This window comes from Pongo abelii, chromosome 10 (assembly GCF_028885655.2).
Source record: "Pongo abelii isolate AG06213 chromosome 10, NHGRI_mPonAbe1-v2.0_pri, whole genome shotgun sequence".
In the NCBI taxonomy this organism is placed as follows: domain Eukaryota; kingdom Metazoa; phylum Chordata; class Mammalia; order Primates; family Hominidae; genus Pongo; species Pongo abelii.
Genome location: NC_071995.2, coordinates 89,426,327 through 89,498,415, shown reverse-complemented (window position 1 = coordinate 89,498,415; position 72,089 = coordinate 89,426,327). Strand labels below are relative to the sequence as shown.

Below are 72,089 nucleotides of genomic sequence, written 5' to 3'. Positions count from 1 at the left end.
CAAAAATGACCACTGAAACACAGGAAGAGATAGAATAAATTTCATACAGAATAACTATATTACTATTTTTTACTAAACTCCAATGTGCATTAAACTTCTGAATGACCTTATAACTTCAAATGTTAGTGTTCGATAAAGATATGCCAATATTTAAATCAAATAAGCTAATATTTATTGGACTCATAAACATCTTGAGCTTAATGCTGAGTATTGTTGCACAGGAGAAGAATAATGCATAGAAAAATAAAGGGTAAAACACAAAATATTTAATTAGTTGGTTTTAATACAAAATAGGGTACCAACTGGGTAAAATTATCCTTCTTATCTTTAAGTATTTTCAGCAAAACAATTGGGGCATCACAATTTGAATGCCAAGTCATAGAAAAAGTATTACATTCAAAAAACAAAACACAAAACAGAACAAATGTTTCCTTCTTTTCTGTCTTTAAATCTAGAAAAGGTCTAACTTGGAAATCTAAGTTATAAATTAAATATTCAATAATTCTGAAGTTCTCAGTAAAATTAAAAGGAAATTATTTTTCCTCAACTAAATATTCTTCATGCATTCCTTACAATAAAAGACATGGTTGGACTGATTTACCTACTAATCATAAACACTTGTCTAAACACAGATTTTTCAGAAAGTTCATAAAAAGTTCACCCTACTTCCCAATCCTAGTCCACATGTTTGAAATGTTCCACAGCCCTTACCTTCAGTGGGAAACAGCAACAGAAGACTCCAACTGTCACTATCAACTTTCCCCAATTCTTAAAAATTTGCCACTTTCAATACAAATCTTTTAAAACAGCAGCAGTGCCACATCATCGTTTCATTTCTTAGGCATAATATTTACAAAATACTCATGTAGGGAACACATATTCCCTTCTACAAATGAGAAATAAAAAGTGATTCCCCGATAGACCACATGGTTTCAAGTCAACAAGCAGGCCAGAGGCCACTGCTGTATTAATATTCTCAAAGGTAACATTTGTGGTAAATTGTTTTTTGTATAAGTCATGATCTCTATTTCATTTCATGAATACTTTCCCTAATTTTGCAATTTAAGAAATAGAAAATTTTGCAACTGAAGTCAGAAATGTCTATGTATATATACATTTGTGTTCATATTAATGTTCATATTTGAGAATATATAAACATATTTTGAGATTTTGGAACAAATTTTAATTCAAAACATTATAAACTTAAAACGAATAAAAGTGAAACATTGTATGTCTATGTAATTGTGTAGTGCTTAAAGCTCATCCAGTATTTCAGATTTTCTTTAGTTACTCTTTCCTTTAGAGTAAAATTTCATGAAAATTTTGTCCTCGCATGCTTTTTACACTTCTTCACTTCTCTTTACCCTTCCTTTAACCCCAGTAACTCTAATTTGGCTCCTAATCCTACCATATTACTGGAACTGTTTATCACCAGGGACATCCATGTTGCTAACTTCTATCTTTAACTTGAAGTGTGGCTGTTAATACTTTTTCCAATATCTATTCTCTCCTTCTGTACAAAGAGAATTGCAATTTTCTTTGGTGTGGCAATGTTCTATCCAATACCTGCCACCTGCTACATTTCCTGGTTTTCAATGCAGTAGTGATTCCTCGCATGATGTCCGCCCAGTGAGACGGAAATTGAAGACAACATTCAGAGTATGTTAAAATTTACAGATATAGGCACCATATCCATTGTTTTGTTGCTTCCATTTTTTTCTGCTTATAAAATGAACAAAGTTAGAGATGGTGAAGCATTTTGTTACTACAGCTTCACATAAAAACCGTATTTTACATATAGTATATTAGAATCCTTAACTAATGCAACCTCTTTGCTTAATTCACAATGTCTTTTTTATGGAATCACGATCTTCCCTTTGTTTGTGACAGATTAATACATCTGTTTTCCTCATTCCTTTCTGTCCCTTATTGTTATTTGTCATACTTATTTTGCTTTGCTTTGTGTTGCTTTCACTTTGTCTTCATTTAGGTACTGATTTTATTTTACGTTTTCACTTTCCTTAGCTCTGCTCTTCTGTGGTCTTGCTGTTTTTTCTTTGATTGCTTATATTCTGCTTAGTTCTGTGACTTAGGTCAAATTAGTCTCAAATTACTTAAACTCTCTATGCCTCAGGTTTCTTATTTTTAATGTAGAAATAACAAAATTACCTACCTCATAGGGGTTTAGTGAGAATTAAACGAGATATGTGTCAATCAAAACATTAGAAATATTTTTGACACAAAATCAGCATTCAGTAAATGTCACTAATTATTACTCTATCAAGGTTGTTATTTTATCTATTTTTAAACATTTTCATAGAAGTATAACCATACATAGAAAATTATTTAGCTAAATGATGAAAGATGTGAACAAAATTTATTGACATAAATGTGCTTAAAAATCCTCATTTAGTTTTTGAACATCTATGGGAACTGTAATTTTTTTTTCCATTTCATCCTTCATATTGTGTCTCCTTTCTCACATATTTTTCTTGATCAAATTCATAAGAAATTTATCAATTTGATCAGTTTTTCAAACACCAAATTAAGTGTTCTTGATTTTTTTCTATTTTTGTTTTCTACTTTATTATTTAATTTTATATTCTCATTGTTTTCTTCCTTCTTTCGTTTGATGAACTTTTCTGCCTTGTATCTAAACACTTTACATAAATATTTACATCCTTGATATTTTATCTTTTCTTCAGGTTAAATATATGCACTTTAGGCTACTAATTTCTTCCTACTAATGACTAGCTACATTCCATGGGCTTTGATATATAGTATTTTGTTATAATTGAGTTCAAAATATTTTCATTTGAGCCATGAGTCATTTAGAAATGTATTTTCTAATTTCTCATTGCCTTAGTTATTGTTTTGTTGTTGATTTGTAGCTTACTTCGTCTAGTCAGAGACTATATTCCACATGATTTTGGTGCTTTAAAATGTCTTCAGACATGCCTTATAGCTCAACAAATAATCAATTTTTGTAAATATGATGTATGAAACTAAAAATAATCTGTATTCTGCTATTTGGGGTGCAATGTGCTATGTTTGTTATGTTATTGTATTTGTAGTAGACTCCACAATTAGCCCCAATCCTCTTTCCCTCTCTTTGTCCTCATCTTTTTCATGGCCTCATCATGAAAAGAGTATATGTCTTCGTCAGGTGATTTTGGCCTTGGTCATATAATTTGCTTTGGTGAATTTCATGTGGGCAGAAGTAACAGTCTGCCAGTTTGGAGCTAGGCCTTAAGAAATCTCACAAATTTCCAATTGTTTTGTTGTACTTTTTCCATTTTCGTGAAATAAGCATACTCCATCTAACTTATCCGTCCAAGGTAGGGCAAAGCCATTACACCGAAAGCAACCTGAAGGAGTCCTAGGCAACCTCAGATCCACGACTATAAATAACTGATATTTTAAGCTATGAAATTTTCAGTGGGTTGTTATGTAACATTATTGTGATAATAGCTAGCTGTTACAATTTTGTTCTTCAAATTTTCTAAATCCTAATATTTATTTCTGTTTTCCAAATCAATTTAATTCACCAAAAATGCATTTGGACATTGAGTTTATCAATATTGTTTCAAAATGTTATCCTCCTATAGATTTCATGTTGGCCTGTGTTATGACATTTTATTTCAAAGGTTTCCAGGTATACTAGAAATTTGAAAGAATTTTACATTGAATATTCATATATTCACCACGATTTCAGAATTAACATTCTAACCTACTTGTTTTTATATTTATCATATGTAAATTCTTTTAGCCATCCATCAACCACTTCATTTTTTTGTCACTTCTCAAAATAAATCTCAGATATGGGTACACTGATATTATTATTATATCAGCATATGTAATAACTATATATTGATATATGTTATATATTATAGTATTATCTATAGGGTATTTTTTCCTTTTGTTATAAAGTCTGCATACAATGAAATATGTAAACCTTTAGTGTGCATTTGCTGAATTTTAACACACATATACATCTGTGTATCAAATTCTTACTAGGATATAGAATATTAACAACAGCCCAGAAATTTCCTTCATTGGCCTTCCCAGTCTCTTGCCCTCGATTTCCTACAAACACCCACTCTTCTAATTTTTTCTATTATAGATTTATTTGTGATATAGTCTGAAAGTATCCTCCAAAATTTGTATGCTAAAACTCAATTGTCAGTGTGACACAGGCTGAGCATCCTTAATGTGAAAACTTGAAATTTGAAATTCTCCAAAATCTGTAACTTTTTGAGTGCTGACACATTGCCACAAGTAAAAAATTTGATGCCTAACCTCAAGTGATAGATCACAGTCAACACTGTTTCATACACAAAATTATTAAAAGTGTTATATAAAATTACTGTCTTAGTCCATTTGCATTTCTATAAATGAATAGTTGAGACTGAATAATTTATGAAGAAAAAGGGTTTATTTGGCTCCCAGTTCTGCAGGTTGTACAAGAGGCATGACACCAGCATCTGTTTCTGGTGGAGGCCTCAGGACGCTTCCACTTACGACGGAAGGGAAAGGGAAGCAGGCATTGCATGGTGAGAGGAGGAAGACAGAGGAGAGGATGTGCCAGGCTCTTTTTAACAGTCAGATCTGGCGGGAACTAATAGAATGAGAATTCACTCACTACCATGAGGACAGCACCATGATGTTCATGAAGGATCAGCCCCCATGACCCAAACACCAGCCACCAGGCCCCATCTCCACAATGGGGATCACATTTCAACATGAGATTTGGAAGGGACAAATATCCAAACTATATCAATTGCCTTCAGTTTATATGTATAAGGTATATATGAAACATAAATTTTGTGTTTAGGTTCGGTACCATCCTCAATTATGTATATACAAATATTCTGAAATTGAAAAAAAATCCCAAATCCAAAACACTCCTGGTCCTAACAGTTTTTGCTGAGGGATACTCAAACTGTAATATTAAGAGGTGGGGCTTTAGGAAGTGATTAAATCATGAGAGTGGAGTCCTCATGGTTGAGATGAGACCCTTACAAAAGGGCTTGAGGGGATGAGTTCACCTCCTTCCATTTCTTCTGCCATGTTGAGAACACAGCAATTGTCTCCTCTAGAGGATGAAGCACCATCTTGGAAACAGAGACAAGGCCTTCACTACACACCTTAATCTTGGACTTTCAGCCTCCAGATCTATAAGAAATAAGTTTCTGTTGTTTATAAATTACCCAATCCCAAGTGTTTTCTATAGTAACTCAAACAGACTAAGACAATTTGCCTGTTCTAGAATTTGATATGAATATAATCATAGAATATATGTCCTTTGTATAAGTGACACGACTTAAATGTGTGTCCGCTCCAAATCTCATGTCAATATGTGACCTCCAATGTTGGAAGTGGGGCCCAGTGGGAGATGTTGGGTCATGGGGTTGGATCCCTCATAGAATGGCTTGGTGCCCTCCCTGCAGTAACAAGTGGTAACGAGTTCATGTGAGATCTAATTGTTTAAAAGAGTGTGACAACTCTCCCCTGTCTCTCTCTCTCTCGCTCCCTCTTTTGCCAGGTGACACACCATTTCCCCTTCTCTTTTGCCATGACTGAAATCTTCCTGAGGCCTCCCCAGAAGCTAAGCAGTTGCTGGTGCCATGCTTGTACAGCCTGCAGAACCGTGAGCCAAAGAAATCTCTTTTCTATGTAAACTACCTAGTCTTACGTATTTATTTAGAGCAACGTAAAACAGACTAATAAAAATAAGGCTTCTTTAAATCAGTATAATGCTTTTTTAAAAAATTCAACTTCAATGTGAGTTTGCCAATAGTGCATTCTTTTTTGTTATTATGTAGTATTTTCTCCTTTTTTGAAAAAGTCTATGTTGATAACCTCTGCCTTTGCTTTTTATTTGTTTAGTCAATTCACATTTAAAGGAATTGATGTGCTTAATTTTAGGTCTATGACTTTTTTGATCTTCATGATCTGCTTGTATTCTGTTTTTGTTTTTTTGTTATCCTCTATTCCTTATTCATTTTTTTCTTTTTGATTATTTGAGTGTGTTTTAAAATTCTATTTTAATGTATCTATTTACTTTTTAGTCATCCAACCTTTTCTGTTGTATTATTAGGGGTTGCTCTAGGGATTAGAAAAGGCAGCCTGGAAGTTTTAGAGTTTATATTGTTGCCGGTTCCATTATGATAACTCATGTGTGAATAACATATTTTTCTGCTAGCCTGATTATTAGAAGGAGGTTTTTCCAAAGGATGTACCGGTGTTATATTCCAGGCTGGCTGGAAATGTTTTTTATTCCCTAGGCTAGTGTTTGTGAAACATTTATTAGCTTTTACTTATCAAAAAATATTGAGGTTAACAAGGGGCAGGCAGCTTACAATGATGTGAGGAATCTCTCATTCCCTCTTGGACTAAACTGCCTGTGTGTTGTCTGTATGATTTCCCACTCACCATTCTGCATCTTTTCATTCTTAAAACTAAGCCAGCCCTGGAGAAGCATCCCTACTCCCATCAGTCCAGGCACCCTATCGCCAATTTTGCAAACAAGAAACTGTTGCTTTTGAATCTTAGGATTGTGCCACTTACTTAACAGTAAGAACAGTAAACCATGCTTATGGCTTTTTAATTAAGTTCTGCAACCACAAGGATACTTTCTCTATACCCCATTGGTATGCACTATTTGGACAATCCTTTCTTTTCTTTAATATGTTAGAGTTCTTGCTAATACATCTTTGCTTTTGTTCACTTATTTTTATAGAAGAGACTTAATGTTTCTATTTTTTATCCCTCATGTTGCCTCTGAATGATTTTCAAGAAGGGAATATTGATTTTACCCAGCCACATTAAATACAAAAATTCACCCTCTCAGTAACTTACTTTTCTTTTAACCTGTTTTATTTTTTATAGACTATATCATTATTTAAAATATTCTTTTGCATGTGTTACCCCAACTTGAAAAGCAAACTCAATTAAAACAGGAATTTTGACTGCCTCAGTTATTCTGCAATCACGGTGCATAGGAAAACTAATAACATAATTGACATATTTATTGAGACAGTTAGAGTTCAGGAAATATCTGTTTAAAACCTAAATTTTCACTTTCATAAAACTAATGTGTTATTAAAAGTATGGTATACTCCCAATTTGTTGTATGAACTACAGATTTAGGTAGTTTGCATTTATAAGTTTAAAATTTATTTTTAATGTCATACATACACTCACAACATCACCCATGATTTCACATAAATTGTTAGACAATATGAGGCTACATTTTTAAAGGAATCAAATTGCATTTGATTTTATAAAAGATTAAGTGATAGAATTGATTTATATGGCTATGATGAAAATCACTAAAGTGGTCTGGAAATAGCGAATTTTGGAAAATGTTGCATTGATTCATATATTTAAACAAGGCATTACTAAGCCACACTAGCCTGTAACTATAAAATGAGATTACCTTTCTTTATTATTCAGATTGCAACTACCGCAATCTCTTACCTTCCCAGACAGCCTTTTCCCATGGCTTGTCTCTCCAAATATCCTGTAACATCCCTATCCCTGCCACCGTTTACCTACTATCTTCAACCAAGAAAATGGGAACTCAGGCCCTCAGCAAGGCAGCCCCACACTGCTGACTTAAAAGAGGGTCTGCAGGAGGAAAAAGATAAGGATTCTATGTCTTAGCTCGTTTTAATTGGATTTAGGTTCTTTCAAAAGGAGTGGCTGGTTTGAGAAAGGCAATGATTAGTTGGACTTCGAATACATTCTAATTTTACTTATATTCTGCAACGCTTTCAGGCACAGGTTGTCTTCTCATAAGGCTGCTCACAGACATCTCTGCTAAAGGCATGCATCTGAAGCTTCTTCCACACGTTCTTTCACATCTTCTTCCAGCCCTTCCACCCCCAAAGGGTAAATTATTCTTCTGAATGGTCACATTTTAGGATGATGGCTGAGATTACCCAAAAAGCTTACCAAAGATATCAGGAAGTATACAGGCTAATAATAATGCCGTATTTAGCTTCCTTCTTCTTGATATTCCTCGTATGTGGAACTCCGTGGGAAAATCTACCAGGAAGAGGAATAGTGGTCAAGGCAGAATGTCAGCATCTAGCTTGGTGTAATGGTTAATTTTATGTGTTAAATTAACTAGGTTATAAATGTCCAGTCGTTTGGGCAAACACTAGCCTCGATGTTGCTAAGGTATTTTGTAAATGTAATTAACATCTACAGTAGTTGACTTGACATAAGGGAGATTAGTCTCCATAATGTAGGTGAGGTTTATCCAATCAGTTGAAGGCCTTGAATGGGAAAACCGAGGTTTGGCAGAGAAGAAGGAACTGTGCCTTAACACTGTAATATAGAAATTCTGCCTGAGCTTCCAGCATGACATCCTGCTCTACAAACTTCAGACTCAAAGCTACATCAACTCCCGCCTGTTTCCAGTTTATTGGCCTGCCCTAGAAATTTGGAACTTGCCAGCCCCCATAATTCTGTGAGCCAATTTCTTAAAATAATTCTCTATGGGATATATACATATATTCTGATGGTTCTGTTTCTTAGGAGAACCCTGACATAAGGGACATCGACACTTACCCTGAGTTATTTCACATACCTAGCTAACTCTTACAGGAGGATGTTGGTCACAAATCTGCTTAAAATAGACTTTGCTATAACAGAACCCACAAATACCTTCTTATGTTACATACTGACTCATGCTAGCCACTATAAACCACAGAAAATTCTTTATGCACACTTTACAGAAATCCTAGCCTCTGCTATGCCTTAAAGCACATGCCTTTAAGATTTCAGGCTACTTCAAGGATATCACCTTAGATTTCAAAGATTAAAAGGGAGACTTCAAAGGTCAAGGGAGTGGGTCCCTTGACCCACTCCCACTACCCCAAGCCTCTACACATATGCTCCCAAACTCTCCTTGATTAAGTTAGATTCAGTTACCTTCAATGAAACTTCATTTGAATTCCCCATGAGAGGTATTAAGTATTGTACATTTACTTTTGTCGATGAATTTTATATTCCATGCCATTCTAGAGATTCCAAGATTTGCAAGCTTCTATGAGCAACTTTTGTAGTGATTTATTAGGGTGTGAAAAAATTTATTTTTCCTCTTTCCTATTCAAGTCCTGAACTAATTACAGTTTAGAGCAAAATGAAGCATGCTCAGTTAATTTGAATTTTAGGTAAGAAATGTGTAATTTTTTTAGTATAAATACATTCCAAATATATCACAGAACATACTTGTAATAAAAATGGTCATTTATTAGAAATTCATATTTCACCGGGTATACTGTATTTTTATTTGCTAAGCCTGGTAATACTCAATAGTAACTGAGAAATACAATTACAGGGTAAATCAGACATGAGAGTAAAATATTATATTTGCTATTGACATAAGAATCAATAGCAGGGCACGGTGGCTCACACCTGTAATCCCAGCATTTTGGGAGGCTGAAGTGGGTAGACTGATTGAGCCCAGAAGTTCAAGAAGAACCTGGGCAACATGGCAAAACCCTGTCTCTACTAAAAATACAAAAATTAGCTGGGCATGGTGGTTCAGGCTTGTTGTCCCAGCTACTTGGGAGGCTGAGGCTGGAGGATCAGCTGGGCCTGGGAAGTTGAGGCTGCAGTGAGCCATAATTGCACCACTGCACTCCAGCCTGGGTGGCAAAGTGAGGCCCTGTTTCCAATAATAATAATCATCATGAAAAATATTTATAAAATAATTAATACGTTCCAGAGATTTTTGACTTTAGTACTGATCTGAATACTATAATAAATTATAACTGAAAACTTTGAGAGCTTTGGATTTTCCAGTTAGCATAGTACAATAGATAATTTGCTCAGATCTAGAAAGGGTTGAAGGCGGATAACATTTTTTTTTAATTTAGGAACTAAAATCTCTGAAAAGTGGAAATTGTATAAAAAAGAACTTTTTACATTTTCATTGTAATTTTAGCACATATAGATAAACATTATTAATCTCTGGGCGTATTTCCCTCTATTCTTCTGTGTGTGTGTGTGTGTATGTGTGTGCGTGTGTGTGCGTGCATGCGTGTATGTATGTACATTTGGACCGAATTTGAGATATATATATACATATATAGAATGATGAATTGGTATTACATTCTCTCTTCTGCCTTCTTCCAACCTCTCCAGCTCTGCAGCTTTTATCTTTTCTTATTCGTTTTAGATTTCATAATACCAATCAATGACTTATATGTCAACATTCAATAAACACTTCTTAAAGGAATAAAGGAAAGGCCATTATAAAATGATGAATGGGAGAAAAGTTAGGAAAACTCAAAGTATTTCTCACTGAGTGGCTAGAATGGTACTTCATAAAAGCAAGCATTCAGTAAGTGGTACCAGAAGTGTTCACAAGAGGACAAGAGGTGTACCAAACAGTCACCAGTACCAAGTACTGTTTCTAGCCATAGAAGCTGTGGATGTTGGAGGAAACAGGTGATCTGGGTGGTCTTTACTTGGATCTGATGTACTTCTGCACTAATTCCACTCAAGGAAATTGAGTTGAAGCCAATCATTCTTCTTTCAACAAACATTGATGGGAGCCTTTCCTTGCTCCAGGGACAGAGATGGGAAAGTAAAACATGATTGTTGTCACCATAGAATTCCACTTTGGGGAAATTAAATTAGGCAATAAATACAAAATATTCAACAAGTGATATGGAAAATAAAGCAGGATACTATGGAGGGAAAAACAACAGGAAACATATTTGAGTGAGGAGCAGCTATGAAGGCCTCTCTGAGGCATAAATGATCAGTGGTGGTATTTTGCAAGGAGGAAAAGCACATAGAAAACAAAGGGAACAACATAGATAAGGAAACTATAGTGAGAAATAATTTGGCTTATTGGAGGAAGTGAAAGACTAGTGTCATTCAATACAGAAAGTGAGTCAAGTGACAGGGTAGCATGAGGTTGGAAAGGCAGGAGGCCATGTTGCAAAATATATTTTAGGCTACATAAATGATTCATTATTTAATTCTAAGCACAAGAAAGAGTTATTGCTTTGTCATAAATGACCAACAATATCAATAGAGAATTTTTAAAAAATAACAGCAGAATAAAATGATGCACTGTAGACAATTTAAAGAAGCTCAGACTAGACCTAATGCATTAAGTAAAAATAAAATTCTATAGTCTTTACTTGGAAAAATTCCCTGGTTGTCACAAACAAAACATCTAAATTTTCCTTTGTAAAAGAAAAGCATTTCTGATTTTTTTGATGTGTTTATTTGGTATCTAAGTTACCTAAGCCATGACATAGTCACTTCTTCAAATATTTAGATAAGTATTAATAAACCCACTAAAATCCTACTTTTAATTCTTAGGTATATGTATTTATATTATCTAAGTATTCCTTTCATTAACAGCGATGACAATAATATTTTTAAAAAACTAAAGCTTGAGAGAGGAAAAACTTAGTAGCAGCTTGTAAAAACTGTACTGAATGCTATCTCAAGCTGCAAATGCCAGAGTAAAATTCACCGTTGAGGTGTAGAAAGAGTGAAAGCTGGATGATGTTTTGGAATCAGAATCAAGTTTAAAGCAAAAACCCTATTCACCTACACCAGCTGTGAAAACCAAGATGAAAAACACATCATTTTGTAAACAAGTACATGAATTAGCCTATTTAATTTAGAATGAGTGATTTAACTATGTTAGACAACACGAAGAAACTTCAGCCCAAGAAAGACTAGATACTAATCATAACAGAGCCAACAAATGTCAGAGTTGGGAAACTTGAGAGAAAAGTGTTAAGACTGCTGACATTTATATGCATGTGTAGACCTCAAAAGTTGGAAGCCAGAGAATATTCTATAGTAAGAACACCATTAATGCACTGTGTGATACAGTTTCCTACTCTAGTAAAAGCCTCTTTTGATTTCAAATGTTTTCCTTAAAAAAAAAGTTGCTAAAGGACACAAAATTTATTGAGTCTATGTAAAATGTACATAGTGTGTGGTTACCCTTGCAGACAAATGTGGCAACCCATCCATAACTAGATGTAGTAACAGTGGGACTGATAGTACACCTGAGAATAATCACTTCATGTTAAGCTGTGGTCTCTCTTTAATCCAGTATGATATTATTTTAGTCTATGTTTTCATTACATTATTTCACAAGGGCTTGTGCCCCAAGTACAGTGTCTGAGATATACCAGGTACTTAACAATTAAGGCAAATTACTGAGTAAATGAATATATTAATCTTTGTTGTTGATATTAAATACAAATAGTGAAGTGTTTCAGAACAGTTTTATATTTGTAGAAAAATAGAAATGGAAGTACAGAGATTCTCAAAATACCCTCCCCCTTCCTGCATAGACTTCCCTTATTGTTAGTATCTTGTGTTAGTCTGAGACATTGGTTACAACTAATGAACCAATATTAATACATTATTTTTAATGAAAGTCCATGGTTTATATTAAAGTTCACTACTTTTGCTGTACAGTTAAATGGGCTTTGGCAAATGCATGATGTCATCTGTCCACCACTGTAGTATCAAACACGACAGTTTCATGGCCCTAAAAATGTACAGTGCTTCGCTATTCATCCCTACCCTGCCCTTCCCAACTACTGGCAACTGGTGATCTCTTTACTGCCTCTAGATTTTTGCCTTTTTCAGAATGTCATATGTTTGAAATCATACCACATGTTGGCTTTTCAGATTGGTTTCTTTCATTTAGCAATAGGCATTTGACTTGATAGCTCAGTTATCTTAAATTTCTGAAAAATACTCTATTGTATCAATATACTACTATGTGTTTATCCTTCATCCATTGAAGAGTATCTTTATTGTTTCCAGTTTTGGACAATTATGAATAAAGCTGCTATAAACAAAGTATTCTTGATTTCTCTCCCCCATTCCTTATAGCATTGCCATTTATTTCATTTGTCTACATACAATAATCTCCCAATACATTGTGGCTATTACTACTTTGAAAAACTATTATTAGATGAATTAAGAATAAGAGAAATAAGACATTTTAATTTCTCTCAATTTATTCCTTCTCCTCTGCTCTTCCATTTTTTATGTGGATCCACATTTCTGACTTATATCATTCTCCTTCCCTCAAAAGAACTTTTAGGGTTTCTTGCAAGCAGACCTGCTGGTGACAAATTTCCTCCATTTATGTTTGACTGAATGAGTCTTTATTTCTCTTTCATTTTTGAAAGCTAATCTGAATGAATACATAATTCTAGAATTTGGGTTTCTTTTTTCAAAAACTCAATATTTCACTTTACTGTCTTCTCACTTGCATGGTTTCTGATGAGAAATTCAGTGCAATTCTTACATTTATTCCTCCAAAGATAAGGCCCCCACCCCCTGGCCTGGATTATTTCAGGCTTTTCCCTTTGTCTTTGGTTTCCTGAAGTTTGCATACAATATTCTTAGGTATAGGTTTTTGTTATTTATTCTACTTAGTGTTCTGGCTTTCCTGAATATGTAGTTTGGCGTCTGTTATTAATTTTGAAAAATACTGTGTTATTATTTCAAATATTTCTTCTCTTCCTTTCTATCTTTCTTATACTTCTGGTATTTCCACTATGCATATGTTACATCTTTTGTAATTGGCTTACACTTCTTAGATATTCTGTTCCTTTAAAAAAAGTTTTCTCTTTATATCTCACTTTTGGAAGTTTCCATTCACATATCCTCAAGCTCACTGGTTCTTCCCTTGGCCATCTGTTTACTACAGAGCCCAACAAAAGCATTTTTTATTTATATTACAGTGTCTTTGATTTCTAGAATTTCCTATTGATTCTGTCTTAGAATTTCCATCTTTCTGCTTAAATTACTTATCTGTTTTTGCATTTTGTTTACATTTCATTAATTACTAGCAAATTAGTTGTAATTGTTTTAAATTCTCTATGTGATAATTCCAAAATTTGTGTCATACCTGAGTCATGTTCTGATGCTTGTTTCGTCTCTTCAAACTTTTTATCTTGCCCTTTAAAATACCATGTAATTTTTTTATTGAAAACTTGACATGATGTATTATGTAATAGGCACTAAAGTAAACAGGCATTTGGTGTAAAAGTTTTATGCTAATCTGGCAGGGCTGGGCTGTGTTGAATGTCTGCAGTAGCTACAGGTGCCACGACCTTCTGTTTCCAGTAATTTCCTTGTTGAACTTTTTCTTCCTCTTGTCTTTGGGTTTTTCTAAAAGCTCCTTATTAAACAGAGTCTGTGTCTTGAACCTCTCTCAGTTGTGAGCTATTGTTTTTATACAGAAGCCCTGTTGATATAGTGGTAAGGTGTTGGGAGGGTAACCATTCTATCATCTTATGATTAAATATATGATTTCAGTAGATTTGAGTTCCTGGGCTGTGACATTCAGAAGCAATCCTTAGCCCCCTTTTTTCTTTTCCTTATATGAGATAGGAAGTTTAGACGGGGCTAGAGTTGGCTGGTTGCCCCTAGTTCACACCAGATACGGCCCTGTTAGAGTTGGTTTCCTTGAAGGGCAGGCCTTTTTTATGCTTTCTTTGGTCATATTTCAAAATATTTGCTAAAATCAGTAGAAGAAAGGCAGGATCCATAAAATGCTAAAACAATAAAACTGACTAGAGAGAAAAATGATAGTTATGGGAAAAAAGCAAAATAATTTTTTACCGTAATTATGTTGTGAATTTCAACACAATATAATTATTATCTCAGAAAACAGATCACAATGAATTCAGCAGAAATAAAAATTCAAAGGTAAAGTAGAAGAGGTTGAAATTAAGCATAAGAAACTGCAAATTTTAAAAGAAAGATATTAAGCATAACAAACTGCAAATTCTCCAGAAAAGATTGGAAACATAAAGTCCCAGTCATCATTTGGTGATGTTACTAAGGTTCAAGGTCTACTAAACATCTTACTAGCCTCCAGAGAGAAACAGCAAGTGACCTAAACAGTGAAAAATAATTAGGCTGGCTTCAGACTTTTCCACTGTAACTGTGAGTGCCAGAAGAAAATGAAGCAATGTCTCAGTGTCCTAAGAAAAATGTTACCCAATAGTATTCCATTAAACAATTTGTCCTCAGAATAAAAATTTCACAGATATTTTTGAACATGCAAGGACTCAAAGAACATAGTACATATAAGACTTTTTGGAAAAAAATTGTCTGGAAATGAATATAGCTGAAAAGGAAAATTGTATCAAAATTGTGCATTTCAAAAATGAGGCAGAGACAAAAAATATATTATTAGTATTAAATAATCAATTTAAATAAACCATTGTTTTATTTATCTAAGGTCAAACATCAGTATGTGTGTATCAAAGGTAAAACATACTGTGTTGTATAGTTGGACAGAGAGAATAGCCTGGATTTTGTATTATAATTTTGTATTATAATTTCAGCTCTAAAACATTTTAGCTGTATCATCTTGGGCAGGTTAATAATAGAACTATTTCATAGGTTTCTGTGAAGATTAAATGTGCTATAATATATAAATAAAAGTGCAGGAGACATAACTCTTCAAAATATACTAGCTGAAGCAAGCAAACAGTGTGCTTTGAGATATAGGAAAATTTTAGTCAATCTCTGTAAAGTAAAAACATAACAAACATTGTAAAATAGAGTATAATGTAAATGTAAATAGGTGCATTTAATTTGGAAATATTTTAAAAATAATTTTACAGTTAATATTAATCTTTGAATGGATAATTTTCAAAATAAAATTTCTTGTAATGAAACATCCATATGATTCGTATCTATTCCTTCAATTACAGTATTTTTCTAATATGAAATATAAGTAGAATTAAATATTTTAAATCGGATATCTTATATTTTGTAGTATTATTTACATGTAGCTATATATATCACCTCTATTTTATCTGTAGATATGCAGAGACAATAATACTTAAGGTGGTAAATAATACTTAAGGTGGATTATTTTTCCTTTTTCTCAAAATAATTATAGTTCTTGAATTTTTACTTTTACTTACAACTTTTAGGATTGAGAGGAGGTACATGTGCAAGTTTGTTACATGAGTAAGTTGCATATTGCTGGGGTTTAGTATACAAATTTCATCACCCACCTAATGAGCAGAGTACCCAATAGGTAGTTTTTCAATCCTCACCCCCTTCCCAAGCTCCACCCTCAAGTAGGCCCCAGTGTCTCTTATTTCCTTCTTTATGTTCATGTGTACTCATTGTTTAGCTCCCATTTATGAGTGATAACATGTGGTATTTGTTTTTCTATTCCTTCATTAATTCATTTAGGATAATGGCCTCTAGCACTAGCCACATTCCTGTAAAGGACATGATCTCATTCTTTTTTATGGCTGCATAGTATTCCATCATTTACATGTACCACATTTTCATTATCCATTATCTGGTCCACTGTTTATGGGCTTCTAGGTGGATTCCATGTTTTTGCTATTGTGAATATTGTTGCAATGAACATATGAGAGAATATCTTTTTGGTAGAACAATTTATATTTAATTTGTTGTATACCCAGTAATGGGATTGTTAGTCAGCTGATAGTCCTAAGTTCTTTGGGAGTTTCCAAACTGCTGTTCACAGAGGCTGAAATATTTAGATTCCCACCAGCATTGTATAAACATTCTCTTTTCTCTATAACCTTGCTAACATCTGTTATTTTCTGACTTTAATAATACCCATTCTGACTGATATAAGATGGTATCTCATTGTGGTTTTAGTTGGAATTTCTCTAATGATTAGTGTCGTGGTGCATTTTATCATAAGCTTGTTGGTCATGTGTATGTCTTCTTTTCAGAAGTGTCTGTTCATGTGCTATGCCCATTTAATGGGGTTGTTTCTTTTTGCTGTTTAATTTGTTTAAATTCCTTATAGATTCCAGATTAGCTTTTTTGTCAGATGCATAGTTTCCAAATATTTTCTCCCATTCTGTAGGTTGTCTGTTTACTCTGTTGATAGTTTATTTTGCTGTGCAGAAGTTCTTCAATTTAATCAGGTCCTACTTGTCAATTTTGGTGTTGTTGCAATTGCTTTTGGAGTTTTCATCATGAAATGTTGGCCAGGGTCTGTGTCAAGAATGGTATTTCCTAGGTTTTCTTCTAGGGTTTTTTTTGTTTCAGGTTTTACATTTAAGCCTTTAATCCATCTTGAGTTGATTTTTATATATGATGAAAAAAGGGGTTCAGTTTCAATCTTCTGCATATGGTTAGCCAGTTATCTCAGCACTACTTATTAAATATGAAGTCCTTTCCTCATTACTTGTTTTTTCAGTTTTTTGAAGATCAGATGGTTGTAGGTGTGCACCTTTATTTCTCGGTTCTCTAACCTGTTCCATTGGTCTATGTGTCTGTTTTTGTACCAGTATCATGCTGTTTTGATTACTGTAGCCTTTTATTATAGTTTGAAGTTGGGTAGTGTGCTATTTCCAGCTTTGTTATTTTTGCTTAGAATTGCTTTAGGTATTCGGGCACTTTCTTCGTTCCATATGAATTTTAGAATAGTTTCTTCTAATTTTGTGAAAAAAATGTTGTTGGTAGTTTGTGGGAAAATAATTAAACATGTAAATTCCTCTAGGCAATATAGCCATTTAACAATATTGATTCTTCCTTTCCATGAGCATGGAATGTTTTTTCCATTTGTTTATGTTATCTCTGATTTCTTTCAGCAGCATTTTGTAATTCTCATAGTAGAGATATTCTACATCACACTTCAAACAATTAGAAAGAATTCAAATGATCAACCTAACATCATACCTAGAGGAACTAGAAAATCAAGAGAAAACCAACACCAAAGCTAGCAGGAAAAAAAAAGAGCTGAACTGAATGAAATGGAGATGTGAAAACCCATACAAAACATCAACAAAACTCAAAGCTGGATATTTGAAAGAGTAAATATGATGGATAGACTGCTACCTAGACTAATAAAAAAGAGAGAAGATTCAAACAGCACAATCAGAAACGGCAAAGAGTACATTATCACTGACCACATAGAAACACAAAACAAACAAACAAAAACCACTCAGAGACGACTATAATCACCACTATGCACACAAACTAGAAAATTCAGAATAAATGGATAAATTCCTGGAAAAAAATAACTTCCAAGGATGGAACCAAGAAGAAATTAAAACTGCACAGACCAATAACAAATTCCTAAATTAAATCATTAATTAAAAAAAAAACAACAGAAAAAGTCCTGGACAAGATGGATTCACTGCCAAATTCCACAAGATTTATAAAGAAGAGCTGGTATCAATCCTACTGAAACTATTCCAAAAAATCCAGGAGGAGGAACTACTTCCTAACTCATTCTATGAGGCGAGCATCATTCTGACCAAAACCTGGCAGAGACACAACAACAACAAAAGAAAACTTCAGGCCAATATTGCTGACCAATATAGATGCAAAAATCCTCAGCAAACTACTAGCAAACCGAATGTAGCAGCACACCAAAAGTCTAATCCACCACAATCAAGAAGGCCTTATCCGTGGGATGCAAGGTTGGTTCAACATATGTAAATCAATAAATGTGTTTCATCACATAAAACTGAAAAACAAAAACCACATGATCATTCCAATAGATGCAGAAAAGGCTTTTAATAAAATTCAACATCCCTCCATGTTAATAACTCTTAACAAACCAGGCATTAAAGGAACATATCTCAAAGTAATAAGACCTAGCTATGAAAAAACCCACAGCCAACATCATACTGAGCAGGCAAAAGCTGGATTCATTCCCCTTAAGGACTGGAACAACACAAGGATGCCCACTTTCCCCACTCCATTCAACATAGTTCTGGAAGTCCTAGCCAGAGGAGACAAGAGAAAGAAATGTAAGAAAAGGCATCCAAATAGAAAGAGAGGACATTAAACTCTCTCTCTTTTCAGGTGATATGATTCTATACCTAGAAAACCACATAGTCTCTGCGCTCTGCCCAAAGGCTCCTAGATCTGATAAAAAATTTCAGCAAAGTTTCAGGATACAAAATCAATACATAAAAATTGGTAGCACTTCTATATACCAACAACATCCAAGCTGAGAGCTAAATCAAAAAATGCAATCCTATTCAAAATAGCCACAAAGAGAATAACATATCTAGTTCTTATTCTTTTTATAATGATAAAAGACGTGATGCATACCAAAACAATAAGCTTTTTTTAAAAAATGTAATATAAAAAGGGCAAGTAAAAGAGAAGAATCTGAAGCCCAGATTATAATGATAAAATGAGTATTCATAGTGGTTGACTGTAACTATTATTTTATTATTGATATAGCATGTGTATTGTGAAAAGTGATATGATAAATATAGTGTATCACATGCTATTCATGAAGCAGAGATTTAATAATATTACTACAACATATTGTTTATCAATTGAACTATGAGTATCTTGCATCCAATTCATTTGGAACACAGATAAGACTGAGAAATGCAGCAAAAGAGGCTTCAGCTTAGCCAAAACAGGTGTCAGAAAGGCCATGTGCTAAGGTTCAAAGACTACTACTACTCATGATCCATTTGCTATTCTTTTACTAGTCCCTGCTGAGAACCACTCCACCCTTTTTTTAGTTCTCTGATAACTAAGGAATGAAAGCATTTGTCCTAAGGTCTAAGTCAGTTCATGTATTTAATTGACAAATACTTGCTGAATGCCTGCTATGTATTATAGGCTAGGAATACAGCAGTAGACAAAAATGATAAACCGTGTTTTCATGGAGATAACATTCTGGTGGAGGATATACATAAACTAATAATTTATGTAACCATGTCATATAGTCTTAAGTGTTATAATGAAGTCAGATCTATTTCAAATGAAGTGGTCAAGGAAGAAGCAACTGAAGTAACATTTGACATTTGAGTAGAGCTTTGAATGACATGAGGATTCAGTGAATTAGGACTCTTAATTCCCCCAAATCCCACCACCCCCCCCCCGCTTTTTTTGTGATGAGTATGTAGTTTGATCAGAATCGACTACACAAAGAAAATATTTTGGAGGGCTTTCTAGAATAAATAATTCCTCAATTCTGGATTTCAACCTGAAAAAAATTGTAAGATACATAGCAGCTGTAGCCATCTCCTCCATTTGGAAACCCATCTGAGAATGATGCTTACCAAAGGAAGCTTTCTTGAAAAAGAAACTTGTACTTTTCTGTTACTTAGGCAAATCAATTATCTTTTCCTAAGCTAGTTTGATTTTTGGTTTTCTTAACTTTTAGCCAGACAGAGTCTTAAGTGGTACAGAAACTCTTTCAGATTCTCACCAAAAGTCCATGCCATGTATCTTTGTAGGTGACATAAGAAAGTCTTAGCAGCAAATAAAAGTAAAACCTCACTTCCAGAGGCCCATGAATAGCAGCTTGAAAAGTGTCACTGAACAGCTTGGTAGTTTGGCTAAAAAGAACAGAAAAAAAGTAATTTAAAAAAACAGGAAAAGGAATTAATTTAGCATGTTGGTCAAGAACCTGTTATCATTATCATAAATACAAACAACCTCCTATATATTAGAATAGCTCAAGCAAATCATAATGGTTATTCATTGATTATTTATTAATTCATGATTTCATTAATTGATTAATTCATTCAAAAATACTGAGCATAAACTTTGAGCCAAGGACTATCTTAGGCACTGAGAATACAACTGTAAATCTGACCAGTAAAGTATATTTATTCACCTTGGACAGACGTATGTAAGAATAGAAAAACATAACAGAATATGGCAAGGGCTATGAAGAAACAAATGTGGAGGGTGTGGAGACTATAATGGGAAGGAAGAGGGTCTACCTTGATGTGGAGGGGGTCAGGGAAAGCCTCTTTTGAGGGGATATTTATGCAGAAGTTTAAAAAGTGAGGCAGCCATTCTAAAGTGTGGAAACAAATATTAAGTGCAGTATTTTGAGGATACACTGATTTGGCTTGATTCCAGAACAGAAAGGTCACCCATATGACTGAAGTAGAGTGACTGAGGAAGAGGTGCTTGACCTAAGCTTGGAAAAATAGGGAGGATCTAGCTGATGGGGAGCTTTGCAGGCCATGGCTTAAGAGTTTTGATTTCACTCAAAGAGAAATGTGAAGCTATTCAATGTTTGCAAAGAAAAAAAAATGTGGGCAAAGGATATGAACAGACACTTCTCAAAATAAGACATCTATGTGGCCAGTAAACCTGTGAAAAAAAAGCTCATCATCACTGGTCATTAGAGAAATGCAAATCGAAACAACAATGTGATACCATCTCACACCAGTTAGAATGGCGATGATTGAAAAGTCAGGAAACAACAGATGCTGGAGAGGATGTGAAGAAATAAGAATGCTTTTACACTGTTGGTGGGAGTATAAATTAGTTCAACCATTGTGGAAGACAGTGTGGCAATTCCTCAAGGATCTAGAACCAGAAATACCATTTGACCCAGCAATCCCATTGCTGGGTATAAACCCAAAGAATTATAAATCATACTACTATAAAGACACATGCACATGTATGTTTATTGCAGCAGTGTTTACAATAACAAAGATTTGGAATCAACCCAAATGCCCATCAATGATAGACTGGATAAAGAATATGTAGCACATATATACTATAGAATACCATGCAGCCCTAAAAAATTTCATGTCATTTGTAGGGACATGGATGAAGCTGGAAACCATCATTCTCAGCAAACTAACATAGGAACAGAAGACCAAACACCACATGTTCTCACTCATAAGTGGGAATTGAACAACAAGAACACATGGACACAGGGAGAGGAACATCATACAATGGGGCCTGTCAGTGGGTGGCGGGCTCAGGGAGGGATAGCATTAGGAGAAATACCTAATGTAGATGACGGATTGATGGGTGCAGCAAACCACCATGGCACGTGAATACCTATGTAACAAACCTGCACATTCTGCACATGTATCCCAGAACTTTATAATGAAAAGAATCCAGCAATACAATTTAAAAATAAAGTAGATAAAACACACAGACAAAAAATGTGGAGTTTTATGTATTTTTTTCTTTATCTCTCTGGCTCATGTTTGATGAATGAATGATAGAAACAGAAAAAAATGGAAGCAGGAAGACTTGGTAATATGTTTTTCTGGTAGTACCAGAGAGAGATGATTGTGAAATGACATACATCTGTAGTAGAATTAATTCCTTTTGATAGATTGGATGGAGGGGAAACATTAGGAAATGGAAGAAATCAATAGCAATTTTATGGCTTTGGGCTGGAGCCAACTAGGGTAATGTGATACCACCTAATCACTGGGAAGAGGAGACGATCAAAGCTTAGAGTGGGTCGAAAAGCCATCATATCAGGTGTATTGTGATTTTCTAATTAGACATCCAAGTGAAGATGTCAAGTTCTAAGTAGTCAACAGCATATATGAATCTTTGGCTCAGAATAAAACATGGGGGCTGAGGATGTAAAGCTGGGCAATTTACACATGAAATGTTAGCTCAGTGTTGTGGTTAAGAACTTGGGCTTTGCTGCCAGACTGCTTCAGCTTTGATTTTGGCTCTGCTTATTTGTTGAAGTCACTTAACCTCCCTGGACCTTAGTTTCCTCTTCCACAGATGAGGATAATAAGCAATGTCAGGCTCATAGTATGTATTCAAAACTAGTTATTGTTAACATATTATTGTTTTTGTTGTAATTATAGCATGGAAGCAGATGAGGTCACCCACAGAGAAAGGATAACTAGAGAAAAGATGAATCATATGATTAAAACCTGGGGCACTCTAAAAGTTAGAGGCTGGGTCAAGAAAAAGAAGGCAAACAAAGAAACTGAGAAAGCATAGCTCATGTGGTCCGAGAAAAACCACATCAAGGCCAAGGTAGGCTGCTGGGACATTAATTAAGACAAAGCCAGAAAACTATTCATACAGAACCCAGACTGCAGTGAAATGATGAGTGAATGGGAACAGAGCAAGCAGAAACAGCCAATGCATACTGTTTATTTGGGAATTTATTTTTCTGAAAAAGGGCACGTAAAAATAGGACTGTAGCAGATGAAAATGTAGACTTCAAGGGCCATTATATTGTAAAAAAAAAAAAAAAAGCGTAATTGCAGAAACCAAATTTGAAGGATTTATAGACTGAATTAAATCTGCAGATACATTTTTGGATTCTATAGTAATTTTAAATCATTTGATTTTGAATTCCTTTACACTTAGCATGTTCTCTCTAATTTGCTGTTGTATCTACCACTTTCGATTGACTTTAATTCAGTTCATTTGGTTTATATAGAACACCTGCCTGACCCTGTGCTCAGAGAATGTGTGCATTTACATGGATTCGATCTAGTAGAAGCATGGGATACTTTACTTAGAAGGAGGAGACAACTGAATAAACACAACCCTTGAGAAGAGAAAAGGGAATAGGAGCCTAGGAATGGGAATGTATTTTTAACTTCTTGCACTGTTGTAACAGGGAAGTCAAAGAAGATACGCAGAAGTGCAGGTGAATTTGATAGTGGAAAGTTAACTATTTCTCTGATGACTTCTATATTTTCAGTGCAGAGAAATGGAATATAGGATCTTTGAATACAGAAGCTATGTTATAAAACATTCATCTTAATGTTGGAAAGGGAATCAATGTCAGAAACACACTAGATCTGCCAGCCAAGGTTGAAGCTTATCTGAAAGAACTTGAAGTGAAACCAATTATCATTGTATGTGATCTTCACTAGTAATATACAGTTTCTCAGATGCAGAATGGGAGACACTTGGGAGTTGTGCTAAACCAAAGTTGAGGTTTTCCCTGGTGAGTATAATAGAAGGGAAAAGAGAAAGAGCAAAAGTGTTTGAAAGGGAGTAATTATGATAATGGCCCATGGAATCCAAGGGTAAGGAGAAAGTGAAGATAGAAATTTCAATGGATGGTACAAAAGTGATGAGGTCTATGGAATGAAAGTCTCATGAGGCAAAAAGACAAATGATAACAGTACCCTATTGGTAGGTTATATAATGCCTGATGATAACAAGCTGATGGGTTCAAGAATGATGGTGAGAGGCTGAGTAGGAAAGTGGTGACTTCTACACGTGAGAAGACAAAGCAACCGACAGGCCACCATGATAGATGGATCACACATGGAGGTTCATGTAATTGTGAACGATGATGGACATGTGTGGAGGGAATGAATGAACCAGTTGCAAAAGTCATCAACCATAAAAGAGCTGGACAAGGATGTCTAGCAGCTGATGACAGGGAGGATGTTGTGGGTAACTAAGCCACATGTTATGAGTTTCAGAATGAATAATGTTTTTGAAAAAGTAAAGAGATCATTTGGGAGAGAAAATGCAGAGCACAAAAAAACTCTCCATTCTTAAATTATGTGGGGGAGGAAGAACAGCCAACCAACCACCACTTTGAAAGGACTGCAGAGGAAAACCTTTGTCGGGAGACAGCCAGATTCTTTTAAGGTAATGGAAATAAAAGAAGATTTTCTGAAAGAAGCTGAGACAAAGATTGCAGAGAAGGCTTGAAAGATACTGGGAGGAGAAGATTGGATAAAATCAGCATGGTACATGTGGGTTTATGGTGATATGAAGGCCTGGGGCTTTGGATTTCTGCTGAGTAGGAGGCCTCTGAGACAACATGAGGCTTATCTTAATAGTTCTTTTTTGGAAGATAGGTAATGATTGCAGTGAATTTTTGTTGTTGTTGTTGTTTTTGTTTTCCCTTATAATCAGTGAGGTGGAACATCTACACCCTCCCATAGCTCTTAATAATGTCACCTTTTGAAGCCAGGGGCAAGGGCAGGCAACACGGGGCTGTCCTCACAGTGTCTGCTCACCTTTGCTGTAGAACAGAGAGAAAGTAATCACTGGGAGAAAACTGTGTTTGGTTTAAAATTAATTCTGTTTAAGCAAGCAGAGTTGTGTTTAATTAATTGTGTAAAGAGCTGCAGTCAAAAGGTTTTTCAAAGTGTTTTGGGGCTTAAAGAGATAAAGCTGCAAAGCCTCTGTTTCTAGATAATGCCAGGAGTCATAATAACTGATCACCCAAGGGTTTCTAATAACCAAGCATGGGCACTATTAAGAAAATTATCATGAGACTAGAAGATATTCACCAAGGATAAGAAAGGCTGGAGCTGGTAACTTATCCTTCCTCATTGCTCAGTCTTGATTAGGTCCTCGTGTGATTGTAACCAATTTGAGGGCTCACACTTCAAAATAGATTTTGAAATATTGGAGAGGGTCCCAAAAAGATAAAGAGAAATGATTAAAGAAATCAATTGTTATAAGGAAATGTAAAAATCGTATTTATTTGGAGGAAGAAAAGGTTCAAGAATGATCATTTCTGCTTGCAATGCTATACAAAGACAAGTAGTTTGGCCTTTAAGTTGTCATGAAAATCGGACTTCAACTGCACAGTGCTCTGAAGCCTAAGGAAGGCACAATTTAAACACCAACAGTTCAACAAAGGATAGTGTTGAAACAATATTTCTGGAAATAGTCTTGTAAGTTTAACCAGAGCCCTCCAGAAAGCAAGAAGCTAGGTAGCTCTCACCTCTCTGTCACCTGACAAGGTGCACAGAATACTAGATCAAATATTGAGGGAAAAGGAAGAAAGTTAGGTATTTTCATAGATACTCAAAGAATCTGTTGTTTCTTCTAAAACATTCAGCAGAGCCTAAAGCTAGTGAGAGATAAATAGGCTTTGAATCAGAAATCTGTGGAACTGAGAGCTAACACTGCCTTTTTGTGTATACACATATCCCTCAGAGAGACTCAATCATGTCTAGGGACCTGACACAGGGAAAAGCCAATTTGATTTCCTCTTTCTTTGTGTCACACATGGTACTGTATCATTTAACATCTGAGTCTCTGAGTCTCAGTAGTCCCATCTGTGAATAGTGGTAAGCACTCTGCTTAAGACTGTGTTGAGGCGATTAACAATCACATATGAAATCACCTGACACCCCACGTGGACCTTGCTGCTAAAGAGGACAAGCCTAGAAACTTGGATTCAGGCATCTTTCCAGCACTGCTTCTAAAAGTGGCCTTTATATGGTGGGGTGAGACTTCACAGATGCCAGAAATAAGTCCCTGTCTCCAAGATAGCCTCTCTATTTTTTGAGAGGTTTTGGTAGACTTCATACATTACCCATTATCACTGTTTCTGCTCCAAATAAAATTGTTTTTGAGAAAAATAATGCATACTAAGAACAAATCATTTGGAAACAGGGTTGGATGATGGGGATGACAAATGAGAATGCCCTGAATAGATGGGCAAAGACATTTTGAGGGCAGGGAAGATGGGAGCAGAGGCAGGAAGGGGAGTGAGAGAATCCTAAAGACAAACCTTCTTCTCTCCCATCACTTGGCCCAGGAGTAATCCTGCTTTCAAAATTCAATACATCTATTCACTTGCAGACATGAAGGAAAAGATTCCTGAAGCATAAGTGAGAACCAAATTGCTAGATTTATCTAAAGCATACCAGAATATAAGATGCAACTTTCTTCTTTCTCTAGGACTTATACAATGTAAAATTGAGGTATGGAAATTTAAAGCATATTTTTTTCTCTTCATATTTGTATTAAAGTTCAATTTTACAAACCATGGAAGTTAACAAGAGCTTAAAATAAAGCTTCTATTCTAAGGAAAAAATGTGTAATTTGATGTATTCGTCTATGATAGATAAAATAACTTTTTTTAAAAAGAGCCCCTTTTCTCCCCAAAACACGCAGATCATATTTATGCATTACTTCTGGAGGTAATTTTTTTAAAGTTATGCAAAAGGTTCATTTTTTCCTGCTTTGCTATCAAAGCATTCCATGCAATCAAAATACTTGGGATATCCTTTTTTACTTACCCAATATTAAACAGGTAAGGTTTCTGCAACATTTACCAAATTTCACTTAACATTAATGAAAAGTGAAGAAAGCAATTCAAGACTTCAAGTTTTGGGAAAATTATTTCTTATTAGAACTAAAATATCCATCTATAGTATCACTGTATACATGAACTTCATTTCTTAATTGGTGAATTTGCTATAGATGAGGTATGTTAAATCCAACTTTTTCCATCTAAAATTTTAAGGTGATACTTTGGCAATTATAACTCCATTAACATAATTTCAAGAACTTTATATACTATGTGATTTGGATCCTACTGCTTAGTTTGGGTGACTATAAAATAATTTGAGGTTTTTTAAAGACTGAGAAGTATTTCTCAATGTTAGGTTTTGCAAACAGAAAGTTGAGTGTTATAAATTCCACCTCCCACAGACCAGAATTCACATCCATTGGTCAGGGGCAAATACCACTAGCTCTGCATCCTCAGTCACTTTGTGCCATTTCATCAAGTCAGAGCCAAAGGTAAGTTTTTATACTTGCTTTCTTCTTGGGTCAGACTTTTTTCCCTACTATAACAACCTTTAAAAAATAATTTAACTTGCCTTAATATCATCTGGTGAATTTTGATTCAATGGATTTGGTTTATTTTTGTTATTGACTTTGTATTTATATTATTCTTGGAAAATCCAAAATTTTGAATTAGCTTAGGAATTAATAACATACAGCAAATAGTTAATCTCAGTAGTCATGACAGATACCAATAAAATTATAGTAGTTTCCAATATATGCCTTAAGTAAAGTTTCCTGACACAGACCACATTATTTGCCAGTATAGACAGGCACTATTGATTGATATTAATTGAAATTTTACGAAAAGGGAGGAAATAGTGAAATTTCATGAGATTAAAAGTATTGTAATGATTACATGACATTATGCATTTAAAATTTTTTTGAGCTATATATTGAAAGTTTTAAATACACAAATTTTAAAATATTAAGAAATGGTATAAAGTGAACACAAAATTAAAGTTTTAATTAAGAAACTACATTAAATGCTAATATAATTACTTGAAGAAAGGAATATAAATTTTTTAACTAAACATAGATAGATGCTGTTTATGTTTTTAAGATTCACACAGACTGCATTATAGTTGATAGCTCTAGGAGTGATGCAAAATGCAAGTAAATTCTGAGATGTAGCTATATGTAATCAAATATAGTATGACGTGAGAAAAAAGGCCAGCAAGTGTATAATTTCTTTGAACAGTGGAAGTTGCCAGAAACATATAAGGAAAATGTTTTTTTTAAGTTCATAGTGGCTTCTGTTAATGTTTCCAACTTGATTATGGGAGAATGGTTCCTGGAAGATTTGCAAACCCACTGCTTTATTAAGTAGGACTTTGTTGGTAATTGCCTAGAACAGTTCCAAATCTGCAGTCCTGCAAAGACTTCTGCAAAGGCAACTGAAATAGAGGCTTACTTTATCCTGTATGAATAAGAAATTTATTTGAAGAAAGCATAGGAAAGCTAAGAAGGAGCTCCTTGTACTGCTTCTTATTCTCAGAGGAATTTCATATCCTTCTGCCTAAACCTGCTTCATAAAGACTTTCTTTCAAGTAACTGAAGGTCATTTTGTCTGCCAGTGCATTCAAGTTTAAAAGTAATATTTATCATGAATTCTCTTTTATATGTATGCATACGTACTAACACCACAGGTACTGTTCTTAAAGTAAACCCAAGAAGTGTGTCCAAAATGTAAAAGCTTCTAAAATTAGACATGCTTGATAAAGAATTTTACAATACTTTGCCTGCTCAATAAGGGATCACTAGGTAACATTTTGGTAAGGCTAACTTAAATGTTTCAAATTAAACATGAAGTTTTTTTCTAAACCAAAATGTATTCAAATGAGTACATACAGAACTAAAAATATAATTAAAATTATAGGATCTTGATTGAATCCTCAAAAAGCATAATGTTATAATGGAAAATAAGAATTGTGCTTATTAAGGAATTAAAAAGCAAAGATGGCTATAATCCCATAGGCATACAAGGGAATCTTACCAAATAGTGCCTTTTAAACATGTATTCCTGTTGGTTCTGAGTTCAAATCTTAGATAGCTATTAAGAATTAAATAAAATACTGAGGACTAAAGGAAATTTTTTTCTATTCTATTTCATTAGGAACATTTTGAAAAATATTGCATGAAATACTAATGTACATATTAAACAATGTATGTATTTATATATCCAGAGGCTACAAAGAAGTAACAGAAAAAACAAACAAAACTTTGTCACTTTGTTCTGAAGAAGGCCTTAGGCTTAAATGTACAAGAAACAGTTATGAGTCCTATTTTTTTAAATTATTTTTAAAACCCCAATGCCTAAGCCACACTGTGGATCACTGAAATTGGAATTATTTGTGGATATCCTAGTTGTATTACCAGTCAACTCTGTCTCAGTTTCTTCACCTATAAAATGGTATGACAGTTGCAGCCATCATCACCGTCATCATCATTATCCTCATCATCTTCAACTTCATATCCCAGAGTTGATGAAGGATCTTAATGTTTATTAGATGGTAAAATTATGAGATGATGAAAAAGCTTTTGTGAATAAGCTCTGTTTTTCTCTATAAAATAAAATAAAATTTTACTGTAATTAAAATATCCACTGTAAAATTAGAGACAGGTTTGTGAATTAATTTGAACATCTGGCAGCAATGGTCCTAGGAAATCAGATGATTTTGTGTGTTATGTTTATAAATTATCCATGGAAGGAAAGCTACCAGCTTGAGTTCTTTGATATTGACACTAATTTATCATTTCTATTTAGTGCAAACTATTCATAAGTTATCAATGAAATATTTATGCATTTTAATATTTTATAATTAGGAAAGCTTGAAAAATGAAGACATTAGCAGGACTTGTTCTGGGACTTGTCATCTTTGATGCTGCTGTGACTGCCCCAACTCTAGAGTCCATCAACTATGATTCAGAAACCTATGATGCCACCTTAGAAGACCTGGATAATTTGTACAACTATGAAAACATACCTGTTGATCAAGTTGAGGTAATCGATCCTCCTACTCTTGAAACTTTAAAAAGCATGGGACGAGGAATGACTGGGGTCTGTTCTCTTCAAATAGATGTTTGGGTTTTTTTATAAGTAGAAAGATTTTATGTTAATAATTTCATATTAACCTTTTCTCCAAAACATGTTCAATCTTTTGGAGGTTAATACCGGAACAGTCTTTTTTTTTTTTTTTGAGACAGGGTCTTGCTCCATCTCCCAGAGTGTAATGCATTGTCACAGTCTTGGCTCACTGCAACCTCCGCCTCCTGGGTTGAAGCAATTCTCCTGCCTCAGCCTCCCGAGTAGCTAGGACTACAGGCGCATAGCTAGGACACATGCAGCTAATTTTTGTATTTTTAGTAGAGATGGGGTTTCACCATGTTGGCCAGGATGGCCTTGATCTCTTGACCTCGTGATCCACCCCCCTCAGCCTCCCCAAGTGCTGGGATTACAAGTGTAAGCCACTGCACCTGGCTAGTCTTTTGTTTTTTTAAAGTTCATGTTATTTCCTTCAAATTTTATTGCCAAATTGAACATAAAAATGTATTTCTGTGAAGCTAGAACAGAGAAAATTAGAAAAAGTCAATCAGCAAGGTAAAGAGTTAAAATGGTATGCATGCAATGATGAGGAAAATTTGGGGTAAAGGAGAAAGATGTGAGATTGAAATAAACTAGAAGAAAATAATAATAGAGAGAAAGAACAATAGTTTGGAACTCCACTGTAGCTCAACAGTGAATGTGCTTCCCTAAATTACTGATTGTCTCTCCGGCAGTAATGTAGAAATTGGCAAGGTTGTAGCCCATTCCATAAATCTGATATGACGTGTTCCTAATTAAATACAAGTCTTTTAATATAACTAAAGGATACAGGCTAATTTTTATGAATCAGAAAGCAAACAGACCTTGAAATGCAGGAGTGTAACTAATGTGCAACACTGACAAAGACTAATTAACGATAAATAAACAAAAAGAGAAATTACATCACATTTAAAGGATCATAACATATTTTGGGCAATCTTTAAAGTGTAAATCTTCTTAGAATAACTACTTTTGATAACCAAGGATAGAAAATATTTAGATGAAATCGTATATTTAACTTCTATTGAACTTAGATATATTTTTACTAAGAAGATACTAAAATTTTTCAACATTGTTTATGTTGCCTTATGAATATAAGAGTCAGATTTTCACAATGTGATAAATTTTAAAAATCTACTCCCCTCTCTCCCTTCTCTCTCTTTCTCTTTCTTACTTTCACCCTCACCCTCTTTTGACCCTCATTTCATCTTTCCCTCCCATTTTTCCTCTCTTTAGTAAAGTTTAGGCTCAATAGCAGATAATTTTTCTTCTGCACATTTGATTGTGACTCTATTTTCTAAGTCTTTATTAATATTCACTGTTTGATTTATTTCACTGTATGGATTCTGTCTGTTAACAGGATTTTCTGTTGAGAATTTATGGTTGATAACAACAATCTTGCCCTATGTGACTTCTACATCTCCAATGTGATGCATCAATGTAGAATATAAGACGAAAGTTTTTCAGTGGTTAACTCATCTGCCTTGCTTCTTTTTTCATCTTGCATAAAACCACATTTAAAAAAAATTTAGTGCATTTCTGAATTTATCTATCAAATTAAACATTTTAGTTCAAACTTATTTGTCATTTCCCCCCAAACTCTTCCAGAGGATCAAAGAGATTTGATGATCACTATAACTGAATCTTCTATTTTGAGTAGGTTTTGGGAATAGTTTCAAGGGTGCTATTTATTCCTTTCACAAGACCAAATACACAATAGAAAAAAAAATGCTGTTTGGGATCATGGCTTCTCTAGGCAAAAATGAAAAAAATGACTGTATCTGCAGAGCTCTTTTAACCCATTCCTTACCATCAGGATCATTTTCACTGCCCATAAAGCTGTAGGCATTCTCATGAGGTTCGGACATTTTTCATGACATCAAGAAATTTAAGCTAACAAACATATCTACATAAACGTTATTTAACATACAATATTATCTTAGTATCTGTGTTTTCTGGAACAACAACTTCCTGTGAAATGCCAAATATAATGTGAAATGCCAAATATAAAGCATTGCGTCTTTACATACTTCAGCCTTTACCACATACAAACAATTCTAATTTTACACAGAGTCCTTTCTGAGAAATTTTACTTCAAACCAAACTTAGAATCCTCAGTGACTGAGGGATCCAGAGAGCCACTAACAATCCCCTGTGGTTGACTGAAATATATTAGTTATCCCTTACTTAACATTCCTTGGTGATGAACTCATCATCAGAAAAACCAGTTGGTAGGTAGACGGTATAGATATAGATATAAATAGGCATATACATATGCTACAATAACTCTAATGCACTTAAAATAAAACCTGTAGTTTTTAAAAATATTTATAGGGTAGATCTAGTAACAAGAAGTCAACCAACTCACTCATCCATTACCTAAGAAAAAAAAGAAATATAAAAACAAAAATATATGATAAAGTAAATAAGATGACATGAGGAACAAAATTTAGAAGAACTTTAGCTCAGACATTAACAAATTAAAATGAATTGCTTTGCAAACAAGCAAAAAAAACAGTGCACAATTTCTTATGGGGTGATGTGAAGTAAAGGTGATAGATCCAGTCATGTGAATAGATTAATTAGAGTTACTCATGACATGAATTTCTTCATGCAGTCCTGGAAGTCCAGATTTCAGTGACTCGTGGTAAGCATATTTATCTCATTTTCATATATTAAGGTGAGTTGTTTCAAATGTTCTTGATTTCATATGAAACATTCTGACTAAATACTACTAACATAACCAATATAGGATACAGTTAAAGAAAAAAATCCATGGTAAGTAAAGCACATGGAAAATGGTAGGATGAGATTCTTCATATTTTTTTTTGATCTCCAATGGCAAGGGTATGTGTTTCTGCCTGTTTCAGCCTAGAATTTACCTCATCTGTAGAACAGAAAACCTTTATTCTAAAATTATAAATTTATAGGATAACTGAACAATGCCTTTAACATATATGCCAGTTTCTTATAAGTTGTAAGACTTGGCATTTTGGACTAGTGTAATAGACCCTTGGTTTAGGCTTTGGCAGATTAATTCTTAAGGCCTTTGATGTATGTTGTAGGCAGAATTCTAAGATGTTCCCTAAAAGGCCCATTCCTAGTATACCCATGCCCTCTATAATCCTTAATATCATGGGTATTTGCGGATATCACTTCTATAATTGGGCTATGCTATATGGCACAGTTGAATTTAAGAAAGGGAGACTATGTAAAAGGGCCTGACCTAAACTCATGAGCTCTTTAAGTCAGCATCTTGATGTCAGAGTCAAAATTTGAAGCATGACAGAGATTCAAAGCAAAGTGAACTGTCTGCTGATGACTTAAAAGATAGAAGGACCAATTTGGTAAGGAATGTAGAAGGCCTGTAAATGGTGAGAGAAACTGATGGCCATAAGCATATGTGGTCCTCAGGCCTATAGACACAGGAACTCTGAGCTCTGCATGAGACCACAGCCCTGGTCATCACCTTGACTCTGACCTTGTGAGACTCTTGGAAGAGAAGCCAGTCAGATCAGGCCTGAACTTCTGACCTACAGAAACTGTGGGCTAAAAAAATGGGTATAGGTTTACTAAGTTTATGGCAATTCGTTATGCAGCAATGAAAAAATTAAAACAAGATAGAACTTAAAAGTTTTTTATCTGAAAATCAAATTTGAATTATTCCACTGTAAGTGTTGCATTTGTGAGTCTAGGGATTAGGTGGTCAATAAGTCAAACCATCCCCAAAACCCAGGGGAAGAATCTCAATTGAACTTTGTTGATTTCCACTGATGGTGGTAGATTTATTGCCTCCTGAGTTGTTGAGAAAGGGTCATTAAATTATTTCTGTTTGAAAATTATATTCAGTAATATAATTTCAAATTGATGATTTGTGTGATTTCTCATGATCTAGAATATCTATGATCCATTGTTTTCTATATTAGAAGCAAGTTTTAGACCCAACAATGCCATCAGAGTGCTATATATTACCCAGTAAGTACATTTATTGGTGTGACATAAAATGGTTGCAGCTTTTACTGCACTTTCATTTTACTCTAGTGCTGTGAATAGGAATTGGTTGTAGGCTATATGATCAAAATGTAGACTTTTTGCTTTCTGATAAACTACAGCTAACCTTAAGTGAGCATTTATTATGTGCTAGGTACTGTTCTAGTCATATTACATATATTACCTCATTTATTTCTCACAACAAAATTATAAATTGCTATTGTTATTCCTATTGAATAGATGAGGATTTTCGGACAAAGAGCAGTTAGGTAAGTAACTTGACTAAGATTAAACAGTTAGTAATTACATATCATAATAGTGATGCTGTCTTCTCATATCACAATATAATTTCCAAAAGGGTAATAAAAGACTATTATTCTGCCCCCATTTTCTGTCAAGCTCTAAATTGTTCTTTTAACTTGATATTTGTTTTAGTTGAACTGAATGCCAAGTACTCTACGACTCCTAAAAGGAAAAGAAAAGCCTTTTTCTATGGGTAGATAATGTGAACTAGAGGTAACATTTATAGATAACCAACTCTGTTATCTAATTATTGTAAGAAAGAATGGCATAAGACAACTTCTAATTGTAAATATGCATTCTTCAATATATATCTAAGTTCTGGACTATAATTTTATATTTACCACATATTTACTAGTCTAGGAAAACATTTTTCCATTTGCCTTAAAGGGTTCATGAGAAAACTGCATTGTTCAAAAGTTGATATTCTTTGAGTGGTTTAAATTGAGATAGTCTTTTTGATGAAGGTGGCTATTTGATGTCTCCATTTTCATGTTATAGTTTTAAGTTATTTATATTTCATTTTGCTTAGGTTGGAGGGGGCTTCAACTTGTTTTTTAAGAACAACATTAGCCCTACCTATGAGTAATGCATTTTTCCAGCAAAGTGCTTGGTAGCAATATTAAGAAGTATAGAGGCTCTATGGAAGGATGTCAACATCCATTCATCCAGTAAAATTTTCTTGGCTTCATCTAGATTAATAAACTCCTCCTCACCTCTACTACATTAATTAATGTAGCCTTATATAATTACTTTTACTTTTCTTGTACTACCCCTGTGTATTCAATAAACACCAAGAAATGTTATACTGCAAAGTGCTATAGAGCTGTTAATTGTATTTGCTGTATGATGACATGGAGGGCATTTACAATGACACTAAGCAATGGTCTTTGTGGGGATGTGTAAGAAAAATTTCTCTCATGTCTCAGTGTCAGAATGGGTTACAACTTCTAAAAACAGTTGCTTATTTTCTGGGTTCTATATTGGTAACTGAGTGTGCTTGTCATTATGGCTTGCCTGCTCAGCAACCTGGAGCCCAATTTTTGTCTCAGTCTTCCGTGGTTTCATATAACCTTGCCTACCTTTATTTTCTTGTCACCTCAACTATGTACATAGATTTTTAAAAAGTATTACCATATGTTGTTTTAAAACTGTCCGTATCCTTTCTGGAATGATATGGTATATGCATTCATCAGTAAATAACAGTAGCAATGAATAAAGGAATATCAGTAAAAACTGGTCATAGAAAATTTCTTGCATGAGAGATGCTTTCCTTGATATTACCCTCCAATGATCTTAAAATTGAGGCAAATTCTCTTCCATGGACAGATAAAGTGGCTAGATTGTTTTAAAATCATCCTTGTAAAGAAAAGCGCCATAAAATACAGCAGTTACAGATGATGATTTTTTAAAATTCTAGAAGATTTTTGAAAGGAATGAAAATTATATTTAGCAAAGTTGTAGGAATGGTAGAGAACTCAATAAAGGCAGTTGTATCAATTAAATTTTGAGGAATGGTTTCTTTTTATTTGTCTTTATTATAATATGGTGCAATGCAAACTAACCAAGCCTCAGCACCAAGCAATATACTCCTATAATAAACCTGTGCATGTATCCCCTGAACTTAAGATAAAAATAAAATTTTAAAAAAATAAATAGATAATAACTTTAGAATATATGTTGATGCTCTGTAACACCAGAAATTGCTTAAAGAGAATCAAGCTAATTCCGGACAACTTCCAGAAATCAAAGTACATTTTAGATAATGATATATTAAAAGTATCTTAACATTAGTTTTTCTAAATATAATAAATCGGTATAGGACTGCATTGATGTTAAAAGGTAATTAGTCTAGGAAATTGTCTCTGTATTTTGTGAACACAAAGTACTTATATTAGTAATATTTATACTATTCTGGTGGCAAAATATATGCAATACTTATCTTTATATTTAAAAATATATCCTACTTTGACCAATTTATACAGTATATTTTAAAGTTTCTTACATATGGTTTGCATACTCAACACTTTATGATGGAAGAAGAAACTTTAACACAATCAGCCTGAATTAAATATCTTTTTCCAGAGTATGTGAAAAATAAAAGCTAATCTCTCTCTTTACTAAGGATGATCTACAGGAAGGGAGGAAAGAATTTTGCTGATGAGATTTTAATATGGTTGTCTCATTGACTTTCCATAAGATTCTTTTAAAAACAGTGTTAAACTAATTCTCATCCTAAGCTATAGTATTTAAGAACCTTAAAAATTTAAGCAACAAAAAATATACAATCATGTAGGTTCATTGGGAAAACAAATACTGATAATCTTTGCCAGTGACTTCTTTATATTTGTATTATATGTTATTTATGAGACCACAAACATAAGATAACTCAAATAACTAACCCTGGAAATAAGGTAATATTGTAACCATCTGATAAGGGTAACTGCAGAACAGAATTTTGCCCAGAGTTTTCATCTAGTAAGTTTCTGAATAAAATTTAATCCAGTCTTTTAATGCTAAAGGAGAGAGACTTTGGCCCTAAAAGCCCCCATTCTTTTTCTGCTTCTTCTGTTTAATCTTTACTTCTTTGAGCTGTGTCCAATATTGAGGCTTCTTTTCTCTAAAATGAAGTGATTTGATTATTAAGAATCAGAAAAACAACCATTTCCAAATGAATACAATTAACACAATATTCAGGCATCTCTGTTAGCCGTCAAAGTGTTTAAAAAGGCAAGAGGTAATATGATCCTTCTGAACTGAAAGCTGCTTTGTCGGGAATATGAGGATTGAGCAAGCTTTGCCAAATACATTTCTTCCTCAACTATTTTCAAGATAAAATAGAAAGTAAGATACAGCTTCATTGCCAAGTATTCATGGTTACGGTCTTTTATTATCTAATTAATGTAGATCACGGAAACAAATGTGAGCACCTGGCTCATGTTTAAAGCAGAATTTCACTGTGCTTAACATATCTATATGTCAGTATGTTAAACCCATAAAAATACATCTTTAGTAACTCAGGCCAAACAGTACAGAGCCTTTTAACGCCTTTAGAAGTCAAATGTTGCCGTAGTGGTAATACAGAGGAGTAGCTTCAAGATTAATTTATTCATCCGTGTAGAACAAATTGAGAGACAGATAAATTCAAAATTACATTTTGTTTAATGAAAACCTTAATTCTGTGCTTGAGTAAAAGTCCAAATATTCTGGATTTCAAATGCGTTTTTTTTTTAAACAAAACAAGGAAGACCAGTAATTTAAATATTATCAGCTGAATATTATCTGCTCTAGGTCTGGGCTTTCTCATTAGGAATTGACTGGTGCAATGGGTATCCTAAATTAAGTGAATAAATAGGTACAGATATTTCCTTTCCAATTTGGCTCTGCTTGAGCACATAACCATTAACACACACACTAAAGAATAATGGGAGAAACCATTGGCTTTGGGTGTTGCTCATTTCTACACCCATTTCCTCCTCATTGGGAGACAGTCTTGTCATAATGCTGAATAACGCAGGGCCTAAAGTCAGACTTCTAGATGTAAGTGCCAGGTCTGTCCAACAAACTGTATAACCTTGGGCAAGTCATACAACCTCTCTGGGCCTCAGTTTTCTATTTAGAAGATACCTTTTGAGGATTAAGTAAGATAAACATGTTAGCTGTTTAATATAGAGCCTGGTACATAGCAAATGTTTAATAAATGCAAGTAACTTTACCATTGAATCACTCACTCAGTTAAAAACCACTGAAGCTTATGTGCTGATGATCACAGATGCCTTAAAGGAAGGGATGGGATTTGGGCTATGATGAAGGCTAACCCCATTGTGCTTGGGTTCACATGAGATCTACTTACCAATCTTTTGCTGAGAGCCAAGAATTTGGGAAGGCAAATTAGACCAAATCTCTTCCTATGCCTTGGCATTCTCAGTCTAGTAGTCTTATAAGTATTTTCAGCACAATAGAGGAAGTTTAAAAAGACACATATAAGATATATGTATACAAGATCTGTAGCTATCTATTGGAATGTAAGTTTCTATGAGTTCACTCACAAAATGCATATGCTGAGAAATGATGTTCTTGAATCTGTCATTAGTTTTAAACCTGGCAGCCAATCTGAGATATAAAGTATTTACTCATTTATCCATCACCTTTTCTTAACAGTATTTAAGGTTACTTACATGAATAAATGCTATAATGTGCACACAAATTTACATAAAAAAGATGAAAATATAAATCTTAGTACAATAATTTTATCTCAAAATATATATAATAAACATTATATATATTATTTTCTATTATATTATCTGCTATATCATATCTTATATATATTACTGATCATGTGTTATGAGGTGACAAATACAAACTAAGAAAGGGAGACAAAGAAAAAATAACAGTTGGGAACATAATACAAAGCCAGGAGTCAGATACATACATCAAAATTGAAACCATTTTGTATTATAACTCATAGAGATGCATAAAAATAGTAAAGTTTTTCTGGGCAGTAATGCTAAGTTTTAGGAGACCCCTATACTTGCTCCCACTATGTCCTATCTAAATTCAGGATCAGGTGAGAAGGAGAAATGGGATTCACACAGAAAGAGAGCTCAAATTGTTCTATTTTGTGTTGATAAAGGCGAGGTGTACCCCCTAAATTTAATGCATGACTTCAGTGTGAAGCAAGTAAGAGCTTCCTAATACAAAACTCCAGAAATAAACTATGCCATCAGTCACAGGCAATTATGGCCAGCCACAAGCCTCAGGACAAAGTCTACCCCCGTAAATCTTTATTCATGCAGGGGCAAAGTGAAATGTACGCAATTGATAGTCAATTCTCCCCAAAAGGGAAGGGGAACCACCTGGGGCCAGTTCCTTCTCTCAATGATCAATTAGCTTAGGAGTGAGAAAAGGGATCAACAGAGGCTCTAAGAAGAGATTTGATTGTTCCAGAAGAAAGTCATAAGATGGAAACCAACTTGGTTTAGCCTCATCCAGATGTTGGTCAGTTTATGTCCCTTGACTCCGGTCTGTAACCTGTGTACTCAAACACAATTTGGAGAAATGCCCCACCAAGAGTTAAATTATGATGCCACATTTGACTAATATTAGAGCTGTTCTTCTCTAAGTGTGGTCCCTGAACTGGCAGCATCAGCATCACCTGGGAGCTAGTCACGAATGCAAATACTCAGATCCCACTCCAGACCTAGGGAATCAGAAACTCTATGGAAGGAGCTCAGTGAATAAGCCAGATCATTCTGATGAGCCTATGATTTAAGAAGAATTGAACTAGGAAAATTCTCCCTAATATAATGTTCCTTCTCTCAGAGTAACATTTGAGATCTTTCTGTTTTCTGGCACAGTTTGTAAATATGCAATGGTGGCAGAATCAGTCATCCAGTCTTACCTGAAGTTTCTCTTTCTTTCTGAATACTTGAAGGCTTTGAATTCCCCTTTTTGTGCTAAGACCTGTCTTTCTGGCACTTGATGCTGCATTGCATATGTGTTCTATCATATGACAGACTCTCTAGTGAGCATCTATTTTCAGCCAGAGGGTTCTGAAGCCTGGATGTTATATGCTCAGTGGCTTCTCCCTTTCCTCCTGCTATGGATTTCAACAAGTCTACCTCTCAGAGAGTTTTCTCCATTCCCCATGCTTTTGTCACCTGAAGTAGGAATTTCTAATCCCCTGCCTGTGCAGTTCTTAACAAGCTGTGAGGCCTGTCAGGAACCAGGCCACACAGCAGGAGGTGAGCGGCAGGCCAGCCAGCATTACTGCCTGAGCTCCACCTCCTGTCAGATCAGCAGCAGCATTAGATTCTCATAGGAATGCAAACTCTATTGTGAACCGCGCATTCAGGGGATCTGAGTTGCCTGCTTCTTATGAGAATCTAATGCCTGATGATCTGAGGCAGAACAGTTTCATCCTGAAACCATCCCCAGTGGATAAACTGTCTTCCACAAAACCAGTTCCTGGTGCCAGAAAGGTTGGGGGATACTGATCTGAAGAATCAACCTCAGCATATTTTCGAACTGAAGTTGCTGTTGGTATTTTTGAAGTCTGTGCCCCCAGGAGCCTAGTAAAAAACTTACCACATTTTCCTCAAGACTTTGTTGAATAGTTCAGTGTTCCAGACTTAATTAGTGTTTCTGTCTCCTACATCCTAGTCTGCATCATAAATCACTTCTCTGGTGAAGTGATTCTCAACCATGGTCACGTATTTGTATCAGCTCTAGAGCTTTTTAAAATCCCAGTACCTAAGCCATACCCTGGACTACTGAAATTGGAATGATTTGTGGATGAGACCCAGGTTTGGTGTTTGACTTTCTTCATCTATACTTTCAGTGTCACATGTGGTTGTTTTAAAAAAAATTAATATGCTTCTAAATTTTATCTCTTTACTTCTCTAGTACTGTGTTCTCTAGAAAAAGAACTTTCTTTTTAAGTTATTTTTTATGTTCTTTCTGTTCCACACCTTCATTTTCAGGCATAGTTCTCTACATTTCATAAATCAGTAACTTATGAATCTGCTAAAAGTAACACTGTCCAAAACATTTTGGAAATCTTCACACTTCTGAGTTGGATATTTTTAATTGGATATGTTGTCCCATCGGACTAATTTCTAAGCCAGAATAGGGACTTCACTTGTTATTGTCCTGCCTAGCCCTCCATTAATATGCCTAATTTTCATTGGATCTTTCCTAATTCCACATTTCTCATTCTCACTCCTAGGGCAAATTCTAGTAAACCCTGTCTTGAGTTTTCCAGGGACAGAGAAACTTGCCCTTTGTTGGTTAACGTGTACACATATAGGCATGAATATCTCCTTGCTAATATTCAATGTGGGCTTTAAAGAGTTAAATAGCATGTATGCAAATATATATTATATGCTCCATTCCTTGACACGTTTGAGAAGAACAAAGAAATATATCTAAAAACTATTGAGACTGGATAAAATCTTTTTTTCAGTGTGTTCTCTCTAGAGTTATAATATCAAAACTCTGATTAAAGTCATAAAATTGAAAGAAATTAAATCTAGGCCATTTAAGATAAAATAGTTTATTCTATGATAACTACACTGAATCTGTAATGTATAAAAGGATAGAATGGACATTGAAGAGGATTAGTAAATTTTGGAAGTAGAGAGAAAAAAAGAAGATCCCAGAGGCTAATGTTGTCAAGTCCAATAAATCACTATTCAGCAGTCGTCTTTTGGCAGAGTGTTTTTTTATCATGCTAATGACTGCAAATCTTATGAAAGTTAACATATTTAAAGAGTTCGATCCCTTGGAAAAGAGTCCTTCTTTTGCCTTATGCTATTATGGAGCTGATTTATCCTTTGTACTTGTTCTATGGTCATCGACAATCTTTTGACTATAATTAGCTTCCCAAGTGGGACTACCTACAGAGAATGTGGTGGCACTAAGAGGATGAAGGTTAACCTTTAGGTTTAATGTGGTCTTTGAACTTGTTTAAGATAATTTTGCCCCAAGAGATGAAGTCAGGTTTCTAAGTTAGTAAAATTTGCAAGAATTTGCCAGTGATACTGGACAGTAATAAAAAATTAACAGGTAATGATTATCCTTTTCAAAGGCAATTGGCAGTTAGCTGGTCCTCTCTGGGATATCCTCTGTAAACACATATTTTTTTCTTATCAAAATGTGTGTAGTTACCCTGTGATAACATATGCATCATCATTATCATTGTCATTATGTATAAATAGTAGTTTTATCCAAAAAAGTTCTACAAATTAAAGGGCATGGATTTATGCCTCAATAAAGGCTGTGTTAGAAGAAACAATTTGCTTTGTGTTACACTGAGAAAGATTGAAACTGAATAAAAAATACTAAATTACTCCATCAGAAATAAAGAGCTAGAGTTTTGAAGGTTCCAAATATCTTAGTTTTCAGTCCAACTTCTTTGTTTTCAATTACTGTGACTGACTCGCTCCCCTCCTCCCATCCTCATGAGATTACTGATTTCAGCCCACATTAAATTGCCTAAATTGTCTTTCTGGCATCCTTACATGGGGAACAAGGGCAATAAGGGGGAAGGGAATATGAACTGACTTTGCTATTAGATAATGTGACTAAAGCATTTGCCAAAGTTCCCTACCAATATTGTTTGGAGACATTTAATTACAACTAGATGACACATTTTAAGAAATTTATTAAGTTTCTGGAGCCTAAGGAGATGATGGTGAATGGAGTCTTGAATAAACTGGGATAAAGCTGAAGTAGAAACTCTTTCTGGTGACTGAAAATGGAATATTGTCATTTTCTGACAATAAGGAAGGAAGTAAGAAGAGAAATATGTGAGCAAAGAAAAAATACTAAAGTCCCCAAAGAGACAAAGACTAGAGGGTATGATTAAATGAAACTTTAAAATCAGCTCTTGTTTCTTTGGCATGGAATTTTTCACTTAAACATTGCATTGTATATGAATAAGCATTATCTTTTAGAGTTATGAATCTATGACAAATAACTATACATTGGGATAGATTAAAAAAATAAAGCATGTACATATTCTAAGCTTGATATCCTAGCAAGTCAATACAAAATATGATTTTATGATATTTGGTGTAATCAAAAGGCCATTAACTATTTTGATATTTGACTTGCAAACATTCATTCATTACATAACTTTATTAATTTTGACTTCAGTTAGTAAAAATGGAGATTTAACAATAAATAAATGGAAATAATGGTGAATTTACACAAATTTGGTGACATTATATTTCAGTAAGTACTACAACAAATAAGATCTAAGAACAGTTGTTTATAAAAAAGAAATCAGAGGATAAAGCGACAAAAATACGCTTTTATTTTTTCTAATGTCAATGATATGTACTAGATAAATCAACCTAAAATTAGTCATCCCTTAAAATTGACAAGTATGAAAACTTTTATTTACCACTGATATAGGAGGTTTGCAAACTACAATCAGTGTTCGTTATAATTTTTCTTACTTTTATGAGAAATAAGTATTGTGTCAGAATGAAACTTTAACCTATATCTACATGATGGGTGAGACAATTCCATGCATTCACCTGTTTCATTTTCCTTCTGGGCATTTAGCTAAAACACATTGTTTACTTTTTCTAAGTTGGCTCATGTGGCTAGTTCTCTTCCCTTAATCTGTCAATGGACAGACAGTACCAGTGGACCTTGAAGTCTCAAGCTGAAAACGGTGAAGTCCTAGCAAGAAAGAAACTTGGATCTCTGAGTAACTACGTAGAGGAAAGACATAAACTTGTTTACCTGCATTAGATAGTCATGTCAGCAAGATAGAATCTCTTATTGTGTTAAACCACTGGGATTTTGGACTTGTTTGTTACAGCTACTAATGTGACTTGCCATAATATAGACGTTTTCAACTTTTGCTTTAATATCCATTTCCCAGTTTTATAAAGTGAGCAATTTTTAACATTTTTGTAGATGATTTAAACAGAAATATACTTGGCTGAGTACGGAATTCATGCTAGTTATTTTCATAATTGGAGAATATTTCATCTAGCCCATGATGAGATCCAATGAAACCTTTCTTCTCCATGTCAGATATAATCTCTTTACTGGACTGAATTGTTCATTTTCCTCCTTCAAACAGTGCTGAGCATAATGACAAACCATTATAACGAACACTGATTGTAGTTTGCAAACCTCCTATGTCAGTGGTAAGTAAAAGTTTTCATACTTGTCAATTTTAAGGGATGACTAATTTTGACTTAAAACCCCAATTTAGTCAGGGAAGGATAATTTTTTATTAATCTTTCCTTTGCCTGTATGTGCAAATGGGAAATAAGGATAGTCCAGGAAATCCCTGAAGAAAGAGAAAGTAAAAACATGTATACACTGAGATCCTTATTGATTCATTGATATTTATGAGGATACCATTGTTCCTACTATAACAGGAAAAACAAGGCATATTTTAGTGTAGATACACCTAAGGCCAGAGATAGTCATATTAAGGTCCCCATGCCAAGCAATCGAAGTTACTTTCACATTAGCTATGGCTCAGACATCTCCATGTCTGCCTATGGATCTTCATTGTATGTGCTAACATATTATGAAAGGAAACTAAATAAGATGTGCTTCAACTTCTTTAGATGAAACTAGCTTTGAATCTATTGCTGAGCCAAGAATTTTAGCTAGATATGCTCTATATTTGAGGGAAAGATGGAAAAATTATACACCTAGTGGTAGAACCACTCCATTGCCCAACTCTGAGAAGCACTATCTATGTGGTATTCTATGTGAATGGTGCTTCCTAGATGTGTACAATGTAATAGCCTTACCTGAGTACATATTAACTCTAAGTGATCAGTCAACCAGTCTTTACACCTAGGTTTCTCTTTTCTTTCTCTATAGCCTCTTTATCTCAGTCACATTCCTTACTTTCACTTGTTCTCATCATAGAAACCCAGTTTTTCTAGGCTACCTCCTTAGCTTACTTTATTTTCTTTAGCTATATCATCTTCACTAATCAGCTAGAGTCAAGAATAAAGAAGCTGCTCCTAATGGCTTCAGAAGAATCATTTCCTCTCATTGGGCATTTTAAATATCACTTTTCTATGATGAGAACAAGTGAAAGTAACTTCAATTGCTTGGCATGGGGACCTTAATATGACTATCTCTGGCCTTAGGTGTATCTACACTAAAATATGCCTTGTCTTTCCTGTTATAATAGGAACAATGGTATCCTCATAAATATCAATGAATCAATAAGGATCTCAGTGTATACATGTTTTTACTTTCTCTTTCTTCAGGGATTTCCTGGACTATCCTTATTTCCCATTTGCACATACAGGCAAAGGAAAGATTAATAAAAAATTATCCTTCCCTGACTAAATTGGGGTTTTAAGTCAAAATTGTAAGGAGTATGACTGAGATAAAGAGGCTATAGAGAAAGAAAAGAGAAACCTAGGTGTAAAGACTGGTTGACTGATCACTTAGAGTTAATATGTACTCAGGTAAGGCTATTACATTTTACACATCTAGGAAGCACCATTCACATAGAATACCACATAGATAGTGCTTCTCAGAGTTGGGCAATGGAGTGGTTCTACCACTAGGTGTATAATTTTTCCATCTTTCCCTCAAATATAGAGCATATCTAGCTAAAATTCTTGGCTCAGCAATAGATTCAAAGCTAGTTTCATCTAAAGAAGTTGAAGCACATCTTATTTAGTTTCCTTTCATAATATGTTAGCACATACAATGAAGATCCATAGGCAGACACGGAGATGTCTGAGCCATAGCTAATGTATTTTCATACCTGCTTTCCCTATGAGATAAATAAGAAAGACACATGAAATGTGGTTTAACAATCAAAGACAGGTTTATTTTAGAGAAAAAAAACCTGAGAGGGGCTTCTGGCCAATTTTGGTCAGGAGTATTCTCCCTTACAGACTAAGAGTATATATTTGTTTTAGGGTGACAGGGCCCATCACAAGCTTGGAATGTTTCTGTGTGGGGGAAATTTTATGGTGTGGTTGGAATGTCTCTGGGTGGAGGGGAAGTTATCTCAGGGCTAGCATGTCTGTGGTCAGGGAGGGGTTTGGAATGTTTCTGGTCAGAGATGTTATTTGTGGTTTATGGTTATGCTGACCTTAGCCATTAGGTTGATGCCCTTTGAATTTAGGCATTTTTGATCAAGGTAAATTTTAAAATGACAGTGCTTGTCCAAGATGGTGATATTCCTGCTCTGTCCCTCTCATGCAACTTTAACTATGTTATAATATTTTCTTACTCTTATACACAAAACAATCATTTAATGTATCAAAAATTGCCATCATTTACCCATACTGATTCAACTGTATTTTTCAGGAGGCCTAATAATTGCTAGGCACACTGGAGTAGCAGCTGGGAGTATAATGGGGAAAAAAAAGAAATATGTAGTATTTATCCTCATGGGGAGAGAGAGATTAATCAAATACTCACAGATACAATATAAAAATCTGTATCAGTTAGCTTTTGCTGTGTAACAAGCAGTCCCAAATTTTGGTTACTTAAAACAACCATTTATTCAGCTCACAGTTCTGTAGTTCAAATATGTGGGTTCCGATGTGCTGCTGGTTTGCACTGGGTTGACTCAGGTATATGCTAGGTTGGTACAGTGCTGGCTGGGCTAGCTTGGCCTCAGCTGAAGTGGCTTTCCTCTCCCCTCCACCATGAGCTTTCTCATCTTCCAACAGGCTGGCCCTAGCTTGTTTATATGGTTATTAAATAGGGTTCATAGAGGACAAATGAAAGTTTGCAATGTTTCTGGACAACTATCCTGCTTCCTACCATTCTGCTTCCTCTGGTATTTGAGAGCACACAGTATAGGGGTTGGGTACAATTGGATATAGAGGAATTACTGTCTCATTGATGAGTCTAAGATTTTGCACTAGTCTCCACTGACCATTTGGTTTTTGTACTCCTAGAATTGGGGTGTTGCAGGGACTGCTGCATTTTCTTACTAAGCCTTGAGCTTTTAAATGTCTAACAGTATCCTATAATCCTTTATGAACTTCAGGCCTCAAGGGATATTGCCTTTGATAAGAAGAGTGGTGGGGTCTTTTAGCCTGTTTTGGACTGGGCAGGCATTTTTTGCCCTTCCGAATTGTCCTTCCAATACCCAGACTTCAGGGTTGATTCCTTCCTCAAGCAGGGGACAACAAATGGGTGACTTGTTCCCCATATTCATATAGATAATAGCCCCAGCTTTGGCTAATATGTCCCTCCCTAATAAGGTTGTGGGACTTTCAGGCATAACAAGAAAGGCAAGTGAAAAGAGCAAAGTCTCCCAATTACAAATGAGGAGGTGGGAGAAATACCTGATTACAGGCTGTCCCAGGATTCCTCAGATGGTAACAGACCTTGAGGACAGCTGTCTGGGACAGGAGATTAACACTGAGAAAGCCACACCAGTGTCCAGGAGGAAGTCAATTTCCTGGCCTTCAATGGTTAAACTTACCCAGGGCTCAGTGAGGGTGATGACATGAGCTGGTCCCAGACACCCTCAGTCCTGTTGTTGGATCATCTAGTTGGGGACTTCTGGCCCAGAGAACGTTTGTCCTCTACGGCAGTGCACCTTCCAGTGATTACTTTGGCATAATGGACATGGGCAAGGGGGCAGCTTGTTTCTCGTTGGACAATCTTTTATAAAGTGTCCTTGCAAATCACACAGATAACAAGCCCTATCAGGTGATTGGCCTGCTCCATTTTCTGCCCTCTGAACCGTCAAGGTTTGTTTGTCTGAGAGCTATGACTAAGGCTGTGGCTTTTCTCTGATATCACTTTTCCTTTTCAGCCTGTTCCTCTTGGTCCCTATTATAGAACACCAAGGTTTCCAGGTTTAATAATGCCTCCAGATTTTGTTCAGGGCCCAGGGCTCACTTTTGGAGCTTTCTCCTGATATCTGTGGCTGATTGGGTAATAAACTTATCTTTCAGGATCAATTGACCCTTGAGGGAGTTGGATGACAGGGGAGCATATTTTCTTAAGGCCTCCCATAGTCACTTGAGGAAGGCAGAAGGATTTTCTTCCTTTCCATAAGTTATGGTGGACATCATTGAATAATTTGTGGGCTTTTTCCTCATTCTCCTTAGTCCTGCTAGAACACAGGTCAGCAGATGTTTACGACTCCAGTCCCCATGATCTGGGCCAAGGTCCCAGTGGAGATCCATACTGGGGATGGCTTGCTGACCAGTAAGGAATTTGTCCCTTTCCAGGTATCTCCAAACTCTCAGGCTGCAGCTAAAGCCACATTCTTTTCATTAAAGGCCAGGGTTTGATCTAACAATAGCATGACTTCTCTCCAAGTGAGGTTGAAGGTTTGCCCTAGACCCTGTAGGACATCTATATACCTATCAGGATCATCTGAACACTTCCCCAGGTCTACTCTGATCTGCTTTAAATCAGAGAGTGAGAGAGGGACATGTACCTGGGTTGGGCCAAATTCCCCTCCCCCTACAGCTTGACGGGGACATAACTGATAGCCTGGGGGTTTTTGTGGTCCCTTGGAGATTTCTTTGCTTGTTTCCTTCTGGGTGGGGGAGATTAGAGGAGGCTTATTAATATGAAGGGGAGCTGTAGGAAGGTTAGGATATGGAGGTAAGCTGAGAGGTCCTCCTGTGAGATGTAAATTTCAAGCTTTGCATAGTTGTGGATTCTCCTTCAATGAAAGAAAGCTTGAACATAAGGTATTTCACTCCATTTGCCTCCCCTCTTACAGAAAAGATCAAGCTGCAGGATAGTATTATAATTTATACTTCCCTCAGGTGGCCATTTTTCCCCATCAGAGAGAGAATATTGGGGCCAGGCCACAGTGCAGAAAAAAAATGAGCTGCATCTTTTTTAGAGTTTGTGGGTCAAATTGGTCTCAATGGCTTAGGATGCATTTTAAGAGTGAGTCTGTTGATGCCTGAGTGTTTCCCATTTGAAAGAAAAAACCGCCTGTGGTTTTGGTTTGTTTGTTCCCCCCACCGCCAACCCAAGAACCCGCAATGGTCCCTGGACCCTGCTGATCGGAATAGTTGCACTCACCAATGCAGCAGCAGAAACACCAGTTTTCCTCTTAGACCACAAAGAGGACCAAGGAAGGTCAGATTTAGTGGTCCTTACCAATGCATTCTCAAAAACCTGTTAGAGTCCTAAGCATTTTCCTGTTAGTATTGGGACCTTACCCCTGTCCTTTAAAGATATTATGCCCCAAAAATGAAGTGGAGGGCCATACCCTGAGGGAGAGATGGGATCTCCAGGGTTGGAAGAGTGATGCCTTTTGTCTTCACTTCTCATCATACGAATAGGAAGGATATCATTTCTGAGGCTCCCCATATCCTAGCTTTAGGAATAGCTTTTATTAGGCCTGCTTGTCTGAGGAGGGATCCTAAAATTCCAGATAGTAACCCCCTCAATGGGGCTTTGGGCAAAAATTATGTTTTTCTGATTGGTGAGCCTGGGTGCCTAAAGAAAGGAACAGAGTCCTGAAATTTATACTAGAAATCATTCTTATAGGAAAAAATAGAAAAGCACCAGAGACGGAGTGGTTTTTAGAAGCAGGACTAGCCTCAGAGAAGAGATGGGGGAGGAAGTTTGTCTGACAGGTGTTAGTACCCAGGAGTCAAAGGTCAGGATAGACAGGATAGATGGGCGAGTCTCACTTGGACGATGTGACTTTGAGAGTTCCTCTCATGGCTGCAGGGTCAACCAACTTTTTGTTGGGACCCCGGAGCTGAATGGCTTTCCTCTCTGTCGACCCTCAGCTCAGCCCAGAAGTATAAGAAAAGTGGAAGATGGTTTCAAGCAAACCAACACTCCCAACTCTGAAGAGTCGGGGGTTGTTAAAGAGCCCTTTCCCAGAAAGCCTGACACCCATGTCTTTAGTCTGGCAGCCGCACTAGTTGCTTTTAACTGGCCAACAGGTGCCCAGTGTTTAGCCTCCGAATTCTAAGGAAAAATAGGACAGAATAGCAAGCTAAAGGGGTCCAATGGTACTCACTGCTTGGTGATATTAGAACTGTTAGTAGTTAGAACTGTAGATAACTTATCTCATGGTAGCCTTTGCTTAGGGAGTATATTTTGTGTCCATGAAACAGTATCTCTATTCTGGAGATGACAAATGCATACCTCACATTGACTACGTGGCTACTAAAAGATAAAATGTAAGTGTTGGTGAGTTTATGGAGAAAAGGGAACCCTTGCATACTGTTGTTGGAAATGTAAATCAGAACAATCACTATGAAAAACAGTGTGAAGATTCCTTAAAAAATTACAAATAGAACTACCATAAGATCCAGCAAGCCCACTACTGGGTATATATTCAAAAGAAATGTATCAATATGTTAAAGATATATCTGTACTCCCATGTTTATTGCAGCACTATTCACAAAGGCCAAGACAAGGAATCAACCTAGGTGTCCATCAATGGATGGATGGATAAATACAATGTGGTATATACACACAATGGAATACTATTCAGACACACAAAAAAATGAACTCCTGTCATTTGAGATAGCACGGATGAACTTGGAGAGTATTATGTTAGGTGAAATCAGCCAGGCATAGAAAGATAAATACCATATGAGCTCAGTGTATGTGGAATCTAAAATAGTCAACTGCATAGGACAGAGTGGAATGGTGGTTACCGGAGGCTTAGGTAGTTAGGCAGAAGAGGGAAATGGGGAAATGTTGGTCGAAAGATACATAATTACAGTTAAAGGGGAGAGAAAAGAAAAGTCCAGAAAGGCAAATACAGAAACAGATTAGGCAAAAGTATAACCACAAAAAGTTGGTAAGTGATTGCCTGGGGCCAGGAGGTTGGAGGGGGGAAGGAGAGAGGATGAGAAGAGAGAAGTTGGAAATGGCTGTTAATGGTTGTAGAGTTTTTTTCTTGGGTGATGAAAATGCTATAAAATTGGGTGATAGTTGCATAACTGTCAACATACTAAAAAACATTGGACTGTATACTTTAAAAGGATGAACTGTATAATATATGAATTATATCTCCATAAAGCTGTTTTTAAAAGAGTCCATTCTTACTACATCTACACTAGAGGACATCCTAACTTTATATAAGTAGTCTATTACTGTATTCCAGCTAAGAGAGGATAGTAATTTAGATAATGGTGATGATGGCAGATAGAGAGCAAAAGTAATGATATTGATAGATGTTTAGAAAACAATATTGACAAATAAAATGAAGACTTGATCACAACTTAAGCATAATGTTTGACATAGACATTTTAGATAATTATAAAGACTGGCAAACCTTCCATCATTTAAAAATTCACACATTAACCTGGTGATCATTTTATTCATTCACAAAGGTAGGAATCAAATCTGGTTTATTTGAATTTCTTAACAGCATTTTTTTCCATAACATATATATTACATTATCATTGATTTCCTTATTAGAAACTTAGCTGTAGATTAACTAAAATTCAAATATTAAAAAAAGAGTTTTATTAATTCAAACACAATGTTGAATGGCAGAAAATGGTTTATGATCCTCATAAACAGGTATAATTAACACGTTCAACAAGAAATCTGTACTAAAAGGACTCAGTGGATAATGAAGCAATCAGGAAGATGTGTGATTGCTGTTTCTGAACACACCAGTTTTTCATATTTTTACCCTGAAATTAAGACAAAAAAGTAGGCTTAGTGGCAGCAATATAATTATACAGATCATTTAAATGCACTTTTGCTAAGGGGCAAATGAATTTCATCAAAATTATTGTTAACCAAATCTTATTGTCACTTAAAATGGTTCTGAGTGTTTTTATAGAGATAATCTTCTGTGGACAACAATGGCGATTATTAGAAAATAAAAGTTTTAAAACTTTTGTCATATTTTTAATAATAACACAAATATTGCTAGTAAAAGTCCCAGTTCAATCTGATACAATAAATGTAATTGGATGATTTTCTACGGAGAGTCTTTATTTCTCCAGGGAGCAGAAACTTAGTCTGAGACACTTCGGGGTCACTTCAACCGCTTTTACCCTGAGATTGGGTTGAGGTGATATATTGCTTACGTGGAGTCCGGGCTGTGCAGGGTGCAGAGACTGGGACAGGCCTAAGTACTTCTTCTCTTGGTAGCTATCTCTTCATACTGACATCTGCTGATATCTCACTCAGCCTAGGCCACTGTGAGCTATCCATTTGTCATCTCTGGAATAGATATACTGTTTCATGGACACAGAATGTACTCTCTAAGCAAAGGCTACCATGATATAAGTTATCTACAGTTCTAAGACCAGGTACACAAGAGAATAAAAATAGATAACTTACTGCAAACCAGTCAACTCAAAAATGTACTCTGCTGGTACTATGTTAAGAAGACACACAAGTGCAGTGACTTTGACTGAAATCAAAGTCATACGTAGTAATGACCATTTGTATTATATTTTTAAACTTTAGGGAAATAAAATGAACAGATTTAAAAGTTAATTCAGGAAGAAGCAAGTCAGAGTAAAACAAGCAGCCAAATAAAAAATAATAGAGGATAAAGCTGAAAGAATTTATGAATATTTGTAGAAGAGGCTCAATTATGTTTACATTCAAGTGTTACCAATTGTAGCTTGAGAAAAAGGACAGGGATTTTTTTTCTGGTCATTTGTGTTTACGTTCAAATTTTCTGCAACATAAGCATACAAGTCTGCCACACGGAAGGCCAGGTGGTCTTGTTTCCCTGGACTATTTTTTTTGTGTGTGTGCATTGCCTCATAACTTCATATCACAGTATGAAGATTGTTGAAGAGGGCGAAAAGATGCCTAAATCACTACTATTTAATAGTGAAAATAAATGTGTCTACAAAACAGAAGTCTCTCCAGGCATAGTATTTTGAGGTTCTTCAATTTTGCTGATGTGAAAAGGCATTCCTTTTTCTTGGTTTTCAAAGTTGTATTGCATTTATGTTTTATTTGCAAGGAAGCATGAACAAAACAATTTTTGATAAACACGAAAAGCTGTTTTGCCTCATTATATTGGATGACAAGTGAGATCTTACAGCTTCACATCAAATCAGTGGAAAAACAATTATCTGTAAAAAGTATGTGCAAACATTTTTCTGACAAAGCTAAGATTCAAGGCAACGTGTCTAGAATTTGTTTCTCCCTTTAGGCTGCCTCCATTCCATGAAACATCTGTCTCAATTTCCGCTCTTCCTGGAGCCTCCTTTTGGTCTCTCTACAAATCCATTCCTTCTGAATCGGCCTCATTCTGACCTACAGATGGAAACCGTATGTCTTTCTGTTTAAGAAAATGTGCCCAAACTTCTCAACTGGAGCTTTCTGGTCAAGCTTTATTGTATCTTCATGTATTGCTCCTAAAGTATCAAAGACAGTATAATCTGTTTTTGTTTTGATTTCATGCTTTAAATAATTTAAAGTAAGTATTAGCACATTCACTGATTTGTCTCAGAAAATCTCTAAACATAGAGCTGTGAATTAGATATATTTTGGACAAGTAAAGTTAGAAAAAATTATACTTCAATAAGTACTTGCTGATTGCCTATTATGCTTACAGCCTAGAGGTACACAGATAAAAGACATGACATACTTTACCATCCAGCAGGCTTGGATATGCAGAAAACAAATGGAACCAATGTAATACAGCACAGAAAAGGCTGAAATAGGGAGACTCTATGGAAGCACAGAAGGATGCACAATTCAGAAATATAAACTGATAAAAGAAAGTTTAGTGTTCCTTAAAAAGAATAATTTTCATTTGTGATTTGCAATGCTTTTAAATCTATTATAAGTGATATTAAATCATAAGTGTATCCCTAAAATTTTTTGGTTATTCAAACACCTAGAAAATATCTGGTCTGAAAATATACCTGTGTTATAGATGAAAGGAATAGTTTGCACATCATTTGGTATTAAGTAATCCAGAAATAATTTATGTGTTTCTTTACTTTCTTAATGAAAGCAAACAAAGAAGGGTGGAAAAAAGCAAAAGGCCATATTGGTGTGGTTAAGGGAAAATCTGGGATTTCTGGGGATACCACAAGGACACTGGGCCACAAAAAGTGGGTCCTGGGTGTCGCCATCCCAATTGCCTGGAGCAAATTTTCAGCCCAAGCTTACAAGACCGTCAGAGAAGTAGACATTTACTAAGTACCACAAAGAAATAGACATTCAGACAAGGGGAGAAATCTGAAAGAGAAGATTTCTCCTAAATCCAAACAGTATTCTTAAAAGCAATGACTCTATTACTTAAAATGTACAAGTTATATAAGAGCAAAGCAGTTGTAATCTAAAATACAATATCTAAAAAATAACCTTTGAATAATTTTGTAATTTTATAGCTGCCTCCTAGTGTCAAAGTTCTCAAAGAAGTCCATTTTAACATACCTAGATATCGTTACAATATTTGTTATTTTAATAATATTGAAAATACATGAGAAATGGCATATCACAGTCAAATCATAGTTTTTATGTCACTATATATTTTATTTTAGTATAAAGGATACTTTTCAGTAAAATGCCGTTAGAGACAGTATAAGTCATTGGTAAGGAACAGAATATTTGAACCTAGGAAATCAAGGATTGAAAGGACAAGATAATACGTATCAATTTCTGCTCAGTTATTACCTTCAAGGGTAGTAGAATGAGAGCTGGATGGTGAAGAGGAGTTTTGAATTTTACTCTGTACACTTCTGAATTAATGTGAAGCTTTCACAATATTGATGCATTCTTATAATGCTACTCATTATTAGAAAACAATAAACAAGCTTTTTTTAAACCTATGAAATGAACAAATATATATGATGTTAAAGAACAAGATGACCAAAAAAAAAAAAAAAAAGGCATTGGAAACAACTTCTAAGATTTGAGAAACAAAACTAATTAAAAACAACAACAGTTACTAGAACCATGTGTGTTCCTCCAAGCAAGCAGGATGGTCAAACTATCGAACTTTAGAACATGAGTGTCCTCTTGTGGCAAATATGGGTACATTTTAAATTTGTGTCACTGCCACACAGTGACTGAGAAGTTTGCCTGAAGAAATTCTTTTTTTTTTTTTTTTTCAGATTGAAATAGCCACAGTGATGCCTTCAGGGAACAGAGAGCTCCTCACTCCACCCCCACAGCCTGAGGAGGCCCAGGAAGAGGAAGAGGAGGAGGAATCTACTCCCAGGCTTATTGATGGCTCTTCTCCCCAGGAGCTTGAATTCACAGGGGTTCTGGGGCCACACACAAATGAAGGTCAGGTACCTCAAAGCAGAATTACAGTTGAGTCCACCTTGTCATCCTCAAAACTGCAAAGCTTCAACTCTGCAGGGAAACCACATGACATGACCCAAGAAAAAGGTTTTGGAATAGGCTAGGTTTGAAGTATATTTATACCTAGATTTTATATTCAAATATAAAGCAGTTTTAATAATTTAGCTTTGGTCTCATAAAAATGATCAAATAACCAAAGATTTGGGATGAAAATATTGTGCATCATTACTCAAAACCTGGTGGTGGAATGTATTTGTAGAACAGAGAGTAATCGATGAGCAGGATAAAATCTTTGCCTCTGAGATTAGGCCACAGCAGTTCAAGGGGATAAGAGATGATGAGGACGAAGATGATGGTAATAGTAATAATATTTTGCACTAATTGAGCATATACTATCTGTGGCCCATATGCTCAGCACTTCACATTATCTCATTGGATTATTAAAACCTCCCTGTGAGAGTGTTAATATTACTCTTCTCATTATCATGGAGAAAACTATAATTCAAAGGGGACAGTAACTTGCCAGACATCACAAAGCTGTTACATAGCGGGTCTGAAGCCAGCCTGTTCAGATTCTTGGCTGTTTATTTATTTAAAAACAGGCTTCTTCTCACTCAATCCTAAGAAGCAACAGAGAGAGGAAAATATTGCACAACATCAGACACCATGTTGCATGGCCTGCAGATGAAACCAGAGCCTTTTAGTTAATGAGAAGGAATTCTTGGTGCTGCATGTGATTCTATAATATGTCTATATTTCTTGTTCAAGTGTGTCACTGTCAATCTTGGGGGTACTCAAGAGGACTCACACTGGAATACTTTTATACACACAGATAATGGCATAGTTAGGGAGTATAGAAAAAAATAAGGAGAGTTCCCACTGCAAAGATTGAGTGAATATAGAGTGTCTCTGTATTCCAAGTTCTGTAGACACAAAACTTAGTTTCAAATAACTACTGTTCTCATGAATATTTCTGCCTAGCACAGGAAGATAGACATAGAAACAAATTTAGAGGCAATACTGTATGTATTAATCCATTTTCACACTGCTGATAAAGACATACCCAAGACTGGGTAATGTATAGAGAAAAAAGAGGTTTAATGGATTCACAGTTCCACATGGCTGGGGAGGCCTCAAAATCATGGTGAAAGGCAAAAGACGTAACTTACATGGCAGCAAGAAAGAAAGAAAGAGAGCCAAGTGAAAGGGGAAACGCCTTATAAAACCATCAGATCTCATGAGACTTATTCACTACCATGAGAACAGTATGAGGGAAGCTGCCCCCATGATTCAATTATCTCCCACCAGGTCTCTCCCACAACATGTGGGAATTATGGGTGCTACAATTCAAGATGAGATTTGGGTGGGGACACAGCCAAACCATATCACTGTATTACAGGTCTTATGAGAAAAGTCTGTCCAGAACACACTGGGAGACAAAAAGAGAGGGAGCAATATTGCCTAAGGCACAACTAAGAGCAAAGTACAGGAATCAAAACGGAGAGTTTCTTGGAGAGACAGAGGAACCAAAACATATATATTCAAATCCCAGCACTGTGACTTGTGGGGTTTTTATAGTCTTGAGCAAGGCATTCAATATTACTGTGCCTTAGTTTTCTCATCTAAAAAAATGGGATAATAAATAATAGAACTTACCTTATAGAGGTGTTGTCAGGATTAAATGAATACATGTAGTTACTGGCCCATAGTAAACATAGTAAGTGTTAGTTACGAAAATTCTGTTGATAAAGGAGTTCATGCATTTTTTTCTCTCTTAAAATTTTTAGTGTACAATACAGTATTGTTAACTATGAATAGTATGATATAGCAGACCTCTAGAACTTATTCATCCTGTATAACTGAAATTTTATACCCCTTGAACAACTCCCCATTTCCTGAGGCTCTGATAACCACCATTTTACTCTTTGCCTCTTTGAGTTTTTAACTGTTCTTCAATAAGTAGTATGAAAAGTTGCCCTTTCATCCCATGCGTTCTATATGCCAGACACTTGAATTGTTTTATCTACATTAACTTTTTGAAGAGTCAAAACACTATGTACTAGGCACTGATTACCCATTTTTAAAAATAAGAAAACTCAAACTCCGACATACTATAAAATGTGTCCAGTATCACAGAGGTGATATGTGGAATGCAACATAGACCAATAAATCCTGTCAGTGTCATTAATGAATATATTATATTCTTTTTGTGTAGTTAAATTTCTGTGTAGTAGAACATTCTACAAGTAGAAAAAGGAAGAGACACAATGAGAAGGAAATGTAAATATCCAGCATAAAGCACCCAAAATAGGAAAATTAAATATCCCTAGAACATTACTTATGTTTAAATGATTTCAGATCCTTCAAAAGTTGACCTGTACTTTGGATCTCTCAGCTTAGCCAGAAAGAACAGAAAAGCAGAATGCCCAATCTTTTCAAAAGCTTGAGTCAAGTAATGCTTCACTAATGTCAATTTAGAAACATAACAAAAACTAAGACTTTTAAAGAAAATTTTTGTTTCTAAAGTACTCTGAGGATAAAAAAGTTAAAAACTCAAACTCACATTTCAATTTCCAAAGAAGAGGCACACATTCATCAAAATTAGTTTAGAAAGATTTAGAATATTAAAAATAAAAATACCATATTTTTACTACTAAAACAAATTTCTAAAAATAACATTCTAAAACCGTATAATATAGCCTTGAGTTAGGTGTAGAAAAACTTAGAATTAAACTATAACTACTGGGAATATATGTAAATTACCCTAAGCAATCATTGCTTAATTATCAAGGTGATAAATATATAGAAGAATCAAATGCCTTAACTCTTAAAATTTTTATGAGTAGAAAATATTAATTTATAATGATTGGAGAAATTAGCACATATTAAATATTTTACAGCTCCCGCTTAAACATTTTTTCCTGGCTTTCCATTCTTAAAATGGAAATGACTTTTGTATTTAATGATAGTAATAAGACCTTAATGGGTACATTATTAGTTCTTGATTACAAACCACAAACAGACCTTTCAACTAGGTTGATCAAATATCCTGGTTTGTCTGGGTGTGATGAGTTCCCAAAACAAGTGTCTTTCAATGTTATAAACAGGAAAGTCTCAGGTAAACTAAGACGAATTGATCACTGAGAAATTTCAGGACATTTTCTCCACCACTTTTCTCTTCTAGTTTATGTCATAGATTTCACTTTCTCCATTCATTTCACAGCTTACAACCTCTATTTACCTCATCCCTAGACCCCTCAAGCCTGTCAGATAACTTAACTTCCTACTTCACAAAGAAAATGCAATTTCTCAGTCAGCAGCAACTTGGTCTTCCTGTTTCCAGACAAATAATCTACCTACATCTATATCAATGTGTTCTTCTGTCTCCCTCTCCTTCTAGCACAACAAAGACACTCTGTCCTTCCACACGTGGGATGAAAATCCTTCCATGTTCTTTGAGTTCTATTTCCTACTGTCCTCTCATGATCCTTTTTATATTCAACTTCACCTCCTCTGGATCTTTTTCTCCAAATTCCTTCCACATTAATCACTCCCTTCATCAAACAAACCCCAAGCATATTTTATTATAGATATCACTATGTCCCATCCCTTGCTCTTCACAAACCTCTCAGCATTTTCGACATTTGTGGCAACTTTTCCCTTACTTCCAACTTCTCCCTTAATGGACTGTAATCTGGCTTTCAGCTCCCTCACTTTGCAAATCTCGTAAATGCTCTGATAACCACTGCAATAACTAATCCAAGAACATTTTTCAGTCCTTAACTTACCTGACATCTCAGGAGGCTTAGGTTGTTATTTCCTTTCCCTTAAAACTCTCTCCCCACATGGCCTCCATGACATTGCCCTATCCTGATTCTCCTCCTTTCCTCTAGTCATTAATTCTCCATCTCCTTTAGAAGTGTACTGTCTTCTCCATGATCACTAAACAGCAAATGAAGAAGGGGTGGAGAGGTAGGGGTGTGTGTGTGTGTGTGCGTGTGTGTGTGTGTGTAAGACAGAAAAGAAAAATCAGTATGTCAAGATAAAACCCAGCCTCAGAAACATTTTTGGCTCCATTGCCTCCTCTATCACCATTACCCTAACCAAGTTACCATCTTTTGTCTACAGTATGATTCACTTCCACTTTTTCCAGTTGCCCTGCTTCAGTTTTCCATTACACCTTCCAGCTGACTTAACTCTTACCATGCAAACTGCATCGTATGATACCTCTGCCCATCCTTATGGGAAGAAATAAAAGCTGTAGCACAGCCTACAAGGCCCCTGCATGTTATATCCCATACATTCCAATGCTCTCTGAGTTTTAACCATATGGACTATCTTTCAGTCCCTCCAAAGTGAAGGCACATGCAGCTTCCTCTGCCTGGCATACTATTCCCTTCTTACCTGCATAGTCAATTATTCCTCTTCTGCTGATCTCAGCTCAGCTTTCACTTCAGAGGTGCCTTCCATGACTTCCAGACTAGGTCAAATCCCCTTATGTTATTGTTCAGATGACACTTCATGACATTTATCACATTCACAATTTTATTTGTGTGATTAACATTCATTTCACATAGCAGATCATAAAACACAACTGTGTTCTTTGTGCTCACCACTGTTTCACCAGCTAGCATGGTGCCATTTACATAGAAAGGATTCAATAATATGTTTTGAGCAACTGAATATTAATAATTATTATCTTTTATTTTTCTTGAAGCAAGTGTTGTTTTAGTGAAATGTTTCATTATTAAACCAAAGACTTAATGAAAATATTATATGTGATATTTTAACTTTATGAAAAGCACAATAATAATGTTTAAATTTTGAATATAGAATTTCTAATAAATAGAAAAGTACTAATTTTAAATTATTTTTAAAATGTTACATTGAATATACTAATTGTTGAGACAATTTTAATTGGTATGTTTGACTTGAATATTCTATTTACAGAAAGCATTATGAGAAAATACAAAATCTACTTTGTTAGTGGCAGACTCTAATCTTGTTTATCAAACATTCCACATTATTTCTTAGAAATTGATTTGGTACTTACAAATAATTTTATTTTCCTTTATCTTTTAGACTTTCCAACCTGTCTTCTGTGTACTTGTATAAGTACCACCGTGTACTGTGATGACCACGAACTTGATGCTATTCCTCCGCTGCCCAAGAACACCGCTTATTTCTATGCCCGCTTTAACAGAATTAAAAAGATCAACAAAAATGACTTTGCAAGCCTAAGTATGGATGACAGTATTAACGGCCTTCACCGCTTTACAGACTTCCCTAAAATTTTTACATTGTTAAATGTTAGCACTGAGAATGAAACTTGAACGCCAAAGCCTGGTTCATAAATCAATAGTTTTTTGTTATTTAAAAATTTGAGAGTTTGCTTTAATAATTGTAAGAAAAACAACAAATAAGCAATAGTCATTTCAAAACCACATAGGTGATGTTTTCAAATGAGCAATTTAAATATGTATGATAAATAATTATATTTTACATGCTGGAATGTTTTATCATATTATGACATTATGAGTAAAATATTATGGTCATATTTATGAGGAGTTGGCTTTTTAAAAATAAACTTTCACTAAAGCATAGTTGCTTTATGACGGATGAATGCAAGCCTAAATTCTGACTTTATAGTTGTTGCCAACTTAGAAGAATTTTGGTATGTGTCTTCATAAAGTGTTTTAATCATTTGAAGACTTCTTTCTAATGCCTGTATCTTTGACTATTAGAAGACACAACACTCTTTATTTATCATTGAGGGAAACATTTTAAATGACAAAATCCAGACAAACTTTATGAAGATTATGGAGAGAAGACCAGTTATTTTAAATGTGGTGTACCAATTTCTTTGCTAAAGTTATACTCCTAACTACATAAATATGAATAGTATTTGTAGGAAATAATTTTTTATAAAAAGAAAGATAATCATCTCATTAACTGTGCATTGCTAAATTTATATTTGCAAAATAAAGGAAAATTACATTTATATTTTTATGTGAGCAAAACAAGAATATTTAATTACTTCCTTTATTTTTTTCTTCTAGGTGATTTAAAAAGGATTGATCTGACATCAAATTTAATATCTGAGATTGATGAAGATGCATTCCGAAAACTGCCTCAACTTCGAGAGCTTGTCCTGCGTGACAACAAAATAAGGCAGCTCCCAGAATTGCCAACCACTTTGACATTTATTGATATTAGTAACAATAGACTTGGAAGGAAAGGGATAAAGCAAGAAGCATTTAAAGTAAGTTTTAAGTTTGATATGAAGACTTTTATCTTCCAATTTTATTTGCTGTCATTGACTACCTTTTTTATTCGTGTAGGGAAAATAAATTTATTTATTTATTTATTTATTTATTGAGATAGGGTCTCACTCTGTCACCCAGGCTTGAGTGCAGTGGTGCGATCATGGCCCACTGCAGCTTCGACCTCCCTGGGCTCAGATGATCATCCTGCTTCAGCCTCCCAAGTAGCTGGGACTACAAGACGCGTGTCACCATGCCTGGCTAAATTTTGTATATTTGTGTAGAGACATGGTTTCGCCATATTTCCCAGGCTGGTCTCGAACTCCTGGGCTCCAGTGATCCTTCCGCTTCGGTCTCCCAAAGTACTGGGATTATAGGTGTGAGCCACTATGCTCAACTTCTATAAGGGGAATTAATTTAGTGAGACTTTTAACTTTCAAAATAAACTTCCCAACTGCATCTATCATGCTTTTGAGAAACACCATATTCTGGTACATTGTGAGGGTGATCAAGTACCAAAAACAGAAAGCAGGCTAGAATAAGAAGTTGGTGGCTACCTGAAGCACCATCTACAGGAGCACCTGGAAGTGGTGCAAGCCAGAGAATCTGTATTGATCAGACCCTACACTCAGAAAGATTATCTGGCTAAAAGCATAGCTACTTGGCAGGGAATGGGCAGTGTCTTGAAGACAGAAGGCTACTAAATGACCTTATAAAGAGGATGAATTCAGTTAACCCTAGAGATTTTATTTTCTATGTGAAGCAAGCAGGTTTGGGGCTAGAGGACTTGCTTTGAAAAACAGCATAGGGTCTGAGAACAGTAACCAACTGGCTTTCTTGCCTCCTCTTATGGCATTCAAGCAGCCCCTCTCAGTGTACACTGAACATGTAATTTTAAAATACTCTTTAGAGAGACACCACAATATTCTCAGGGATGGCACAGGGGATAGTGTGGCCTCATTACCACTGGGTGGTGGCGAATGCCCTGTCTCTCTGCTAGGCCTACAGTGATACCATCAATAGTAGCTACGGGAGTTAGGGCATCTCACTAGAGCCAGGCAAGGGTCATAGTCTAGTCTGCCCACTCTGCCTCTGTTGGCACAGGTGGCGATGAGTCACAGTTTATTCTAGGGTGTTTGGCTAGAGTAGAACAGCTATTGTCTAAATGTTTTCTGTCTTGCTAGGCTGCCCTTTTCTGGTAGTTGGGCTACCAGGCCATTGCTGGGGAGGAACTCTTTGTTTCTATGCCTATAAAATAAAGGAAATGCTTGCTATGCCTCATCAAAATCCTCAAAATCCCACTGCAGAATGCCTTTCATAGGAAGCAGCAGCCTTGCTTAAATTGAGAAAGTCAGACTGAACAAAACATGGTTCTTCCTAGAGACTGAGAAACACATTGTATTTTCATGAAGAAATATTTGCTTGTAGCCAATTTTTCCAAAACTCATCTGAATTGTCTAGTAACTCAGAAAACTAAGCTGCCTCAACTTTACAAAACAAGACCTGAACTGGAACATGCTATTTTACAAATATCCGCATGTAGAGGGAATGGGAAATACAACTGTGGCACCACTAGTTTTTATTGAATTCCCACATTTGGAATGTTTACAGGACATGTATGATCTCCATCATCTGTACCTCACTGATAACAACTTGGACCACATCCCTCTGCCACTCCCAGAAAATCTACGAGCCCTTCACCTCCAGGTAGGAGTCTACCAGTAAGCTGTGCCCAAGAGCTTCAGAGAAAGCAAAGCCAAAAAGGACATCAGGACACAAGAATTTGTCTGTAATGGCATGTTGACACACTTTGATAACTTTTCTTCTTTTTCTCTTTTCTCATTTATTCTCTCTCTTTATCTGAGTACAAAGCTATCTTTATACATTCATAGCTCTATCTATTCTAATTGAATTCCGATAACTTTACTCTTTTTCTTATTTTCCAAGGCAAAATGCATCCTTTTGGTACACAAATCTTCTTAGGAAAAAAAACATTGAAAGTTTCACCTGTTGAAGAAAATGAAAAGATTAGAAGTGGAAAAGAAAAGGGAGAAATAAAAATCTAACTTGACGTTTAGGTGTCAGGGGGAAAAAAACATCAATTTCAGCCTGTGATTTTAGGTTTTATGTATTGAATTAAATTCAGTCCTAAGGCATTCCTATGTGCTGAGAGATGGCAAGCTCCATCTCTCAGGATAAACAAACTGCAGGTTTTTTGTTTTTTTTTTTTAAACACCATATTTGAAAGTTTTGGTTATTTTAAATCCCATTAAGGTACATGTTATCTTTGAAGTATTCAGTTTGATTAGTTTAATGAATGAATAATATTATATTTTCACCTATGTGATTAAAAAATTGTTCAATCATAATGAATATTTTTGGTTGTTAAATATAAATTATTTCTTATTTCAGTTGTAAATTTTAGTTTGTAGCTATAATCAACATTCTCTAATAAATTGATCTGTTCTATGGAATAAATATATAGAGAAAATACCCATTTCATGCTCAAAGAAACAAGGAAACAAAGAAACAACGTTATAGTTTAACATTATCTTTGATGGCAGAAAATGTACAAAAAGTGATTTTGCTATTTAAGAGCTGGACATGAATTCCTGTGTTTCCCCTTGTGGATTTTGTGAATATTTACCTTTGTGCTTTTTCTTTTCTTCCGATTAATATAAATATTTTCATATTTTTGGTGCCTACATATATATAAATATATATCTCTATACATATATGTATATACACACACTATATATATGTATATGTATATATGTCTATGTCTTGGATATCTGTCTCTTTTGTGGGTTTGTCTGATTTGTTTACTTGCCTATTGTATATGTATTTTCTAGCCATTTGGTTTGATTTCTGGATGGCTCTCTCTTTTTTTCTGGGGGTGAATTTCTATGCATATAAAGATGTCTTTCCTTGTTTATGACTGAAGGGAAGATTTCCAAGGGAGTACTTAGAAATTTTGGAATGTGTTTTCCAATTATGAATTAAATTTTATTACTATTATCTGGGATGATATTGATCCTACCAATAAAACAAGTATTTGATGTTATATTTAAACATAATTTGTTTGTATATATAATATGAGGGAATTTTTTAAAGTAACAGCTTTTACATTCCCATTCTAAGCTTTGAAAGTCAGTAAGTGCAACTTAAAAATTTTTCCCCATCACTGTCACTTCACAATATCCAATATATATGTCTATTTTTAGCTTACATTGTCTTCAATTTCTATATTTTAATATATAAATAAATCCCCTTTTTTATTCATTTGAAAAATGTTTGCCAACATATAGTATAGCAGTTAAAACTGAAGGCTCTGGCAAAAGCATATACCTTGGGCTGAAATTCTAGACCCAAAACTATCTGAAACTCCCTGCATTTCTGATTTCTCGTGTGGATTAAAAGGTGATCTTCTATACAGGATGGCTGGGAGGATGAATGAAACAATGTTTATAAAATATTTAATATAGCTACTGATATATGATACTTAAATGTAAGTCACAATTATTAACAACACATATCTATCACATATCAAAGGGAATAGCAGAGTTAATAGGCACAAAATATGTATTATTCCTCATTGACACTTTATAATGATAAGAGGGTTGATACATCAGGGTCAATACATACATGATTATAAACATATACGCATCTAACAACAGAGGCCCAAAATACATGAGGCAAAAACTATCAGAAATGAAAGGAAAAATAGGCAGTTCAATAGTAATGAAGTATTCCATCCTCTTATTTTTATTTTTTAATTTTAATTTCTTTTTTTTTTTTTTTTTTTTTTTTTACAGAAAGGGTCTTGCTCTGTCACCCAGGCTAGAATGCAGTAGTATGATCATAGCTTACCACAGCCTCAAACACCTGGGCTCAAGCAATTTTCCTACCCTAGTCTCCCAAGTAGCTAGAACTTTAGGTGTGAACCATCATGTCTGGCTACTTTTTAAATTTTTTATACAGACCAGGTCTCACCATGTTGCCCAGGCTGGTCTTGAACTCCTGGCCTCAAGTGATCCTCCTGAATCGGCCTCCCAAAGTGCTGGGATTACTGGCATGAGCCACCGCACCTGGCCCCGCTTCAATAATGGATAGAACAACTATCTATAAGATGACTAAGTAAATAGAAAACTTGGACAACACTGAAAACCAGTTTGGCATAACAGTCATCGACAGAACATTCCACCCAACAATTTCAAAATACACATTTTTCTCAAGTGCACAAGGAACATTTCCCAGGTAGACCACATACTAGGCCACAAAACAAGTATTAGTAAATTGAAAATAATTAATATTATACAAAGTATGTTTTCTGATTCCAATGAAATTGCATTAGAAATCAACAAAAAATAAAATTTAAGAAATTCACAAATATGTGGATATGAAACAAAATCTTTCTTAATCACTAATGGGCCAAAATAGAAATATCAAGAAAGTCAAAAAAAATCAGAAATAAATAAAAACAAAAATAAAACATATTGAAATGTATGGGATGGAGCTAAAGCAGCACTTAAAGGGAAATTTTCAGCTGTAAATACGTATATTAAAAAAGAAGATCTCAAATCTATAACCTAGCCTTCTACCTTAAGATAACAGAAAAAGTAGAGGAAACTAACCCAAAGAAAGCAGGATAGAAATAATAAAAATTAAAGCAGAATAAGTAAAATATATAATAGAAAAATAATAGAGAAACAAAACTAACATTTGGTTCTTTAAAAGATCAACAAATTGACATATTTTTAGCTGAAGTGACCTAGGAAAAAAGTCACAAATTACTAAAATGAGGAATAAGAAAGGGGACATTATTACCAACCTTACAGGAATAAGAAGGATCATAAGGATTACTATAACAACTGTAAACCAACAAATTAGATTAAACGAACAAATTTCTAGAAAAATGCAAGTTATTGAAATTGACTAAAGAATGGATAATCTGAATAGAGCTCTAATAAGCAAATATATTAACTTAGCAAGTTAATATCTTCCAAAAAAGACAACCCACTCCCACATGGATTTACTGGTTAACTTTATCAAACATTTAAAGAAGTTCATAACAATCTTTCACAAACTATTTCAAATAACAACAAAAAAAGAGAACATTTTCTTCCTAACCCATTCTGTGAAGCCAATATTACCCAATAATAATACTTGACAAATATATCACCAGAAAATGAAACTACAGGCCAATATCCTTTATAAATATTGATGCAAATTGCCTCAACAAAATACAACAAACTGAATTCACCAACATATAAAAAGATTACACATCACGACCAAATGGGATTGCAGAAATTCAAGAATAGTTTAACATTTAAAAATCAACCAATGTAATATATTAATAGAATAAAGGGTTTAAAACCATATGATTATTTCAATAGATGTCAAAAAAGCATTTGACAAAATCCAACAACATTTTATTATAATATTACTAAAAAAATAAAACTAGGAATAGAAGGAACTTCTTCAATCCAATAAAGAACATCTATAAATAACTCAGGCTAACATCATCTTCATGGAGAAAGACTGAATGCTTTCCTCCTAAGAACAGAAACAAGACTAAAATTGTTTGTTTCACCACTTCTATTCAGTATTGAGCCTGGCAGTTATATCTAGGACTATTAGGAAAAATAAATACATAAAATATAGTAAATAAATGGTTTCCAAATTGGAAATAAGGTCATTTTTCTATTTTCAGATGGCATAATCTTGCATATAAAAAATCTTAAGGAATCCACTAAAAACTAGTTGAACTAATAAATGAGTTCAGCAATGTGGCAGGTTACAAAATCAATATACAAATATCAATTGTATGCAGGATATCTATACACTAGCAATGAACAACCTGAAAAAAAATTAAGAAAACAATCCTGTTTATAATAGTCACAAAATTTTAAAGGTACCTAAAATAAATTTAACAAAGGCAGTACAAGCTCTGTATACTTAAAACTACAACACATTGTTGAAATTAAGATCTAAATAAAGAAAACATAATTCCATATTCATGAATCAGAAGACTTATGACTAAGGTGGATATGGTCCCCAAATTAATCTATAGATCTTAGGTATAGAAAATCCTAAGGAATCCACTAAAGTATTTGAACTAATAAATAAGTTTAGCAATGTTATAGGTTATAAAATCAATATAAACTATCAATTATGTTTCAATACACTAACAATGAACAAAAACACAGTGAGATACTAACTCATACTCACTTATTTGGCTAAAATAAAAGAGACAATTAGAAGCGTTGGTTAAGATGCAGACAAAATTGTAACCCTCATACATTGTTGGTAGAAGCGTAAAATGGTGCACCTACTTTGGAAAACAGTCTGACAGTTCCTCAAAATAAAACATGAAGTTACTAGATGACTCAGCAATTCAATGTCTAAGTATATACCCAAAAGAACTGAAAGCATATGTACGTACAAAACTTTTACACAAATGTTAACAGAAGCATATTCATAAGAGGCATAATTTGGATTTGGAAATAATTCAAATTTCCATTAATTGATGAATAAACAAAAATGTGGTATATCAATACAATGAAATACTATTGGACAACAAAAAAGAATGAAGTACCAATACATTCTACAACATGTATGAACTTTGAAAACACAATACTAAGCGAAAGAACTCAGTACTAAAAAATATATATATAATTCTACTTATGTGAAGTGTCCAGATAGGAAAATCTATAGAAAAAGAAAATAGATTAGCAGTTGCTGGGGTGGGAGGAGGGGAATGTGTGGTTTTCTTTTGGGGGTGTTGAAAATGCTTTAAAATTAGACAGATGGTTGCAAAGCTCTGTTAATATAAAACACTGAACTGTACCATTTAAGTGGGTGAATTTTATGGTATGTGAGATACAGTAAATAAACCTAGGTTTAAAAATCCAGTCCTGGGCCCTGCTTACCTTCCAGATATTTGCTCCCTCCTTCCTTCCCCTCACTTCAGCCACATTGACTTGAATGTTGAATGTTGAGGGAGGAGCATTCCAGGCTGATTCCTCAGGACTCTAAACCTGATGTTCTCTGTGCCTAGAATGTTCTTCCCTTGGTTTTTTTCATGCCTTTTTCTTCTCGTCAATCCATTCTCAGTTCAATTGTTACCTCTAAAGATAACTTTTCATAGTCATCCTATTTTCTTCACAATACTCATCATTTTTGGAAATAACTTGCTTTTCTTTCAGTAGTTTTCTCACCTCAAATTGTATTTCTCTTACTGAAGTATAAGCTCCTTAAAGACAGGAGCATGTCTATTTCCTAATTTATCCCCATTGCTTAGAAAGTGCTTGGCATATACATTAAGTAATTTTGATTGAGGAAAATAACAAAAGAATAAAAACAAGGGTGAAGCACAGTGGACTGCGCTATCAATCAATACTAAGAATGTGTTATATCTTGTCATAATTTATTTTCATCTTTTTTAGAATAACAACATTCTGGAGATGCACGAAGATACGTTCTGCAATGTTAAAAATTTGACTTATATTCGTAAGGCACTAGAGGACATTCGATTGGATGGAAACCCTATTAATCTCAGCAAAACTCCTCAAGCATACATGTGTCTACCTCGTCTGCCTGTTGGGAGCCTTGTCTAATTTCAGATAATGATTAGCATTATGATGGCTACTATAAATAAACCATTCTTACTGCTCTCCTCCAAAACAAAACTCAGCATGATACTTTGAGATTGTGTTCTGAGAGATGATATGACTACATAAAATACAATTAAAAATGTTATAATAGAATGAAAATGTAGTAATTTAAGAAAACACCAGATAAGTTAGGAATAAACCTATAACATTTACAAAAAGAGCAAAACTAAGTAATAGAAAATATTTCACACATGTTCTTATAGATCACGTATCACTTGTAAGTCTTAGGAGTTCATATCCTATATCATTTCAAATTAAGTGCATAATAAAGTAAAATTTTGAAATGAACACTTTAGGTATTTTTGCCAAGATTTAGATGTTTTTAATTAAACTTTTCTCTTCCTTTTTTTTTTTTTTTTACTAAAGCATGTTTATTCCTCTAATCCATTAAAGAGCATGAAAAAAAGAATAAATGTATTTGAAAATAATAATGGCCTTGTGAAATAGTCACTATAATCACACCATGCAAATAATCATATCCAACAATAATACACATAACCTCCAGTTTTTGAATGATAACTTTTTATTATCTTAAAGAGCTGACAACTCATTTTTGATCTTTGATAAACTGATTAGTTATGTAGTGTATTTCTGTGTGCCTGTAAGAAAAATAAAATATAGAAAATGGAAAATATAGAAGACGATATGATAATCATATTAGGGAAGAAGTAATACTTTCTAAGGAGAGTTCATCTTTCTAAAATGTATAATCATAATACAGGCACATACATGGTTCAAAACTGAAAGACAATAAAAGAGTATCCAATGAAAGGTAAGTTTCCTTCCAGCTGCAACACCTCCAGGTCTACTCCTCAGAAATAATGTTTTCTTGCATAATTTTATAAAGATTTCCACAAGAAACAAACACTTGCATATAAGTAACTTTTTCTTTTTTACACAAATACATATGTGCACATGCTACATGCGCATTTCACCAGAATGTGTGTATTTATACATAAAATATGCATTTTTAAGTACAGAAGATAAACACTATTCTGAACTTTGCCTGTTTAATTTAAAATTATTGCTGGATGATCATTCCATATCAGCACATATAGGTGTACTGATTCTGAAAACCACATATCAGTCCATCACATGGATGTACACTTTTTTCATTTACACCAAACTGCAAATACCCTTGCTTGAACATGAATAAGTTTATATACATGTGAGAGTACATGTATTGATAAAATCATGCAAGTAGAATTCTGGGTCAAAGATTATTATTTTGAATTTTAATAAACATTACTAAATTGCCCTTCAAAGACAGTGTAACCACTTACACTTTCACCAACAGTGTGGGAAAGTACATAATTCTCTAGAACTTCACTAAGATGGTTTAGTATCAAATCTTTTCATCACTTCATAGTCTATTTCTGAATTAATATACTAAAAAATGAGACAATTAATTGTTTTGTAGTGTATTAACAGAGCTTTGCAACCATCTGTCTAATTTTAATCCAGGTAACCTCCATATGATCTTAAAAAAGGCCAACTGGTTTGGTGCTTTAATCTGCTTTTTTTTTTTTTTTGAGACGGAGTCTCGCACTGTGGCCAGGCTGGAGTGCAATGGCGTGATTTCGGCTCACTGCAACTTCTGCCTCCCAGGTTCAGGCGATTCTCCTGCCTCCGCCTCTCAAGTAGCTGGGACTACAAGTGCGTGCCACCACACCCAGCTATTTTTTTGTATTTTTAGTAGAGACGGGGTTTCACTATGTTAGCCAGGATGGTCTCAATCTCCTGAAGTTGTGATCTGCACGCCTTGGCCTCCCAAAATGTTGGGATTAAAGGCATGAGCCACTGCGCCCTGACGTGTAATTGTTTTTTAACAGTACCTAGAAGAATGTTTGAATAACCAGAAGGCAGGAATCTCAGAGACCTATCTTTAAAATTCTACCTAACACAATCTCCAAATCCTAGTAGTATAAGCAAGTGGTGATTCACCATAGATAATGACCTTCTTTCTCTACTCTTAAATCCTCCTAGAAACACATAAAAAATAGTGATGATAGTAGTGGAATAATAAGGAAACAGTAACATTTAATGAAAGCCTTTTATTATTGTTTCTCTGGGATGGAATAGTTATCCTTTGATGATGTCTCTATGTGGACAAAGAAATATACAATGTCACTGACTTTTCAACTTCTGCTGTGCCAATGAGGTAGACAAGTGGATGATTTGGTTTTGATTCTCTTGTTATAGTTTAAGAAAAAGAATTGCAATGATTCTTTGAAAAATTAAGTTATTTTAAACATGTAGACATATTTTTAGCCAAAACTATCTTCTAATGTTACTTCTGCTTGCCTTTGTGGGAAATATAAATGAAAGTAATAAGGGTGAAAGAAAAATAATTTGCTATATCTTATTGTGTATGCATTTTAATGAAGTTAAATGATTAACACTGTCAGCGGACAAACTTGTAGCTCCCAGAGTGTCCATACAACCACAGGACAACTTTGCACAACTCTTATTAAAATAGAAATAAGAGCTACACAACATCACTGCTATAAAATAGAAGCCATATAATAGTATACTTTAGAGGATAATGTCAGAAAATCATTTTTAGGCCTGGCATTTAACTTTGAAGCATATTAAATGTTGTTTTAAAGTTAATTCATGTATACACACATTTTTATAATAGCAACCAACTATTGGATACAAACTATGTGCCAGGCATCTACTAAGGTGTTCAGCATGTATTAATTAACAATATCCTGGGAGCTGGAGATAATCACTATTCCAAGCCACAAATCAGAGAAGAGAGCTTAAATAACTTGGCCTGGATCCACAGCCGACTCCTAAATCCTGTGCTGTTTGACTCCATTGTTGCACCTAAAGTACCACAGATATGCCTTTTTCCAGTTTTATAAAATAAAGAAAATGGTGTACAGGCTGGACAAAGATGCAAAGATCAGCACCAGCTTTTTGTATGCAACAGTGACTTCCCACTGGTCTAGTGCCTTATTTCAAGCACCATGGAGGGACCATTTCCCGAGGTCAGAGTAGTCCTCCAGATACCTGGCCTCTGGAAAATCGGCAAAAAGACGGACTGAGATACTTAGTGCCATCAGGGTAAGAAGAGACTCCCAGCAGACAGTACTGACATATTCATTAGGTACAGTCGGCACAGTGCCCACAGCTTGCAAGAGTCTTCGGAACATATGAAAATATTTAGTTTCTTTTAAAATAAAGAGAATGTGGTAATAATAATATATGTGCAATAATCAGTCAAACCTGGATTATATTCTTTTCTGTAGC

The 72,089-nt window shown here is 34.9% G+C and overlaps 1 protein-coding gene and 1 long non-coding RNA gene across 3 annotated transcripts; one reads left to right on the top strand and one right to left on the bottom strand.

The window, feature by feature from the left end:
* Positions 1-24,198: 24,198 nt before the first annotated feature.
* Positions 24,199-69,259, top strand: EPYC (epiphycan). Of its 2 annotated transcripts, XM_063712219.1 has the most exons (8): positions 24,222-24,360; positions 27,172-27,261; positions 29,632-29,809; positions 54,700-54,874; positions 59,975-60,133; positions 60,952-61,154; positions 62,767-62,862; positions 68,604-69,259. In XM_063712219.1, exons 3-8 carry the CDS (start codon positions 29,645-29,647, stop codon positions 68,772-68,774), a joined length of 969 nt encoding a protein of 322 aa, XP_063568289.1. In that variant the 5' UTR covers positions 24,222-24,360; positions 27,172-27,261; positions 29,632-29,644; the 3' UTR covers positions 68,775-69,259. The 2 variants fall into 2 exon arrangements, with proteins under 2 accessions (XP_024112745.2, XP_063568289.1); XM_024256977.3 differs by lacking the exon at positions 27,172-27,261 and having other exon boundaries at positions 24,199-24,360.
* Positions 51,187-53,274, bottom strand: LOC134759525 (uncharacterized). The gene is made up of 3 exons (XR_010135810.1): positions 53,223-53,274; positions 51,697-51,832; positions 51,187-51,294 (listed from the first exon to the last, which is right to left on the bottom strand). It is a non-coding gene; the product is annotated as an uncharacterized LOC134759525 (long non-coding RNA).
* Positions 69,260-72,089: the final 2,830 nt, after the last annotated feature.

Excerpts from the sequence above, each read along its gene's own strand:
- EPYC (XM_024256977.3), top strand. The coding sequence starts at position 29,645 with ATGAAGACATTAGCAGGACTTGTTCTGGGACTTGTCATCTTTGATGCT. Across the intron at positions 29,810-54,699 it reads TACCTGTTGATCAAGTTGAG|ATTGAAATAGCCACAGTGAT; the intron begins GTAATCGATCCT and ends TTTTTTTTTCAG. Across the intron at positions 61,155-62,766 it reads TAAAGCAAGAAGCATTTAAA|GACATGTATGATCTCCATCA; the intron begins GTAAGTTTTAAG and ends GAATGTTTACAG.